This window comes from Sinohyriopsis cumingii, chromosome 3 (assembly GCF_028554795.1).
Source record: "Sinohyriopsis cumingii isolate HCF-2022 chromosome 3, ASM2855479v2, whole genome shotgun sequence".
In the NCBI taxonomy this organism is placed as follows: Eukaryota; Metazoa; Mollusca; class Bivalvia; order Unionida; family Unionidae; genus Sinohyriopsis; species Sinohyriopsis cumingii.
The window spans coordinates 5153307-5225395 of record NC_142963.1 but is presented as its reverse complement, the minus strand read 5'-3'; the positions used below and the strand labels follow the sequence as shown (position 1 = coordinate 5225395).

Below are 72089 nucleotides of genomic sequence, written 5' to 3'. Positions count from 1 at the left end.
AATACGAAACGAACACTTTTTTTATAGAAAATATTTTTACCTCTATCTTTACCTCTGTAATACAACAAAAGCTTTTCGGAAACGTATTCGAACGACATGTGATCGGTTTTATCTTTATAAACATAACCAAATATGGAACGCTTGCTCCTCTTTTCGTGGAAAAATGACTCATAATATTCCAAGTGCCATATAAACGTACTTAACTTGATGAGCAGCGTTTTAAAGGATTGCAACGCACAACGGCAAATATGAAACTGCCACTCCATGCAATGGTTTTGTTTTATGGTAAGACTTGATATACATTTCACAAGATGATCTGCTGCTAGATATAGACTACTAAAAGTTTTTATCCAACACCAAGGATATAGGAAATATTTCTCTCTTTCTCTCGTTTGATATAAACTTAGCCCACTATCTTTTTTTCTCTCAATTTTTCCACTATTTGGTCGCCACTTCAAAGAATAATATTCGGAGACAAATATTTTAATGAATATTAATATATTTATAGTGCCAAATTATTACTTATACATTTTACGATATTCAATATAACTTCTTTTTCAACCAATGTATTACTTATAAGTTGCCTTAACTTCAGCAGCAACAGGTCATTTCCCTATTCAATAAGACATTACAAGAAGACAAATTTATATTTTTGTATAGCTTTCACCAATTGTAAATGAATATGTTCAACTGAATCTGCACTATGAATTTTGAAACAAACAAGGAAATTGGGTTGTGATTAAATAAGTTTCGATTCGAATGATTTCATAAAATCGTTTGGTTTATATATTCAGATTTACATTTACAATTTCTAGAGCGTCCGCCTCGCATGCGGTAGGTCGTGGGTTCTATCCCCGGCCGAGTCATACCAAAGACCTATGAAAATGGTATTAACAGTTGCCTTGCTTGGCGTTCAGCATTAAGAAGTTAGTGTTAGGATTGTCGGCCTGGTGTCAGGATAATTTGGCTGCTGCATGATGCCCCAGGACTATACTTCACTATAAACTGCCACATAACAGACATCGTAGAGCTATGACTGAAAAACTGTTAAAGGTACGTTTGAAATCCAAATCACATCACATCACAATTTCTAAGGATGCTTTTTTTAACCTAACTAGTTGTATATCAGAGGATCTGTTTCAAATCAAACGAATTATACTACTATTTTTTGAAGATATCTTTTATTTTCGTGAAATTTTGGCCACTTGTGAAGGCTGTAGAGAAAAACGGACCCGAAAAGTTCCTATACAAAAGGTATTTAAGGATTTATAGGTTTTAAAATACAGATATGATTTCAAATAATAATAATAATAATAACATCATGTTAAATCTTTGACACAACCTTGTTTATTATGATTCTCATTTAAAAAATGAAAGAAATCTGTGCCTAAAAAGTACTTCATAAACATATCGTTATTAAATCTTTAACAAATTTATTTGTATTTTTTCCTCACAGCTGTTTGGGCAGCAGATTATTCCCATGCCTGCGATACGCAGAAATTAGGCCAGTGTCAGCAGAAGTATTTTGATTTCATCGCCTCACATAGAACTGAAAATTATGAGAAGTTAATTTGCAGGTATCGAATTTTGTGTTATTGCAGATTAACTCTTGTTTGAAACGAGAGTAAGAGAAAGGTCATTGCTTATTTCTACCACGCAATTTAATAATTTCTGCACCATGTTCAAGCTGTAATTTTGTTTTGAAAGAGGCAAATATACCCACTTAGAAATCACAGAAGAAACGCTGGCACAATTAAAGTCGACTACACAGCGGTGTTAAGTTATTGTAAACATATATAAAAAATGGAATTTACCAGAATATTTAGGTCGTATAGCAATCTATGTAACAATTCTTATTTTATTTGATATCGATGATAATCTCCTCCCTATTTCACATGTTTTCAAGTCCACATATTAGTTCATCTTTATCACAATGGTGTTGTTTGTATGGCCTCACTTCGTGCCACTTTTACCCTTTTGTAGATGACCGGATACAATTTCAGACCTTTCCGGGAAATTTTCACATACTTTTATACACATTATTAAACTTCTTGGTCATGTACCTTTTGGTCAAAATCTTGTCAGTACGAATGATTTGAAAAAAAGATTTGAGATAAACCAATGAATATTGATGACGAAAAGTTAACATAAATACATGTTTCTGTTTTTGTTTTTCTTTAAACAAAAGAAAGCAATGCAATCTGGACTAAAACGTCAAATATCTTATTTGCAGCGAATTTGTAATTCTCTTTCTCACTTATAGCTCTGACGTCACGGGTTACCTCAGATGTTTTTTTTAAAGAGGAACAAGCCTGTGGTGCTATCAGCCATTATCAAGCATCCATACCATATTCATCTTTGACTCAACTCGAAAACTACTGTGCTTGTTATGTTGTTATTCTAGGGTTTAACGCCATTTTCAGCACAAGATCGGCTATACATGGCGGCCAGTATTAATGGTGGAGGAAGAACCCTGGAAAACCCAGGGAAGAACCACCGACCAACGAGAAGCTACTGGCAGGCTTTCCCACGTACCCACGCTAGCCGAGCCTTGGACTCGAACCCACACAGACAGAGGTCAGATGGCAGTGATCTGTAATGGTGAGCGCTTTAGACCACTCGGCCACTCGGGGCCCCCTACTGAGCTAGTAACGGCCATCCTATTTCAAAAAGTAAGTAACTAATATTTTACGAAGTAATATTTTACAAAGTTAGTAATATGTTATGTTGAAAGAGAATTCAGTAAAGGGGTTAGGGGTGGGTGGGCTAAGAACTGTAGCTTTTCTGGTAACATGACACTCGAAATTCCTTCTCTCAGTGTTTATTGTTGATATTGATTTACTCTGCATCTATTGACTTTTCGGTTTATTTGACAAGAAAGACATAAACAGAACCCTTAAAACGTATCTTATCTTGCACCGAAGTTAAGCAAACATATCCTTAAACTTGTCTCTCACAAACTTTATCTCTATTTTTATATTTTCTGTAAGTTTTCGGATACAATAAATAATTATGAACTGAGTATTAATATTAAATAAAATATTAAAATCTCTGTGATTTGGTACGCATTGTCATCACGGGTATTTTAACTTGTTGTTGAAGGAGGTTACTACGTTCGTCTGAGATTTCCCTTGATATATATATATATATATATATATATATATATATATATATATATATATATATATATATATATATATATATATATATAGTCTCATTCAATTCATATGTTTTACAACTGCTTTGACAATTGACTTCTATAGACATTTTAAGAGCAATCTAAAACTATACTTTTCTCATTTCCATCATATTACAATTATTTGAGATAACACAACGATACATTATCGTGAGTGTCCCCCAACCCGTCCTTAATACAAAACTGTAGTTGTTCCACTGATTTTGTAGCCTATCGGTCTACGACTCTATTATTGTTTTCGAAAGTGGCATACATTTTCTACTCTTGTCTTTATAATGTTGAAAATTGTTTGATGTAGCAATTGTACTCAACCTTATCAAGCAAGCAAGCTATACCGTTCGTAGCAGCTGCTTAACGTTCTGATATTTTGCAGAATTAAACCAAAGAAAATAAATTATAATGCTTATTATTAGATCATTTGAGAAAAACAATTTTTTAAAACCACGCGTTTGTAGACGTACAAACCAATTCAAGTACATGCGCTTCCAAATCTTCATATTTCAGATGCAGCTGAGCAAACATTGCCGACAGTAGTGATCATCGTGGGGCTTTTGACGGCCCTACTTGTCCGAACATTTCCATTTTGAGATGGGCGAATACGTTATAGAAATTATACATACAGCCTTTAATAATGTTGATTTTTTATGTAGACTTACTAGAGCTTTATGATAATACAGACAGACAGACAAATGCAAAACACCCACACGCACGTATAAATCCATATTTCATACGCACCTCATTTCTATCCACTTTGCTTTACATGGACCCTTGACATATGTAACTAGTCGAAACAGTCCTTGCGTGTTGGCATCAGTGTTTTTGATAGACTTGAATACCTAACAGGTTACATCAAGAGCTCTCTCATCGGTCAATTGATTTCTCTTGCTAAAGGCAGTAACTCTTTCAAAAGATTGAGGGTACAAGTTTACAATACTGGATCGGCTGCTAGCTAGATATACCAAGTTTTGATGTGGGACAATGTGTATCAACGACCTTTGGCAAACAAAGATTGCCCACAGGTTGACAACGGTATTCAAACAGGATAGGAGACGTAGGCTGGTTCACTAAATTCAAATATACAAACTATTCAAATAGTAATATAGGATGCACTTCGACTGTACTTAGTTCAACATGTCATTTTACTGTATTACACAGAAAGGGTCATTACACGTGTAGAAAATGGCAACAGTGAATTCCTGATTTTTCTAATCCTAATATGATTCCGCAATATGACAAAATATTGTTGTCACCTCGCACACAAACATGCTTCTCAATTTCAGTATGAATCAGAATTCAAAGTTTTATATTTATGTTTTGTCGATATTATCCCAAAAATGACAATAAAAACGTAACTGCATTTTGCCTGTGTTTATTATTTAGTGAATGCCAAATACAACAATATTCAACAATATTCGGATCCTATCCCTTCCAATGTGATCTGATATGCATCATTTCAGATGTGAAGCTACAAAGATATAATCTACTTGTTGCATTGTATCACATAATTTGTCTGTCATATGTGCTAACTTATTTTTGTACTCAAATAAATTTGTGATTTTGGAATTAAAAAATGCGATTTTTTCCGAGTCTTTATTTAAGACTAATTGAAATTGTATTTCTGAGTACTGAAATCGGCCCTAGGTGGTGTGACCCTGAATTCCAGAACATCTGTGGACATTATTAGATACAGGAAAGCAGGAACAATATTTTTCAATCCACAATTTTCACAGACAAACTAAATCAGTTTAGATACATGTTTTTGGTAGAAGAAAACATTGGGATTACTCTGGTAGTTTCCCCCATCTTAACTTAAATTTCTCCAGTTGAGCATATAATTACAGATACTCATTTTAAATGGTTTCGGGGATATATTTTACTTCTACAGCCCTTTCAAGTTATATTAGAAATGTAAAAATGTGGTAAATATGTGCTTTTTTGTTTTGAATCGTGTCAGGACTCAAGGTCTTAAAATATATAACAACAAAAAAGTGAAACCTACAATATAAGTACAATCAACAACAAGTTTATGTCCCTAAAATGCAAAGTGAAAGTTCAAGAGATATATGCAATATTGATATCAAATTCCCCCAGAAATCCCAATGTTCTATACAAAGTGCAACAATATAGAATGTTCCGAATAAACTCCAATAAAACGGTATTGAATGTTCTAATTTAACGCAATGAATTACATCCGATTTCGACAACACATCTAATCTCTGATAACAATGGGATCCCCACAGACTGATCTAAAAGACGTACTAGTTATTTGAGTAGCATGAAAATAGGGCATTCGCCATTTTTAGGCCTCTTTGTACCCTGCCACCAAACTTAGCCTCTCCCCCCCATGACATAGTTAGCCCATATGTGACAGTTGCGTATTTATCAATTTTAATATTGCACACACGTGATTCAGCCGTAGGGAGGTAGAGTCTCGGCTTGGTGTCAGTGTTCCCAAATGGTTTCCAAAAATAGCCAACCTAGCCTTTCATACTACTTCTGGATACGGTATCGATCGATACTGCCCAGTAAACTCACAATGACAGTTGCTGTTTCGATCGATATCCAGTTCTCTGCGTGAAGATCTTTTTTTATTCGATTTTTGTGTTGGTAAATACATGCTGCTTTTTATTTGTGCTCGTAACTGCGTGTTATTTTAGATTTCTGCCAGCACAATCTCAAATTCGACAGCACTGACTATTTTACCTTCGATTGCCACCTAGTCGAATGTACTGATACAATTGAGACTGGTCTGTACAGGTGCTAACAATTCGGAATAGTTGGGTACTCGTAAAAGCAGTCACATCGAAATTAATTTGCTAGCACCATCAGAGACAAAGGTTATATTGAAATGACTCCAGCAATAATATCGATTTGTACAACTACGACGGTTGTTGTGGCCATGACTCCAGTTACACCAAAACCGTCAGTTGTTGCTACAACAAGACACAAATAGCGTCTACGATAAAACACGCACTTTTGTATTTTAAGATCATTGCTGTTCTCTTGGTAATTTCAGCTCGTATCTGTTGTTCCGCTTCGATTATTGTTTCACGTCGGTGGGACTGAGGGTCTGTCATAGTTTTTCTATTAATAGTTTTAACTGTATGACAGATAGACCTTCTCTGGTCTCATCATCAGGAGGAATACGCACATGCACTTTTGCATAAAGTTGTTACGTGTAGGTGCGATGATTCTAAGTTAGCCTCGGGTTGGTTGTGATATACCAATGTGATTCCAAATGGCAATTTATACTTGAATCTTAACAAAATTATATGACATACGAGGGTCTGGTAAAACCATTTTGACTTAGATATTCCTTGACAAGTGGAGCAAAATTGTTGTCGATGTTAAGATCCGCTGCTAGCTGCTCCAACACCCCGTCAGTAAATTCCACAATCACATCAGCGCGGTTAGATTGCATTTCTTACATAATAATGACAAAAATATAATCTTAAACACAAACGCCAAAAAGGGTTATGTACCCGCCATTATAAATGGTGATTCCTTCGAATTGAATTCGTCTCCGGTCGTTAATGATGCTGAAATTGCAATGGCGTTAAGAAAACAGTACTCTCCGGACTTATATTCATCATCATCATCAACATCATCATCATCATCATCATCATCATCATCATCAGTCCCGTAATCTGGTAGACTGTTGGAGCACCGCTAAGGACCGATCAACCAGCTTATTCCATTCCTCTCGACTTTCCGTCTTTTTCACTGAGTCGCTTATTGTCAAGCCTGTCCACTCTCGAATGTTATCTTCCCACCTCTTTCTCTGCCTGCCTCTCTTTCTTCGTCCTTGTACACTGCCTTGCAGGAGTATCTTGACAAGTCCTAATGATCGCGAGACATGACCATACCACTGCAGTTTACGTTTTTTCCACTGTGTTCAGGAGGTCTTCGTGAAGCACAATGGCTTGTCTGGTCCTTTGGCGTATGTTTTCCTTGGCGACGCAGTCTTTGTATGTGATGCCGACGATCTTTCTAAAATATGTCATCTCTGTTGATTTATATTTATATGGCACATAATCAAAACCAAGATGTCTCTTATCATTTATCTAAATTGCATTTGACATATTTATTTGGGTCTGGGTCTAGGTTGTTGGAATTCCCCGATAAATATGGCTCTGCTACCTACATATGCCACATTTGATTTTATAATTTTTAAAACAAGCCTTCTAATTATAACTGAGATTTTATCTTGCAAACATCTGGAACCTTGCAGATTGAATGTTTCTTTTAGGCAACAGTAAATCATTTGGGCAGAACATGTTTTATTCAAATTACTTATTCACTGGAAATACAAGCTGCTCTTCAAACATAGCATTCTTTGAAATATAGACTTGGATTCATAATGAAATTTCAAATAAGGATATATTCTAGTATTGTATTATTGTGATTCAACTAAAGACTGTAGGTGCATCACCACTACAAGGGCCGCCACAGGAACATCAACACTTACAGTGTTAGATTATTTAATCTGGGTTTCCACTAAAGATTATTCAGAACTTTAATAATTAGGACTTGTGTCTGTAATTATCGAATTATTTGGGATTTAATTCGCAATACATTAAGTTCATTTTAATTGCAATTAATAATACAATTCCAATAGATCGCAATGTTATTATTAGGCCCAATTCCTGTACCTTTGTGATAAGATCTAAAATGATGCTTGTATCATATGAATAGTCTATCCAATAAGGATTATTTTAAGCGACGACAATGATATAATGTCTGTGGATGCCAACTATAAAAGTCAAGTTATGTGATATCTGTTGGTTTACATCATTTATTACCTGCACGGCGAGAGTGATAAAGTAGAATGTAATTTAACTTGTAGCCAACTGCTGAGTAGAATTTACCCATGCGCATCTTTCTTAGAAAAATGACGTTATGTTTTCCAGGCTTCAACAATGGATAACGTAGAATCATACAGATTAAACTCACCTTAAGTATCACCAATATTAATCTGTATACCAATTTTGATTGAAATCTGGTAAAAATGTATATGGGATTTGTCGGAACAATATGCACCATAATCCTCCCAAACCATTTGTCTCACAGTGGATATATTTGTTGTTTTGCCCTTTAGTTGACTTTGGTTTCTGTTTATTGCTTCGCAAGCAAGCGTTTGATATTGAAATCTATTCTCGATCAAAGTAAAATCTCTATTGAAATCAATTACTATCTGAATTGATTTTTAAGCCCAGTGGATATTTTCAACAAAACTAATGCGGCTTTATTGCGTTCTTTGATATGAAACCCAAGAGGTTGCATTGGTGCGAGTTTAAATTTTAGATACCTAATGGAGGATGTTTATAACTGAAGAATAATTAGCGAACTTACTTTTTGTTTATGTTGGGTTTTGAGTTGTCTTATGTTTTTACTTCCGTTAGATCATGATATAATTATTACACGAACTTTGAACTTTAGCCTAATGTATCTCTGCGTAGAAAGTTGCATTCCTAATCACAATAAGACCCCATTTAAAACGGATTGCATTCCTAATCACAACAAGATCCCATTTAAAACGGATTGCATTCCTAATCTCAACAAGGTCCCAGTTAAAACGGATTCTACTACAGTCACAGACGTCTGTATCCTCACAATTCAGGCCAGATTTTTGTCACTATTGTTGTTGAAGTTCACAAGAAAATTTAAAAACGAAATAGAAGTATGGGTGTATAACAAAATCTTCTCGGATAAGGTACCCCTAGAAGAATGAAAGATAGGACATAGACCCCCTCCAGCAGACTAAGGGGAAAAAAGAACTGTACCATATGATCAATATACCCCAGATTTAAGGTAATTATGGAATTTCATGTTTATCCAGTAAAATTATGTCTTAGATTTTAAGGATTTTCCAAAATAAAACAACACTGGACAAATACAGTAAATGTAGGTGACAAAAACATGTGAGAGTGCAATTAGTCCTTAGATGAAAACGTTCATTAGGCAGTTTAGTTTTCTTGTCTGTCAAGATCTAACATCTAATCCGCACAATATACGTCACTCAAGGGAAGTCGACAGAAAACGTCAAAGGGCCTAGGTCGGCATAAGAAGATGTATATTTCAAACGTTAGAACTTAGACTCGTCTCTATCATATGTCGAGTGTGTCATTTGTTTCTAAAGAAAGACATCCTATTATTTCTTGCAAAAAATAATTTTAATAATGACCATGATCTAGTTTCCCAAAGGAAAATTCATAATTCTACCGTCATCTAAATTTTTAAAATGTATCAGATCACCATATAAACACAATTATCGAGTAAAAGTGAAAAATAACAGACCCTTGTCCCACAACATCAACCCCAACCATGAACCACAAAAGAGGCAAAATAAAACAATTAATTAAAGAAAAATAAAATCTAGAGTGTGCACAACCTCTTTACCAACTCAAGCGAAAGAAACAGCAGTCTCGCCAGTAATCTACGATGTTATATTTTAAAATTTAAGTTCTTTAACATAGACAATAAACTGAGAAGGGAAGCAAACACAAGCTACAAAGTAGAATAATACAAAGCTTAAAATTTCGTCAATGTAACATCAGATAAAAGTTCAGAGCCATTGCCAGATGTAGGAATACTTGGTTGGTTAATTGAAATATGTATAAATAGTGGTTTGGTAAACAATTATTAATTCCTCTTTTAAGGATAATCTGTGGAATCATTACAATTATGTTCAGACATAATTTGTGTGTAATTATTTATTTATGTAAACTAATCACAAGAATTACAAAGTGCCCATTGACTTTTTGGACTCAGACACTACTCTTGGATTTCTAAAAACTTATAAAAATACATTCTTGATCTTACCATTTTGGTAAATTCAAGACAACTGGAATTCTGTCTATCTTAACATTCTATTAATTTGATTTATGATAGGGCATTTACGATTAATTGGGATTTAAATCACGATACTGTGTTTCTAAACTGTTCACTTTGTAACTTAGAGAAGTAAATTATTTATTGATTTACTAAACTTGTTGGTTTCGCTTCTTTCTGTTGCATAGCTTATAAACTGGAATCATAACAAATTATACTAATAAAGTTTTATCTTCTATAAATTTAAAAACAAACCGATCAGTTCTAGGTTAGCAAGTCAGTTACAGTAGAATTTACAAGGTTAATATCAACCAGTTGGGCGACTCATGCTTCCGATCATCAATACAAAATGAACATTTAGCTTCATATAAAGAATTGAACCTCAACATGCAAAATTCATTTTTGTTTGTTAAGAATCCATACCGATATTTTTGAAACGTTATTTGCCACTTTAACTTCCGATCTGCTTAAGAATTGGCCATTGGATTTTCGGGGTGTGGGATTGTGCCACCTGAATTATTTTTCAAAAAATCTGTCCCTCAAATACCTTTCAAAATATCATTTTTGATATATAGAAGATTAGCCTGCTGTATCCATTATATTAGTTTAAAAGTACATCGTGACATGGAGGTAAAATAAGACAAGTAAACCAAGATTGGAAGAATCTCCATCGCCCCAAAGTAAATGGTCACTAACATGGTAGTTGCATTCAGATACGCATATCTATTGATGTGAAGCAAGAGAATTTTCAGAGTCGTCAAGCTATGTCGGTTTACCTTATAATCATACAATCTCCAGTAGCGGAATGTACATGTCCATATTCAGCTGTTGTTTATATATATATATATATGTATTATGTGTTTCATTTTTTGTTCATGATTGGAGATTGTTAGGATCGTTTTTGTAAGCACATTGCATAACTTCAGAAATTACAGCAACCGAGACTCAATGATGAATTCGGTTAGGAAGTTGGATCCTTTGCTCAGCTAGCCGTTTACAGAGCCTTGACTGAGTACTGGCGGGGAACATAGTTCCTCGCTAACGTAGTGCTCCCCGCCAGTACTCAGCCAAGGAAATCTCAAGGCTGGGGAATCAAAGGATCCAACTTGTAAGCCGAATTCATCATCGAATCCAGGTTGCGTGCCACAACCAAGAGCAGCCCCCATGCGTCGGTGTCCTCTGACTTTCAAGCTATTCGACATGCCCTACGAGTTTTACAACTTAACATCGAGGGTTTCATAGCAGCCGAAAGAACCGTCATCATCACTCTGGCTCACCGTCATAATGGTGACATAATTTGTATGTAGGAGACTTACGTAGCAGACCAGATTGCAGGACGATACGTCATTGGAGGATCTGCCTTCATCTCATCAACTCCAGATTCCAAACACTCGCCGTGAAACGTATGCACGCTGTGACATTGCTGATGCCTCTCCAGTTTCTTTGACCAGATTCTGAAGAATGACCCCTTCTGACCCACGACTCCAAGCAACTTTGGGAACTTTCATTCTGCAAGATCGCAAAAGGACTATTCACGGGACCTCTGTTGGGTCAGTTCCATCGGTAACCATCCATAGCCATTTAGTCAAACAGGTCTTGCCACGCAGTTTGCACAGACCAATACTTATCCATACTGGACGTCAACTGCCGACTATACACAGCTCTCCACAGCATCGTTGTAACGTCCACAAAACAGACTGGACGAAGTAGAGTCACATTTTGGAGCGTAGCACAGTCACCATCTCGCAGCATCCCAATCAAGGAAGCTTAGCACCGCTTCCAAAAAGACATATTCAAGGCAACCACTCAGTCCTAGCTCTGACTACGTTTGTTGAAAACGGTTTTCAGATAAACCTTAAAAGTGGAGTTGATTTCCTTGATGGAACAGCGGCATATGACACTGTCTGGCATGAAGGGCTGTTTTTGAAAATGTCTAGAGTATTTCCGCACTGGATAGTTGAGACTATCAAACTGTTCCGTCGCGACAGGACACTTCAGAGGGCAGATCCGAAAGAGCTGCAGCTCGTGGAGATGTCAGACTAATGGAATCCCACAGGGGTTCAATATTTGTATCAATGACTTGCCTGAAACACAGTCGCGCAAGTTCATGTATGCAGACGACATTGCTCTAGGCACCCAATGTTGTTCATTTACTGCCCTTGAGAAGGTGCTGAAGAAGGACCTGGAGGAAATGATGGACTTCTTCAAGAACTGTCGTCTAAAGCCAAACTTAAAAAACAGTCTCCAGCGTCTACCACCTTTACAATGCAAATGCAAACCGTGAGCTTTGCATCCTCCTCAGTGGGGAGCAAACAAAACATGACCCGACATCAGCATACCTTGGTGTGTCTCTGGACAGATCACTGACATTCTACATCCACCTGAACAAAAATGCAGAACAATTGAGCACTCGAAACAACATACTCCGCAAACTGGCTGACTAAACCTGGGGCACTAGTGCTCTGACACTCAAGACATCACCACTGACCCTCTGTTATTTGACAGCCGAGTAGTGGGCTCCTGTGTGGGCGTGATCGCGATACCAGACTAATTGACGTCCTGCTCAACACAACAATGCGCACAATCTCCGGAACACTACGTTCTACTCCTCATTAATGGCTACCTGAACTCAGCAACATTCTTCCTCCACATCTCCGTCGACAGGACGTAACCATAAAACAACTGGCTAAGGTTTATGCCAGTGAGAAACTTTCACTGTACATGAACAATACGTCACATCCAGCAGTCCGTATGGCTTCGAGACATCCAATCTGGTAAGGTCCGTTGTCAGAGGATGTTAGAGCTATTTCGGCCTAGCTTCAACCTTCCACAACATCTGGGGACCACGCTGAACTGTTTCTAGACAGGACACGGTCGTTGTTTAGTCAACATTGCCCGATGGGGCAATGCCACTGATCACTGACTCTTCCTGTAGTTGTGGTGGTCAACATACCATGTCAAACAAAGTGAACAACCGTCCACTGAAAAAGTTCCCAGGTGGACTGCAGGCTCTGCACCTTGCTGACGACGACGATGTTAAATGGCTGTGCATTCACATCACACGATAAATAAATAATAGTATCATAAATTTATTTTAATTTGCTTAAACATGTGTATGTGGCCCTTTAATCTTATAATATATTGAAATGATCGTTTTGACGAATTTGATGGGATATGAGTTCATGTCATTTGTTTCCATCTTGGAAAGTCTGGTCACATGATTTCTGATTAGGCGACTGTTAAAGGTCCTGAGCTTGTTGACAGGTTCTGGAAATCAACATTAGATCTTCATTCTGGTTCTGAAATTATGTCTTACCGTTTTATACAAGGAAGTGACAAACATGATTAATTCATTAGTTATTCCTATCTTAAAAATCTGTAGAGATAACAGTCCTTCATTTTGTTCAACTATTTTTTCAGAGGATATCTTTATTTCAATAATTCATTGGAATTACAAAGTGATCATATACTTTGCGACTAAATATGTTTTGGAATTTCTGTGAATTCTTTTAAAGACTTTTTCGGATTATGAGTGATACTGCAGGACTATTCGAATATTAGAAGATGTTTAAGGAATCAGATCTAGATTGGTAGAACCATTGCATAATGTGTAGGGAATCAGATCTAGATTTCTACAACTATTGCATAATGTGCAAGGAATCAGACCTAGATTGGTACAACCATTGCATAATGTGTAGGGAATCAGATCTAGATTTGTACAACCATTGCATAATGTGTAGCGAATTAGACCTAAATTGGTACAGCCATTGCATAATGTGTAAGGAATCAGATCGAGATTGGCTGTTGTTGTTGTTGTTGTATGGTTTAACACCATTTTTCAGCACACGATAGGCTATTCATGGCGGCCAGTATTACTGGTTGAGGAAGAACCCGGGAAATTACGTGTAAGAAATCAGACCTAGATTGGTACAACCATTGCATAATGTGTAAGGAATCTGATCTAGATTGGTACAACCATTGCATAATGTGTAAGGAATCAGATCAAGATTGGTACAACCATTGCATGATGTGTAAGGAATCAGACCTAGATTGGTACAACCATTGCACAATGTGTAAGAAATCAGATCTAGATTGGTACAACCATTGCATAATGTGTAAGGAATCAGATCTAGATTGGTACAACCATTGCATAATGTGTAGGGAATCAGATCTAGATTGGTACAACCATTGTATAATGTGTAAGGAATCAGACCTAAATCCATACGACCACTGCAGCTGTGTAACAGTTGAGGAGTTTGAAGTTTTAAACCACTCAAACCTTCTTACGGAATGGATCGTCGACTCTTGCTAAATCACCTCGACCTTACCAACCAATGAAAATGTTGAATATGTATAGTACTAAACCGATATAACCCTGCCAATCAATGAAAAAGTAGAATCTGTTTAGTACCAAACCACTGTAACCTTGCCAACCGATTGAAATGCTGAAATTGTATAGCACCAAAACCATTGCAACCTTGCCAACAATATGAAATATTGATCCTGTATAGTTCCAAACCACTGCAACCTTGGCAACCAATGGAAATGTTGAATATGTATAGTACCAAACTACTGCAACCTTGCCAACCAATGAAAATGTTGTATCTGTATAGTACCAAACCACATCAACCTTGCCTACCAATAGAAATGTTGAACCTGCATAATATCAAACCACTGCAAACTTGTCAACCAATGGAAATGTTGAATATGTATAGTACCAAACCACTGTAACATGTCCAACCAATGAAAATGTTGAATCTGTATAGTACCAAACCACAGCAACCTTGCCAGCAAATGAAAATGTTGAACCGGTTTAGTACAAGCCACTGCAAACTTGCCAGCCAATGGAAATGTTGAATCTTTATAGCAACAAACCACTACAACCTTGTCAACCAATGGCATTGTTGAATGTGTATATTATCAAACTACAGCAACTTTAAGCTAAATGGAAGTATTTAGTATGAATAGTATGTATTGTACTTGCTAAAAGACTGTAAACGTGTTAAACCGAGTGACAATCGCAGTCAGTAAAGTGCTAAAGCACTATACTCTTGAATCAAATGGATATATTGAGTACTTATATTGCTAAACCATTGTAACCTTGCCACAATTATAAATGTTTAGTCTCTATAGTGCCAAACCACTAAAATCTTGCGACCAAATGGAAATGTTTAATCTGTATAATCTATATATAGCTAAAGAGACCTTTCTAACCAAATGGAAATGTTGAGTTTGTATAGTGCCAAACCACTGTCAACATGCCTCGAAATGGAAATGTTGAAACCATATAGTACCAAACCAACGTAAATTTGGCAGAAAATGAAAATGTCTAAACCATAGTGTCATTCCGCTGTAACCTTGCCACCAAATGAGACTGTTTAGGTTGTACATTGCGCGCTAAACCATAGTCGGGTTAATACAGTTGTTCCTAAATCGTTTAGTAAGGAAATTCCTAGTCTAGCACATGAAACTCCATTAGGAGTAAATACGATTGGTCACATAAACTTAAATCATTTGTATTGGCTTCAAATTAAAAGTGGTACTTCTGATTTGTATCACTCTTGTTAAATGGTAGGAAACCAAAATCAGAAGATAGATAATACTCATCGACAACCTATTCCTGCATTGGACGAACCATTTAGCAGAATATTGGTAGAGTGTATCAGCCCTTTTATTAAGACTGTCAGGCACAGAATACGTATTAACCATAATGTGTGACTCTACATCATTTCCACAAGCAGTTTTTAAAAATACAGTTAAGACTAAAAACCGTAGTTTTTGTACACTTTACCAACGCAATGATCTCCTAATCAAATCTATTCAATTACATCAAGGGTATGTCTGGAAATTCCCACTTTTGTCCTAATCAAATCTATTCAATTACATCAAGGGTATGTCTGGAAATTCCCACTTTTGTCCTAATCAAATCTATTCAATTACATCAAGGGTATGTCTGGAAATTCCCTACAAGTTCTGTATGGATTAAACATTTAACTCTAGAAATATTCTGCCTATAGCCCTGAAAGTCAATGTACATTCGAAAAAATACTTCTGACTATGACGAATATGATACTGTCATATTTCTTTGATACCGGAAAAGATGAGGATGAGGGCGTTAATTTGCTCATGTTTACCTTGCGATACTCTTTGAGGTTTGTTCCTTTTGCATTAGGATTTTGGATTTACTGTCCTTGGACCATTGAAGTTATTAAAAGAGAAACTTATTTCAACCGAAGATTCAGAGATTAATCTTCTTGATTTGTGTCCCTGCTTTAACGTATAATCTAGCAAAGACTTGTGAAGAGGAAGAATAATATTCGCTCTGCTCAATCAAAAATGAAAATAAGTTCTGAAAGAAACACAAACGAAAGGAGTCAACCTGGTGAAAAGGTTATGTCTCTTTTGCCCAAATCTCTAAATCTTCTTCAGCATAAATACTAATAAATAATATGGTCCTTACACGCGCAATTCCTGTGAGTTAAATTTTATATATGTAGGAATTTGGTTTAACAAGTGTTCGAAACCTTTTACAAGAAAAGATTGAATTGAAATATGTGAATATAAGCTCATGTGTTCAGATGTTCAACAAATCAAAACTACTCTGATTTTCAAAATGGAGGTTCTAAACCTGTGATAACAGCAGCCTTAGAGGACGAATCCTCTCAGACGGGAATGTTTGGAAAAGGAAATTCAATCCTTTTACATAATTATTTTATTGAACCAGATAAATATTTTCTGAGCTCATCTTGTGTCCTTATGCCGAAACCAGATAATACATAATGCTAATAGAAAAGTGAACAATGTCACCAAAGCAGATTTATTTCCAACACCAAGAATATATGACTGCGTTGGCAAAAATAGAAAAACAAAATATGTTGAAAGGATTTTGGTAAATTCCATGTACGGATAGAGCAAAATAAAATTCGGCCTTTGCAACTCCGATCATCTTTTCCAACATAAAGCGATACCATTTGGATTGAAAAGAATTCACATTCAACATCCCTAAGTTTAATGAACATGGTAACATCTCCAATTGATGAATGTGATGGGTATATCGATGTTGATATTATATCTAAGGACGAATGTAAGGACGATTGTAAAGATTACATCAAAACCATTCGGAATTTCTTTGATTGACTGAGTGATGCAACTTTGATTATTAATGTAGGTACAAATTAGTTTGTCGTGCTTGTCTTACGTCTTGCAGAATATGGCCAAGCTAAACCTCTAAAAGTTCGTGCTAAGGCTCTCTCTCTCTGAATTCCAGTACACATGAACACATCAGTTAAAAGCAGTGCCTGCTAATAAAAAACATTGTTGTTAATTTTGGTTATGTCTGGGTACTATCGTAAATATTATTGAAATATTTCCTTAATAGCTAAACCCTGACCACTTTGTTGAGTAAGAAAGCCAGGGAGGAATGTTTGATTTTAATATTGGCTTTGGAACCTATTTTGAAATGTACGTTAAATCCAGCTCCCTCTCAAATTTTAGTATTCAGTAATCACAATCCCCTTACTTTCAGCAACACAAACAAACATCAGAGATATCTGAGATGGAGACTTTGATATAGGAGGGTTTTAACACTGAATTTAGACACATGAAGGGGAAAGAAAATCTGATCGTAGACACACTTTCACGTGTAAAGAAGTTTAATATTGCTTTAATTTGTATATATTTGATATAATTGTGTTATTAGCTTCTCATATTCATGTTTGAGTAATATGCAAACGAAAACGTTAGTGAATAAATTTATGTTTTCTCATGAAGGGAGGTGCTATGCGTATCTATATTATACCTTTTACTATTTAGCTTTTGAAGATTGCTATGAATAGGTATTTACGATCCATAATATTAATATATATATAATAAAAGTTAACATCAGTCTGCATATTTGTGTAACGTCGTGTTTACATTTAATTTGAGAAGAAACATTTGTTTATGACTATTCATTAGAATTACAAAGTGTTCATTGGACTAAAATGTTATTCTTGGATCATTGTAATTTTATTCACAGAGTTCTTGCTAATGCCATTGTGATATACAAAGACTGTTGGCTCATCAACACATTCAGGGACCTGGAATTCATTTAAAACGCTCGAATCGTTTGAATTTTAATAGAATGTGGTAAGAATATTATGAATTCAAATCACAATATTGTAAGTTCCTCTTACATTTTAACTGTAGGATTTAGAACATTATTTTGTCTGAAGAGTTTGCTTCTTTTTGTTGCTTGTTGTATACCCATATAGTCGTAACACCATATACTGCTAAAGCACTGTAATCTTGCGAACCAGATACAACTTTTAGTCTATATTGTGTTAAACCACTGTAATATTGTCACTAAACAGAAATGTTGAGTCTGTATAATGCTGAACGTCTGGAACATTCCAACAAAAGGAAATATCAAGTCTGAATGAGACCAAAATTATACCCCTTCTCGTCGCTTAAAATGTATACTAACTGATGAACGAACGCATTAAACGAAATCATAATCTGCAACACTGAATTATTTTGCCAGCGTGGGAATGAAATTCAAATAAAACAGTTTGTAAAAATTTAGATATCAGGCCATCCTAGAATTCACGTGCTTAAAAATATGATACAGGCATATATATTAAATGCAAGGAAATAGGTGATTCTAACAAAGGACGTCCATCTGATTGAGTAAGAAGCTATTTAAGTACAGCGTGTCACATTCTACCGATTCATGTCAGTATTATAAAACACTGGTAAGAAACAATGGTTTTAAGAGTGAACAAGATATTTTCAGATACGAAAATGTCAGTTAAGATGGTCTAGCAAGACTAAAAACGTTAACAGCGGAAATACACAAAGCTAATTTACCATTTTACGAAGCGTTTCGATAACGACAACGTGCATATGAGAACTGACAACCACCACGAATACATATACTGATCTCATTTCTGAAAACCACCACGAATACATATACTGACCCCATTTCTGACAACCACCACGAATACATATACTGACCCCATTTCTGACTACCACCACGAATACATATACTGATCTCATTTCTGACAACCACCACGAATACATATACTGGCCCCATTTAAACAAACTTCTCTACCACGGGCTGAAGAAAAGCTTCGTTATTCATCGCTATATACTGTCTGGTGTTTCACCAACCGTGGAACCAGGTGACGTGATATCAATTACGCGCGCAGCACCAGTGTTTCTTCCATGTCATACTAATCGTTTGACAAATGATAGTTTTACTCTTGTGGATCTAGACGGGCGCGTTGTAGATCGTTGAGGTGAAACATCGCCGAGACACTGTACATTGAAGATGGACCTGAATTTTAATAAAAGGACAGTCTTACGGGAAAGTGTGAAACCCGTGCACGTTGTTATTGTGAGAAAATCCGTTTACGCGTCATATTATGGAAATGGCCTGTTGACATTGTTCGTGAATTGTTTACAGGTGGAACAAACGTTCTCACATATTTATCATCACGCGCTGCACCAATCGCCAAAAAGGTTGCAATGAGATTCATTGATGGCATCAACATTAAACTGGGAATACAAGCAGCTGAATCATTTCGAGATCAACAAAGGCTATTAGAGGCTCAGTCACCATCAAAAGCGGTTACACTACCATCAACAGAAACTATGCCGACTGCATTTGGTAAAATTATTAATGAAGTCTGTCGGATTTGTTCATTACAAATATAGCAATGGGAAGTTGATTACGGTTGAGGAAGTTAAAGGAGTAAAGTGAGAATGGCTGTTTTACCGGTTACTGCTTGGTGCCACTAGCCGTCTGCTTGGGTCACCCCACTTTCATGGATTAGCAATGCTAATAATCAACAGGTTGCACGACCTGTGTCGTTTGTTTGCTAAATTTAAAAAAAAAATTATGAGGAACAATCAATGTGACCTATACAAGTTATACAAATCCCTAACCGGCATAATGGCACTACTAAAACTCGGAAAGAATCACGGACCCATGGGCTGAGTCTCGAACGCACGCGAACTGATGTGATGTGTTAGAACACTTTAGAACACTCGGTCACCCCACGGCCCCACACATAACAAATTTTAGGTTAATATTTTGGAAGAGGAACGCGATATCAGTAGACTACATCCACTAGAAATGCACTAAAAATGAATAAGGACTAGTCAGTGAAAAATTGGTTAATAACACTATACAGGTAAGACTAAGCCAAATTTATTTATGTGAAGGAAACGATTTACTAAACATTAGCCAGAAATTTTAGCAGAAGCTAAACTATGCGTTGAAATTTTTTCTTAGCATAATGCATACCCCGCTGATATTGTGACTTCTAAAACCGTTCAAAACATCCCTAAATCAGATATGACACAAAGGAAATCAATGAGTGGTCCTATAGCACTCACAGAGAATAAACATCAGATCTTACAAATATGCCTAACAATGTCTAGAATCAGATGGATTTAACATTAAGGTCCTTAAAGTCCTTTCTAGAGATATTGGACAGTAGCTTGTAAGTGGAGTCAATATAGCCTATAATAAAGGTGGGCTATCAGCAACTCAGAGTGAATGTGTTATACTGTGTCTTCCTGAAGGGTAGACCCAAACACGTTTTTTAAAATAAGGAATGAAACAATAAAAATTTATTCAGACCATTTTCTTAACGTTTCATAAAATGTGCATTGATATGTTTTGCAAGAGACCTAAGCCAATACTTCAAGCAAATGGAAGTAGAGACCAAGTTATGCAGTTAAAAAGGATAACTGATTTGTGTGATTTGGTTTTCTAAAGTAGCCGTAACAATTTTTCAGTCATATCGCTACGATGTATGCAGTGTCACAGTTTATAGCGATATCTAGCACTGGTGCATAATGCTGCAGAGAAGTAGCATGATGTCCCACCCAGTCACATTATCCTGACACCAGGCCGACCAGTCCTAACAATAACCTCTTAATGCTGAGCACCAAGCGAGGCAGCTGTTAATACCAGATGCGTTGTTTTTCATAGATTTTTTTCTGAGTATTTTCAATATCACATGTGCAAACGTGCAGTCACAACATGCAATATAATCCGTACAAAAAAGGAAAAAGTATTGGATGTACCTTTCTTTTCTCTGACAAATGTATGTAAACATAGATAAGTGGAGTTGAATGCTATTGAGTACAAACAGAACTGGGAACGTGGAACATGCGATTTCATGAGAGAATGCAAATAAAAAGCGGTTCAATAAAATAAAATGTAAAATGATTAAGAATTGACAATGGAATGTACAACAATTTCACATATGACTTTAAGAATGCATATGTTTGACAAAGGATTAGCACGGTTTCAGTGGGAAAAAGAGAGATAAGAGTTTTGAGAAAGTGGGTGTGTGCGATATTGTGACAAATGTGTATACAAGTACAGTCGTCAATGAGGTGACAATATGGATACAGGTTCACATAAGTAGACAAGTGCAATTTAGTTCGAGTAAAGTAAATACGATAACAACTGAAAAGGCCTAGAAGTCTTTCGTATGACTCTGCTGGGGATCGAACCCACGATCTCCCGCATCCTAGGCGGACGCTCTAACCACTGGACCACTGTAGCGATCAAATTAATATGTTGTAATCGACAACAGATATTTTTAAAACCATTTAGCTGATTTTGATTTGTCATTAAATTATATTGCATGAACTGTTATTGCTAAAGATTTTACTTTTCTAAAATTAACCAGACTTTCAAAGCTGAATGCCACTCTTCCATATTTATATGTCACTGTAAATGGTCAATGTTCATTACAATTCAAAATTAAGAGTGCATGTATATAAGTTGATCTTATATTCCCATTTATTTTTATCTTATGTGCAGATATATTAGCCTATCAGATTCCATAATTCAAAATATTAAAGTAATTCAAATGAAAGAAACATAATACATTATTCATCAGTATGCAGATAAAACACACCTCTCTCAAAAATAAAGCTTGGCGGAGTCCCTTAAGTCAAACCTATATTTGATCTACCAATATTCTAACTTTATGGTCTCAGAATAAATACTGAAGAAGAATTGAAGCAGAATGGATAGGTGGTACAAATAGAGACAGTTTGAGGTACTGTCAAGAATATAATTTATATTCGAATGCAGCTTATAAATACTTTGGCATAACAGTTTCTACAGAGGTATATATGGTAAATCAGGAAGGCTCTAGAAGTTAAAGCATTACGTGTAAAGAGGTCTAAATGATTGCTTACTCTAATAAATTGGAATTATTGTGTTTCTCAAAAGTTTGGTCCTTTCCAAGATTACTAGACTTTCTACGTTAACGAAATCCACCTAAAGATATTGTTCAAGAGTTAGATGCACTTTGCCATAAGTTTGTTTTATTGGATAAAGATACATTCTAAAGAAAATGAAATGTAAATGTTATTTTAAGGCGATTTGAAAAGGATGTAGTGCAGTTGTGTACAAATCCACATGTCCGACAAGCCCGGTACAAGCTCAAATTCAGTTCGGGGAAACTCAAATTCTCAAGGAACTTGCCCGGGGGCTACGTTTTAGAAACTGAGAGACTGGTAAAGGATACAAACTTTCTATTGATAATTGGCGGTCTGGGTAAAATACAGTAAGTATGTGCATGCCCATTTGCCAACAGGTCGTCGTGTTCAGTTGCGAGTGCTTTACGTTCCGCAAGTCTTATACCCTCTGATCTCGCCACAGTAGATGCATACACACCTTTAATTAGCGTTTGCATGTAGAGCATTCGTCTTCTGCATACCTGGCTACTGAATGTGTATCGTATGTGTCATTTCAATCTTGTAGTCAATGTCAAGGTCATTCTAGCATTTTCTTATACACACGTGATAATGTGAATATTTAATATTTAAAGCAAATTTTGAGAAATAAGGAATACATAATTATATTTTAAATTATCAGTTACATTGTAATCGCAATATTTGTACATATGAGGAATTCGCCGATTTGGCGGTCCTGGGTTAGACTGGTGCAATTTGTTGGATTGCCGACACTAAGTAATCGGCTGCTTTTCGTAGCAGTTTTTATGCATATCTCTGATTGTGAGGTACGTAGAGGTTAATTACAATTAGTGAGATTTCTTTGACAGGTTTGTGTTTGGAAATAAAAAGCATTCACTTCTAACGATTAAATACCAGGAGAATTTCGTTCAAATGTGAAAGATGTTAGGAAAATGTAGCACCAATGTTGTTACGTAATAATTACAGGAAACTCAATGCAAACTGCTGGAAACAATTAAATTAACACAATTAAGTTGTATGAAATCATTCTCAGAAGTCTCATTCTTAGATATTGTGACAACATGATAATTATCACATAATTGAATAAAACACGTACTAACAAATGATTAAGCTGCGAGTATAAACAAATCATTGCAAACAGTGTACCATATTATATCCTTTTGTTTTACTCATGCTGGGATATTAAGTTTGGGGCAAGCTCAAATCAAGGTCAAGATCAAATTCAAGGTCAAGATCAATTTTCCAGTCAGTATGCTGTGTACAAGTTGACATTTATAACATTAGTAACTCATTGGATGGACATATACATGGATGTGCGTTCTCGAAAAGAAACTTAACTTACAAGACTTGTTACATCTAAAACGAAATGAAAAGAGAGTTTCACAAAAGCCAGGATAAAAAATAAAATAAATTTGTCTCATTTTTACGATAGATTTTATCAAACAAGTGAAAAGTACTTTTAATGTATTTTGGACACATGTATTTTCTGCATATATTGAATTAAGCTATAAATGTAATGCAGAGACACAGCTTTTCTTACAATACCAGTATGATTCTTAATATTAAATTGAAAATTCTGTTATTATGCAGATGCACTGGGTCTGAGTAGGGATATCAAAAGTAAATTGTTCATCAGACTGGGCACCAAATTTCGGGTAAAGCCTGTCATCGTCATACATTTAGTGCAGCACTCGGAGCTAATGTATGGACTGCATCGTTGGCATTTCAGCTGTTGACTATGTTTGATATTGTGAGTGTACCGACAAAACAATGAAAAAAGGGGTCAGACATTTGGGAAAGCATTTGAATTTCTATGTAACAGTTAAGACCTTCGCTGAGAAGTGTTGGACACCATCTAAGAAGTCACGTGTCAAATACACGGCAGCTACACCAAGGTGGAATGAGCTGCTTGACCAAAGGTTTGTGCTAAGGGAGGGGACGTAGAATCTGGGCAGTTATCATCTCGTGAACACACTCTACTGCAGCATTCACTTCAAGCAAACTATCAGGCTACCATCTCGAGACTGTGATTAGATAGTTCCACTGACATTCCTGACTTTAATGGATAACAGGGATGGACATTAAAATAAAATGAAAATCTTGTTATCCAATGGAAGACCAATTGTCGGACCCTAGATTTAGTCTTTGTTAGACCTCATGCAAGTTTGCTAGCCAGACTGCATATGCATTTTGTAAAATCTCAAAAGCACGGCAGCGTGATAGCTGCCGACCTGCTCCAAAGAGGCTGATGATGATAGTGATGATGACTAAAATTACATTATATTATTCAAAGTATTGTTCATACTTGTCAGTATGAAAGGTAATCACTTGATTGTTAATACTATCGTCTTCATTTGAGCAAAAAAGAGTGCATTTTCGATTGCTCATGGCGCGCCTCCTTGTCAACCGTCTGTTCGGTAATGTTTCTGAAGCCATACAGATAGAGGCCCTAAGTGGCTTCAGACCAGATCGGAGCACGATCGATATGATCTTCACAGTGTGTCAGATACAGGAAACATGCATTGAACAAAACATGAACTTCTACGATGTCTTCATAGACCTCACCAAGGCCTTTGATACGGTCAGCAGAGATGCACCATTGGTCATCTTAGCACGACTCGGATGTCCTGGGAAGTTCGTTAAGAAGTTCCGACTTTTCCACGACTGCATAACGGGACTCGTTCTCTACAACGAGGATGTTTCTGAGCCATTCAAGGTTTCTAACGTCGTGAAGCAGGGTTGCGTTCTCGCCACAGTATTATTCAACCTCTTCTTCACATGTGTCCTGAACCATGCTACACATGATCTCCAGAAAGGAGTGTACATAAAGTACATACTGGATGGCTCTCTTTTCGACCTTCGCCAACAGAATGCCTGGCCAAAAAACAATGGAGAAACTTATTCTTGAAGCATTTCTCGCGGACGACTGTGCTCTCATGGCACACGCGGAAACATATCTCCAGATCATTGTTATATTATACATGTTTATATATGTATGTGTGAAGAGAATGTTTTAATTGCATATGTCTACGTACATAAGAGTGTGCATGTATAAAATGGTTATACTAAATACATTTTATTTCTCTTGATCTCCAGCACCACCCCCAAACTCTCTCTCCTTACGTGACTTTGGACACTTTCAATTATCAACATTTGACATTTGTCTCCTTCTCTTATTTTTTCTCCCATATAATGTAACCAATATTAAATTCTGCAGTTAGTTTAGAATTAGGAAATAATTGTTTGTATTTGTATATTCCCCGCGAAAATATTCGTACTTGGAATAAATTGTGAGATAGTTGTGGGATGATGCCACGAAATGACTGTTATATATGTATATGGAATACTAAATTCTCATGTGCTATGTATTAAAGTAATAGTAAAACATCACGTGCCATGTATTAAGGTAATACTAAAATATGTGCTATGTATTAAGGTAATATCAAAATATCACGTGGTATGTATTAAGATACTATTAAAATATCACGTGCTATGTATTAAGGCAATATCAAAATAGCGTGTGCTATGTATTAAGGTAATATTAAAATATCACGTGTTATGTATTAATGTAAGATCAAAATATCACGTGCTATGTATTAAGGTAAGAGTAAAATATCACGTGCTATGTATTAAGGTAATACTAAAATATGTGATATGTATTAATGTAATATCAAAATATCACGTGGTACGTATTAAGATAATATTAAAATATCACGTGGTATGTATTAAGGCAATATCAAAATACGTGTGCTATGTATTAAGGTAATACTAAAATATCACGTGCTATGTATTATTGGAAGATCAAAATATCACGTGCTATGCATTAAGGTAATATCAAATTATCACGTGGTATGTGTTAAGGCAATATCAAAATAGCGTGTGCTATCTAATAAGGTAATATTAAAATATCACGTGCTTTGAATTAGGATAATATAAAATATCACGTGCTGTATATTAAGATAATATTAAAATATCACGTGCTATGTATTAAGTTAATATTCAATATTTAGGTGAGATTAAAGATCCCTGTTACAATGCGTTTCCTTAGCACATAGATAACATGTTATTTTGCATAGATAACAGGTTATTTTGCATAGATAACAGGTCATTTTGCAAACATTGTGTAAAGTGCACAATACGATGTTTTTCATCGCCCGCGTCTTATAAAACCCACACTTATTTAGATTTCTATCTACGAAACTCGACCAATAACATTAAGAGTATCTAAGATTTTATCTCATTTTAAAGCGCATCTATGATTTTTCATTTCGGTCAATGTTATCACATACTTGATACATTTGGTAAAGTTATCAATGCAATGAGGATATCAGTCACATTCTATGCTTATTCATTTTGGTCAATGTTATCACGTACTTGATACATTTGGTAAAGTTATCAATGTAATGAGGATGTCAGTCACATTATATAATTATTCATTTCGGTCAATGTTATCACGTACTTGATACATTTGGTAAAGTTATCAATGTAATGAGGATATCAGTCACCTTCTATGCTTATTCATTTCGGTCAATGTTATCACGTACTTGATACATCTGGTAAAGTGATCAATGTAATGAGGATATCAGTCACATTCTATGATTATTCATTTTGGTCAATGTTATCAAGTACTTGATACATTTTATAAAGTTATGAATGTAATGAGGATATCAGTCACATCTATGATTATTCATTTCGGTCAATGTTATCACGTACTTGATACATTTGCTAAAGTTATCAATGTAATGAGGATATCAGTCACCTTCTATGCTTATTCATTTCGGTCAATGTTATCACGTATTTGATACATTTGCTAAAGTTATCAATGTAATGAGGATATCAGTCACATTCTATGATTATTCATTTCGGTCAATGTTATCACGTACTTGATACATTTGGTAAAGTTATCAATGTAATGAGGATATCAGTCACATTCTATGATTATTCATTTCGGTCAATGTTATCACGTACTTGATACATTTGGTAAAGTGATCAATGTAATGAGGATATCAGTCACATTCTATGATTATTCATTTTGGTCAATGTTATCAAGTACTTGATACATTTTATAAAGTTATGAATGTAATGAGGATATCAGTCACATCTATGATTATTCATTTCGGTCAATGTTATCACGTACTTGATACATTTGCTAAAGTTATCAATGTAATGAGGATATCAGTCACCTTCTATGCTTATTCATTTCGGTCAATGTTATCACGTATTTGATACATTTGCTAAAGTTATCAATGTAATGAGGATATCAGTCACATTCTATGATTATTCATTTCGGTCAATGTTATCACGTACTTGATACATTTGGTAAAGTTATCAATGTAATGAGGATATCAGTCACATTCTATGATTATTCATTTCGGTCAATGTTATCACGTACTTGATACATTTGGTAAAGTTATCAATGTAATGAGGATATCAGTCACATTCTATGATTATTCATTTCGGTCACTGTTATCACATACTTGATACATTTTGTAAAGTTATCAATGTAATGAGGATATCAGTCACATTATATGATTATTCATTTCGGTCAATGTTATCACATACTTGATACATTTTGTAAAGGTATCAATGTAATGAGGATATCAGTCACATTCTATAATTATTCATTTCGGTCAATGTTATCACGTACTTGATACATTTTGTAAAGTTATCAATGCAATGAGGATATCACCCACATTCTATAATTATTCATTTCGGTCAATGTTAGCAGGTACTTGATACATTTTGTAACGTTATCAATGTAATGAGGATATCAGTCACATTCTATGCTTATTCATTTCGGTCAATGTTATCACATACTTGATTCATTTTGTAAAGTTATCAATGTAATGAGGATATCAGTCACATTCACCTCTAGAAAAATGTCCTATTATCTAAAACGTTGGTAAAACTTTCTGCAATGAACATCTTCAATCTGGCCTGAAAGTGATTATACCAGATCGACTAATACTTTTTATTAAAAATTAGAAAAACATATTGCTTCATTTTTTTCTGTGAATCTTATCAATTATGATAAGTCTTTCTGCTTACCGTTCCAGATAATACTTTTTATTTGTTCGATATTCTGTTGTCACTGTCCACATATATAAACAATGCTTTTTGGCACACTCAACATATATAAAAAATAATTTTGGTTTGTTACGATTAATCTTCAACCCCATTACTTTTGGAAATTTTTCCACAACTTTACTTTCATTTAGAGTGGATTAATTACTCAATCTGCAACAGTAGTAATATCATTCGCATACAATATTGTAAAAAGTGTCATGTACATCAGAATATACAAATATTCCATGTCTACCTTTTTTCTCATAACTTGCAGATGAAATCGAGTACAAATCTTGAAAGTCACATGACTTATTATACATGCTTACCTAGTTATTGTTGCAACGAAAAATGCTTGTTTATGACTCGAATCATTTGCAAACAATATTATTCATTTATGATACGATACACAAAACGTTCCTCTAATACCTTTGTTAACGAAATTTCAAAACATTTTGAATGGTCTATGGATCCTAACGCCTCATAAGAAGTGTGTGTGTGTGTGTGTGTGTGTGTAATTGTTTTGTTACAAGGCATTTAAAGAAAAGACAAACATAAAATTGCTTGCCCCTAAGATCATGATATAAAAAAGTTAAATACATGTAAATTAGTATTAAATTCGAATAATCATACATCTTCTATACAAGAATTCGAAGGGAACACTTTTTATACAAGATAGGTTCACCTCTGTAATACAACTATAGATTGTCTAGAGCAAATAAAACGTGTATTCGAACGCCATTGATCGGTTTTATCTTTAAGGAAGTTATTTTCCTATGACTCATAATGTTCCCAGAGCAAAAAAATAAATAAATACTTTTCTTGATTGAAAGGGATTGTAAGCACAAAGTCAAGGATGAAACCGACACGCGTTGTCACAGTTATGATTTTTGGTAAGATTTAATGTACATTTCACAATAGCCTATGCTACTGACTACTAAATGTTTGACTCCAAAGATAATAGAAAGCTTTAATCTCTCTCTCTCTCTCTCTCTCTCTCTGGTAAATTGTTAATACATTTAGCCTCCTATATTCCATTGTTTTTCTATTGCTGGTCGCCATTTAAATGAATAATATTCTAATACAAATGACTTTTAAAATTAATATCATTAAATTAAGAATTTCAGATCATTACGCATACAAATCATTATATGTCATTTCAAAATCAGTTTGTAACTATTTCTTTTCTGAACCAATATCATGCTGCAACTGCTTTATTTTCTAAACTAATATTTTACGATGCTTACAATTTGTCTTAACTTGTTCGACATACATAGTGTCTGTGGATAAACTTACAATGAGTTACTGATTTCATTAGTTTTAAATGAATTTTAAGGATATGTTTGAACCAATCGAAATAAACCACTTAACTGATTACACTCTCCGTTATTGTTTGTGACGTTTAGGACACTTACAGAGAGAGAGAGAGAGAGAGAGAGAGAGCTCATCTGATCCGAAAACTATCCCATAAACCAGAGAGTTTTAGATATACATCAGTTTTTATTATAATTTTCTAACTGAAGTAATAATACTAATAATATTAATGATACTACTACTACTACTACTACTACTAATAATAATAATAATAATGCCACCTCATTTAATAATGGCAAATATTTAGCACATGATAGTTTAAAATATAACATCTCAAAAAAGGATAGAAAATTGTATTCAAATAAATTCACACAATTTCAAAGCTCACTTAACAAATAAAGAAATAATAGTTTTCATTTATCCTTTGACTAAATAATACCTTTTTTCTCTCAGTATTTTTAGTTGCTGATTTTTTAAATGGCTGCGATAGACAAAGATTGAACCGATGTTCGAGCAACTATGTTAGCTTATTGACTGGATTTACATCTCAACAATTTGCTACGTTTATTTGCAGGTATCGATGTTTGTATTCCATTCAGTGATTTCTTTATTTGCAGGTATTGATGTTTGTATCCCATTCAGTGATTTCTTTATTGTGCAGGTATCGATGTTTGTATCCCATTCAGTGATTTCTTTATTGTGCAGGTATCGATGTTTGTATCCCATCAGTGATTTCTTTATTGTGCAGGTATCGATGTTTATATCCCATTAGGTGATTTCTTTATTATGAAAAGAGTGTAAGATAGATCATTGCTTATTGCACAGACTCTGATATGTCATCATGCAATAAGACGGTTTATCTGGGTCTATGCAGTTTGATGTCCAAAATCAGTGTAACAAACAACGTAGACAGTGATTGGTGGTCTATATTGCTTGCAGTTGGTCTTGATTTTGAAGCCAGTGTATATATACTACTGTATGGCTTGTGTCAAATTGATTTATATCCCAAATGTTGGTTCGTCATCTATTGTATGACCGATGATGATGTTATGCTTTCACTGTTTGCAACTTGAATCCACTTGTATCCAATTTTTATATTTTCAAACTGATATAGGAAATTTATAACAAACTTTGAAACATTTTGACAACACATTGTCATCGCGATTCACAGACAATCACTTGAGACAGACAAATTAAATTTGAGATGCATGTTGTAAGCACAGATGACCTATTTAGTATGTCAAGTTATTACATTTAATTTTGCAATTATAAAGCTTTTATTTTTTATGTTTGCACTGTCTTAACATGCTTGAGCGTTTGGACAATAACATGTTTGCACCATTTTTGTGGGTTTGGGTTTAAAACCATTTTTAGCACATGATAGCTATAAATAGCGGCTAGTATGTTTAGTGGCGGACGAGCCCGAAAAGACTCCGTGAAGAACCACCGATGCTACTGGCGAACTCAAACCCACGCGGACAACGGTGACAAGTCATTAATCTGAAAAGGCTAACGCCTTGGACCACTAGTCCACAGATGCAATTTTGAGATGCACGTTTTTATTTTTATTTTGTATTGTCTTTATAGAGCTTTAGTCCAATGCTGCGATTTTTAATTTTATTTTTTCATACACATTTGGAACCCTTTAGTCATATACGTTTTTACGAAAACCTTGTTTGGACGATTACGCCAAAAACCTGAAGTAGACAAAGACAAATGGAATTTTGTATGCTTGATTTAATGCATTTTTAAGAACCATATTATATATTATTGTCCTAGAATTATGTCAGTGTTTTAATTCTTCTAAATTATTTAATGCCGCTGGGAATTTGACATTTAGTGAGGCATGTCATTAAATTTGTAACTTCTTTCGTAGTTTTTTAGAATTTGCTATTATATCATATTTTGCCATTACAGGTCTCTTAATAATAATAATAATAATAATAAGATTACGAAGATAATTATAAGCATGATGAAATGTTGCCTAGTGGTTTGCGATAGCCTAGTGGTTAGAGAGTAGTAGTTAAGTGGGATACCCTACGTACAATGGGAATTAGCATTACAGGGACCCCTGGGACACTACGTACAATGGAAATTTAACATGGCGAAAAATCGTGGGACACTCTACGTACAAGGGGAATTTAACATGGCGAAAAATCGTGGGTCACTCTACGTACAAGGGGAATTTAACATGGGGAATAGATCGTGGGACTGTCTAGGGACAATGGGAAATTTAACATTACGGAAACCCCTGGGGGATATAGCCTCAAGGGAATTTAACATATGGAAATTGAACATGGTGGATCTGTATAGCGTCAAGGGGAATTGAACATGGTGGGACTATCTAGGGACAATGATGGTAGAGGGTCAAACACAACAGAGACAGAAACATACATACACTAGTACAAGCGTGGGATTTATATATAAAGCATTACGAAGACCTGAAATCTTGCTGGGGTGTTCAAAAATTTGCATAATTGTAATGATGCTATAAATAGCTATAATCAAGGAAATGCTCAACGACAAAATGGATGTGACTAAAAGTAACGTTAAAATGACGAAATTGTCCCAGAATTTAAAGGAAAATAAACATATCCCCGAAAATTAAGTTACAATGGTTTAGACTAAAATGGATAAAATTAGTAACTACTTACAATATCAACTTCTGTGACGATCGTGGATAAATACCTATGTATCTATAATCAGCTGAAATTCCTATGAAATCCCACTATCTATTTATAGCTCCAACTTGTGGGTTTTTCCTTTGGAAAATCCCACTATCTTTTTATAGCCTCAGCTTGAGTGACGTTCCTGTTTATGAATTCTAGTATATATGTATAGCTACAAAATGTGGAAATCCCCAAGTCGATATTTATAGTCTCAAAATTTCCAGCGTCAGTGACGTCACTGTACTGAACACTAGGGGATAAATGGCAACAGTGTTGCAAGTGGCTGACCTGAATACGCGCTACTGTAGGTAGGTAGGTAGAGTGTATCTGATAGGGATAAAGTGAGTTTTATAGGGACAAACAGAGACCAATACACACACACACACACACACACACACACAACATACGCGCGCAGACTCACACACACACACACACACACACACACAGGGAAGAGGAAAAAACAAGCCCCAAAATTTACTATCCACACTCGGGAGGAAGAAAAATAAAACAACCAAATATACGATCTACACAACGTACGCGAACAAACACACACACACACACACACAACATACGCGCGCAGACTCACATACACACACACACACACACACACACACACACACACACAGAGGGAAGAGGAAAAAACAAACCCCAAATATACTATCCCCACTCGGGAGGAAGAAAAAAAAACAGCCAAATATACGATCTACACAACGTACGCGAACAAACACACACACACACACACACAACATACGCGCGCAGACTCACACACACACACACACACACACAGAGGGAAGAGGAAAAAACAAACCCCAGATATACTATAAACACTCGGGAGGAAGAAAAAAAAACAACCAAATATACGATCTACACAACGTACGCGAACAAACACACACACACACACAACATACGCGCGCAGACTCACACACACACACACACACACAGAGGGAAGAGGAAAAAACAAACCCCAAATATACTATCCACACTCGGGAGGAAGAAAAAAAAACAACCAAATATACGATCTACACAACGTGCGCGAACACACACACACACACACACACACAGGGAAGAGGAAAAAACAAAATCCAAATATGCTATCAACACAGAAGGGAGATAATACAAACCCCAATTAAACTATCCACACAAACGTACGCGAACGCATACAAACCCCAAATAAACTATCCACACAAACGTACGCGAACGCATACAAACCCCAAATATACTATCCACACTCGGGAGGAAGAAGAAAAAACAACCAAATATTCGATCTACACAACGTACGCTAACACACACACACACACACACACACACACAGAAGAGGAAAAAACAAACCCCAAATATACTATCCACACTCGGGAGGAAGAAAAAACAACAACCAAATATACGATCTACACAACGTACGCGAACACACACACACACACACACACAGGGAAGAGGAAAAAACAAAATCCAAATATGCTATCAACACAGAAGGGAGATAATACAAACCCCAAATAAACTATCCACACAAACGTACGCGAACGCATACAAACCCCAAATAAAATATAGACACAAACGTACGCGAACGCATACAAACCCCAAATATACTATCCACACTCGGAAGGAACAAGAAAAAACAACCAAATATACGATCTACACAACGTACGCTAACACACACACACACACACACACACACACACACACACCACAGAGGGAAGAAGAAAACCATTATACACTATCCACACGGAGTGAAGAAATAACCCTTTATATATATATATACTATCAACAGAGAGTGAAGAAAATAACCCATTATATTCTATCAACACAGAGTGAAGAAGAAAAAGTTTTTTGAAAGCACCTAAGCCCTCACCTGCAATGACCAACTCTGCCAAACACCTACACCCCACCCCACCCCCCACTCCCAACACTACAAAACCCATTTAACCCGTTATTTTATGGCATCAGTGTGTGATTTAGGAAACATCAAGACACAAATGATGGATGAATAGACTGACTATTGTTTACGGACTTGCATGCCTAAAGAGCGTGCGTGAAGGAAAACATCCTTCCATTTCAATTCTAACTAAAACATGATCCAGAGGGATAGAGAGGTGAAAGAGCACAATTTCATAAAGTGTGAGTAAAAACAAAACACGCCATCCTTATTATACAATGTCAAGACCAAGAGACACTTACGTTTTCTTTCTGGTCTATTCTCTTTTAGAAGGTAGTATGAAATTTCACATCAGGGCCAACGCATCGGCTCACATTGTCAATTTTTCCATTTCCATGTCTTTACTGGCACAAGTTCTTCATCATCTTCCATTTCTTCTTCTTCTTCTGAATCCCTCTTCTCTGTTTCGTCTTGTTTTTTTTTTCTTCTCTTTTCTCGTAGGGCATTCTGAATTCCAGTGTCCTTTCCCCTGACAACGATATTAGGTATCTTGACTTTTGTCTCTCTTTCTTAGACGAAGCAGGTATTTTGGAGACAAATACCCATTTACCTTTGCAGATATAGCAAACTTAGCACACACTTTCGTATGACTCTCATCAAATCAACGACCAAAAGAGTAAGTTTTGTTGCCACTTTCGCCTGTGAATTATGCTTTCGTATGACTTTTAGCAAATATTTGACCAGCAGGTCGATCTGTGCTGACTCTTCCATCTTCGTGATCGTTTGAGAGCGGAATGAATACTCTGACGCTAAGACACTCTCCTTATATACAGGGACCTGCTGCGTATGAAACCTAGTCAAATGTAATTTTGCAATAAGATGAAACGATTTCATTGAGGAAGTAAAAGGCAATGATGTACCGTATCGCCTCACACAAAACCTGAAGTGTTAGCTTTGATCCGTGTCAGCAATTTCGAAGACATAACTGAGCTTTCATCAATGCTATCCATTTATACCACAAAACCACGAGTCCTGATTCACGCCAAAAGAAATTTCGTTCGGTCCATAAAAAATAGTATCACATCCGAGAAACGCAAAACCGAACTTCCAGAAAACTGAGAACGACGGCTTACACCTACAACGTGAAATGTATGAGTTCAAGTAGTGCGTAAAACTTAGTCAAATTAAATTTTTATAGTCAAGACGAAACGATCTCTTTTCGAAGAAGAAAGCAGACACCAAGCGACAATGGCGATCCGTGTCACACAACACTTTTCAAAATGTATATGATCAGAGGTTTGTTCTAGCGATCTGCACGGTTAAATTAAATGTTGATGTATTTTGCAATAAGACGGACACAATTTCCATGGGATCGCCCATGGAACCATTGTTCGTGCATTAGTTTAATTTTTTAAAATATTTTTTTATATAAATCGCCTATAGGATAGACCCAGTAAAGCATGGCCATTCTCGTCACTGTGTGAATAGCTACTCAAGTCAATTCGAAGTGAACGCGGTAAGAAAATAAGTATAGCCAATGAAATGGCTTACAACGGGTGATGCATTGTTTTGTTCTAGGACTGTGTGGCATAATAATCCCTATGTTCTTGCGTTGTTACCATTACAGTGCAGACAGACTGAAATGTGAACTTACAAGCCCTCTTTGTGTGTGTGTGTTGTACCATTTCTTCTTACCACATCAAAATACTGAGCGTCACAGTATTGGTTCGCGTTTTCAAGCTGACCATTTTTTTTATATCTCACTTAAACATTTTAACATAAACACTCACACTCACATCGGTAGAGTCAGAACAGACGTGTTATAGTACTGAGGGGCATGTTGTCTTTTTTTTTTTGTTTGTTTGTTTGTTTTTTTTCAAACTAATAAATTTGGGGTTTGTATGAAGTAAAGAACCGAAAGTGCAGTGAAACTCAAGGATGATGACCCAATCTGTCTGTTTATTGATGCGTGTATTTACTTAAGAAGAAATATGACCTCTAAAACACAAAGAGATACGGCAAGCATGATTAGAATGAACATAACGATGTTTTCCTTCACGCCCGTGTAATTTAGAGCTTCAATCCTCTTTGAAGACAAACTTGGTCTCCTTTTGTAGGGCTTGAAATAATAAAAAATCTGAAAAAATCTTAAGCACTTTGCTATAGATAATTTCATCAACAGACTAAACAACATAAATACCGTTACAACACTAGAAAGCCTTAAATCTTCTATCAAAAAGAAATGCATAAAAAATTAAAGATTAACGATAACTAACCAATGAAACCGAATATAACAAAGGCAGTGACATGTGAAGAAATGGCTCTCACTTTGGAAAGGTAGGCGAACGTACTCTGTCATGCACCATCAACTTAAAAAAAAATTATAAACAGAGAGAAACCTGAATTCAAAATTCAGTTTTTTTTTTCTTCAAAATTGTTTCGTTTCTTTTTTCTTTTTTTTGGAACAAATCTAAGCACTAATATAGAGTGGAAAAGGGAAAATGCACATACAAGCTTTGATATTTCTTAAAAAAATGAGGGGATATTCCTAACGTTCATAATCACCTATATATGCTTGGACTTGTCTGTGACTTATCCACAAAACAAGATGTACATATTTCTGGTCAAGCTGCAAGTGTGTGCGTGTTTTTGAAAATGGTAAAAATTGGATATACAATTTTCTCGTGACACTTATAAAGTGAAGAGTCTGTGCAAGTGTCAAAAGCCAAAGTCATATAAGTTTTGTATTTTGTACGGCTTGTAAAGATTTCCACTTTAGAAAATGTGAAGTATCACAAGTTATTATCACAAACAGAAGTGGAACATAGGGGCTTGCAAGAAAGAAAATAACCCAGACAGTTGGTGTCATCAAGAGTGCTAGAGACGGTACCCGAACTTGCTTGCCTGCTTACTTGAATTAAAGTGATTTTCGGTCTAATGGAGCATATATCACTGGTTTAATAACGCACCGCGTGATTTTTAATTACTCCTGGGGAAGGAAAGAGAGCCTCATCCCCAGGCTTTTATGTACTCACAGACTACTTTTAAATTTTGCCACTCAGGTGTAGGACTAACTAGTCCTTAACAACCTGACTGAAAGGCTTTAAACATGAGTGGGAATAGTCTCACCACACACTCATTTTTCTGTCCGAGCGTGGTAAAGGGGGAAAAAAGGTGCTCAAAAAGACAGCCATGGGTGTTAAGTACTCAACAGAACGCTAGCCCGTACTTATTTCAAATCAAGTCCCGTTTTTGCTAATAGACAGTAAAAAGTACCAATAATGTGTTAACCACTTGTGCAATTAGTTCAAATCTAACGAGTCTGTTAAATTTCCTACTTCCTAACATATCTATCTAATATTAGTACTTAGTGTAGTGTACATAAAAATAGCCATACTGATCTTATTTAAATTATTATGTCTAAGGGACATATACCAGTTTGGTCACTGTTAGGTTTAAAAAGTTAAGTTTGTTGCGGTGTTCCAATGGGTCAAGTTTGTTTCGAGAATAGTTTAGTCAAGGAGGGATACCAAGCCAAATATGGTTCCCTAGTTAATAAAAAGCAATCTTTTGGAGCCCTAAAAAAGGCTGTTTTTTTCTGTTAGAAGGTAACACGTCTCTCTTTTGCTTTCACGTTCTTTCTCGCACTCCTAGTCTCATGATTCTTGATATCAGGAAATGCGTATCCATGATGGGCGGCAATGTAAGCAGCGGCTTCTACCAGTTGACTGAGGGGGTATCCAGCGTAGGTTTGTTTGTAGAATTGGGAAGAACTCTGACCCTATCCCCATTGAGAAGGTCTTGGTTTAAAGGTGTCTAGAGATTTGTAGGCAACGTATTGTATGACTCTAATAAACTACCCTGCTTTGTTGACGTCATACAATGCTTGATCTAGTCCCATTTCGGTGTACTTCTCAACGAGTGTCAGCGTCCCCCTCCTCCTCCTCAACCGCCTCAATTTCCTCTTCTGGTTCTGATACTAATTCTTTAGTTGAGGTAGATAGTTTCAAGTCCGCTGCTATGGTGTCTGTCGCTGTTATTGTTGTTGTGGTTGTTCTTTCAGCTGAGATTTCCTGCAGTATCGGAGTGAGAAAAAAACGTTGTTGTTGTTGTAGGGTTTAACGCCATTTTTCAGCACGCGATAGGCTATACATGGCGGCCAGTATTAATGGTGGAGGAAGAACCCAGGAAAAACCCGGAAAGAACCACCGACCCACGAGAAGCTACTGGCAAGCTTTCTCACATACCCACATTAGCCGAATCCGAGACTCGAACCCACGCAGACAAAGGTGAGATGACAGTGATCCGTAACGGAGAGCGCTTTAGACCACTCGGCCACTCGGGGCCCCAGAAAAGAACGTAGTGCCTCCGATAATTACATTTGAGTTTGCCATACCGTTTGTCTAACATAATTGGCCCTTTGTTTTGCCACCACTCTTTCCGGGGCAGGTTGTTTGTTAGGTATAGTCGGATGTTGACTAGCTGTTATTTGTGTTCTCGAGGTGGGTGGATTGCTAACTGGCTAGGTCTGCATTTCTTGCTCCCGCTACTGTTGCGTATATTTCTTCCCTCCACACCGAGTTCTGGGCCTAATTCTTTTAATTTCGTTGTAACCGAACTTACATTATCCATATTATCACCAACAAAAAAAAAACAAAAAATACCGCACAAACCTAAAAGAAACACTCACTCACTTTTTTTTACAGAACATTACTATTTTTTAAAATTTTGATAAGCGACGGAAACGAAGGACTTAGAGTCGCACTTTCTAACCAAGATAAAGAAATCATGTGCTGATAGACTCACTTCTGTATTTTTTCTTCTAACTGACTAACATATCATAGGCAATGGAATGTTATTTCTTTTCGAGAGCATGGGGTAGCCCTGAATTTTTTTTTTTTTTTTGAACTTGAAGCTATGGCGGTCGCTTAGGTTATAAGATGGCGACCTTATCCTGTGAGAAAGCCTGTCGTCAGAGGAGGTCGCGAGAATAGGAGATGGCGACCTCCTCTGACGACAGGCTTTCTCACAGGAAAGAGTGGTGGCAAAACAAAGGGCCAATTATGTTAGACAAACGGTATGGCAAACTCAAATGTAATTATCGGAGGCACTACGTTCTTTTCTGGGGCCCCGAGTGGCCGAATGGTCTAAAGCGCTCTCCGTTACGGATCACTGTCACCTTTGTCTGCGTGGGTTCGAGTCTCGGATTCGGCTAATGTGGGTATGTGAGAAAGCTTGCCAGTAGCTTCTCGTGGGTCGGTGGTTCTTTCCGGGTTTTTCCCGGGTTCTTCCTCCACCATTAATACTGGCCGCCATGTATAGCCTATCGCGTGCTGAAAAATGGCGTTAAACACTACAACAACAACAACGTTTTTTTCTCACTCCGATACTGCAGGAAATCTCAGCTGAAAGAACAACCACAACAACAATAACAGCGACAGACACCATAGCAGCGGACTTGAAACTATCTACCTCAACTAAAGAATTAGTATCAGAACCAGAAGAGGAAATTGAGGCGGTTGAGGAGGAGGAGGGGGACGCTGACACTCGTTGAGAAGTACACCGAAATGGGACTAGATCAAGCATTGTATGACGTCAACAAAGCAGGGTAGTTTATTAGAGTCATACAATACGTTGCCTACAAATCTCTAGACACCTTTAAACCAAGACCTTCTCAATGGGGATTAGGGTCAGAGTTCTTCCCAATTCTACAAACAAACCTACGCTGGATACCCCCTCAGTCAACTGGTAGAAGCCGCTGCTTACATTGCCGCCCATCATGGATACGCATTTCCTGATATCAAGAATCATGAGACTAGGAGTGCGAGAAAGAACGTGAAAGCAAAAGAGAGACGTGTTACCTTCTAACAGAAAAAAACAGCCTTTTTTAGGGCTCCAAAAGATTGCTTTTTATTAACTAGGGAACCATATTTGGCTTGGTATCCCTCCTTGACTAAACTATTCTCGAAACAAACTTGACCCATTGGAACACCGCAACAAACTTAACTTTTTAAACCTAACAGTGACCAAACTGGTATATGTCCCTTAGACATAATAATTTAAATAAGATCAGTATGGCTATTTTTATGTACACTACACTAAGTACTAATATTAGATAGATATGTTAGGAAGTAGGAAATTTAACAGACTCGTTAGATTTGAACTAATTGCACAAGTGGTTAACACATTATTGGTACTTTTTACTGTCTATTAGCAAAAACGGGACTTGATTTGAAATAAGTACGGGCTAGCGTTCTGTTGAGTACTTAACACCCATGGCTGTCTTTTTGAGCACCTTTTTTCCCCCTTTACCACGCTCGGACAGAAAAATGAGTGTGTGGTGAGACTATTCCCACTCATGTTTAAAGCCTTTCAGTCAGGTTGTTAAGGACTAGTTAGTCCTACACCTGAGTGGCTAAATTTAAAAGTAGTCTGTGAGTACATAAAAGCCTGGGGATGAGGCTCTCTTTCCTTCCCCAGGAGTAATTAAAAATCACGCGGTGCGTTATTAAACCAGTGATATATGCTCCATTAGAGCGAAAATCACTTTAATTCAAGTAAGCAGGCAAGCAAGTTCGGGTACCGTCTCTAGCACTCTTGATGACACCAACTGTCTGGGTTATTTTCTTTCTTGCAAGCCCCTATGTTCCACTTCTGTTTGTGATAATAACTTGTGATACTTCACATTTTCTAAAGTGGAAATCTTTACAAGCCGTACAAAATACAAAACTTATATGACTTTGGCTTTTGACACTTGCACAGACTCTTCACTTTATAAGTGTCACGAGAAAATTGTATATCCAATTTTTACCATTTTCAAAAACACGCACACACTTGCAGCTTGACCAGAAATATGTACATCTTGTTTTGTGGATAAGTCACAGACAAGTCCAAGCATATATAGGTGATTATGAACGTTAGGAATATCCCCTCATTTTTTTAAGAAATATCAAAGCTTGTATGTGCATTTTCCCTTTTCCACTCTATATTAGTGCTTAGATTTGTTCCAAAAAAAAAGAAAAAAGAAACGAAACAATTTTGAAGAAAAAAAAAACTGAATTTTGAATTCAGGTTTCTCTCTGTTTATAATTTTTTTTTAAGTTGATGGTGCATGACAGAGTACGTTCGCCTACCTTTCCAAAGTGAGAGCCATTTCTTCACATGTCACTGCCTTTGTTATATTCGGTTTCATTGGTTAGTTATCGTTAATCTTTAATTTTTTATGCATTTCTTTTTGATAGAAGATTTAAGGCTTTCTAGTGTTGTAACGGTATTTATGTTGTTTAGTCTGTTGATGAAATTATCTATAGCAAAGTGCTTAAGATTTTTTCAGATTTTTTATTATTTCAAGCCCTACAAAAGGAGACCAAGTTTGTCTTCAAAGAGGATTGAAGCTCTAAATTACACGGGCGTGAAGGAAAACATCGTTATGTTCATTCTAATCATGCTTGCCGTATCTCTTTGTGTTTTAGAGGTCATATTTCTTTTTAAGTAAATACACGCATCAATAAACAGACAGATTGGGTCATCATCCTTGAGTTTCACTGCACTTTCGGTTCTTTACTTCATACAAACCCCAAATTTATTAGTTTGAAAAAAAAAAAAAAAACAAACAAAAAAAAAAAAGACAACATGCCCCTCAGTACTATAACACGTCTGTTCTGACTCTACCGATGTGAGTGTGAGTGTTTATGTTAAAATGTTTAAGTGAGATATAAAAAAATGGTCAGCTTGAAAACGCGAACCAATACTGTGACGCTCAGTGTTTTGATGTGGTAAGAAGAAATGGTACAACACACACACACAAAGAGGGCTTGTAAGTTCACATTTCAGTCTGTCTGCACTGTAATGGTAACAACGCAAGAACATAGGGATTATTATGCCACACAGTCCTAGAACAAAACAATGCATCACCCGTTGTAAGCCATTTCATTGGCTATACTTATTTTCTTACCGCGTTCACTTCGAATTGACTTGAGTAGCTATTCACACAGTGACGAGAATGGCCATGCTTTACTGGGTCTATCCTATAGGCGATTTATATAAAAAAATATTTTAAAAAATTAAACTAATGCACGAACAATGGTTCCATGGGCGATCTCATGGAAATTGTGTCCGTCTTATTGCAAAATACATCAACATTTAATTTAACCGTGCAGATCGCTAGAACAAACCTCTGATCATATACATTTTGAAAAGTGTTGTGTGACACGGATCGCCATTGTCGCTTGGTGTCTGCTTTCTTCTTCGAAAAGAGATCGTTTCGTCTTGACTATAAAAATTTAATTTGACTAAGTTTTACGCACTACTTGAACTCATACATTTCACGTTGTAGGTGTAAGCCGTCGTTCTCAGTTTTCTGGAAGTTCGGTTTTGCGTTTCTCGGATGTGATACTATTTTTTATGGACCGAACGAAATTTCTTTTGGCGTGAATCAGGACTCGTGGTTTTGTGGTATAAATGGAGAGCATTGATGAAAGCTCAGTTATGTCTTCGAAATTGCTGACACGGATCTAAGCTAACACTTCAGGTTTTGTGTGAGGCGATACGGTACATCATTGCCTTTTACTTCCTCAATGAAATCGTTTCATCTTATTGCAAAATTACATTTGACTAGGTTTGATACGCAGCAGGTCCCTGTATATAAGGAGAGTGTCTCAGCGTCAGAGTATTCATTCCGCTCTCAAACGATCACGATGATGGAAGAGTCAGCACAGATCGACCTGCTGGTCAAATATTTGCTAAAATTCATACGAAAGCATAATTCACAGGCGAAAGTGGCAACAAAACTTACTCTTTTGGTCGTTGATTTGATGAGAGTCATACGAAAGTGTGTGCTAAGTTTGCTATATCTGCAAAGGCAAATGGGTATTTGTCTCCAAAATACCTGCTTGGTCTAAGAAAGAGAGACAAAAGTCAAGATACCTAATATCGTTGTCAGGGGAAAGGACACTGGAATTCAGAATGCCCTACGAGATAAGAGAAAAAAAAAAAAAAACAAGACGAAACAGAGAAGAGGGATTCAGAAGAAGAAGAAGAAATGGAAGATGATGAAGAACTTGTGCCAGTAAAGACATGGAAATGGAAAAATTGACAATGTGAGCCGATGCGTTGGCCCTGATGTGAAATTTCATACTACCTTCTAAAAGAGAATAGACCAGAAAGAAAACGTAAGTGTCTCTTGGTCTTGACATTGTATAATAAGGATGGCGTGTTTTGTTTTTACTCACACTTTATGAAATTGTGCTCTTTCACCTCTCTATCCCTCTGGATCATGTTTTAGTTAGAATTGAAATGGAAGGATGTTTTCCTTCACGCACGCTCTTTAGGCATGCAAGTCCGTAAACAATAGTCAGTCTATTCATCCATCATTTGTGTCTTGATGTTTCCTAAATCACACACTGATGCCATAAAATAACGGGTTAAATGGGTTTTGTAGTGTTGGGAGTGGGGGGTGGGGTGGGGTGTAGGTGTTTGGCAGAGTTGGTCATTGCAGGTGAGGGCTTAGGTGCTTTCAAAAAACTTTTTCTTCTTCACTCTGTGTTGATAGAATATAATGGGTTATTTTCTTCACTCTCTGTTGATAGTATATATATATAAAGGGTTATTTCTTCACTCCGTGTGGATAGTGTATAATGGTTTTCTTCTTCCCTCTGTGGTGTGTGTGTGTGTGTGTGTGTGTGTGTGTGTGTGTGTGTGTGTGTTAGCGTACGTTGTGTAGATCGTATATTTGGTTGTTTTTTCTTCTTCCTCCCGAGTGTGGATAGTATATTTGGGGTTTGTATGCGTTCGCGTACGTTTGTGTGGATAGTTTATTTGGGGTTTGTATGCGTTCGCGTACGTTTGTGTGGATAGTTTATTTGGGGTTTGTATTATCTCCCTTCTGTGTTGATAGTATATTTGGATTTTGTTTTTTCCTCTTCCCTGTGTGTGTGTGTGTGTGTGTTCGCGTACGTTGTGTAGATCGTATATTTGGTTGTTTTTTTTTCTTCCTCCCGAGTGTGGATAGTATATTTGGGGTTTGTTTTTTCCTCTTCTGTGTGTGTGTGTGTGTGTGTGTGTGTGTGTGTGTGTGTGTTAGCGTACGTTGTGTAGATCGAATATTTGGTTGTTTTTTCTTCTTCCTCCCGAGTGTGGATAGTATATTTGGGGTTTGTATGCGTTCGCGTACGTTTGTGTGGATAGTTTATTTAGGGTTTGTATGCGTTCGCGTACGTTTGTGTGGATAGTTTATTTGGGGTTTGTATTATCTCCCTTCTGTGTTGATAGTATATTTGGATTTTGTTTTTTCCTCTTCCCTGTGTGTGTGTGTGTGTGTGTGTGTGTGTGTGTGTTCGCGTACGTTGTGTAGATCGTATATTTGGTTGTTTTTCTTTCTTCCTCCCGAGTGTGGATAGCATATTTGGGGTTTGTTTTTTCCTCTTCCCTCTGTGTGTGTGTGTGTGTGTGAGTCTGCGCGCGTATGTTGTGTGTGTGTGTGTGTTTGTTCGCGTACGTTGTGTAGATCGTATATTTGGTTGTTTTTTTTTCTTCCTCCCGAGTGTGGATAGTATATTTGGGGTTTGTTTTTTCCTCTTCCCTCTGTGTGTGTGTGTGTGTGTGTGTGAGTCTGCGCGCGTATGTTGTGTGTGTGTGTGTGTGTGTGTGTGTGTGTGTGTGTGTGTTTGTTCGCGTACGTTGTGTAGATCGTATATTTGGTTGTTTTTTTTTCTTCCTCCCGAGTGTGGATAGTATATTTGGGGTTTGTTTTTTCCTCTTCCCTCTGTGTGTGTGTGTGTGTGTGTGTGTGTGTGTATGTGAGTCTGCGCGCGTATGTTGTGTGTGTGTGTGTGTGTGTTTGTTCGCGTGCGTTGTGTGGATCGTATATTTGGTTGTTTTATTTTTCTTACTCCCGAGTGTGGATAGTAAATTTTGGGGCTTGTTTTTTCCTCTTCCCTCTGTGTGTGTGTGTGTGTGTGTGTGAGTCTGCGCGCGTATGTTGTGTGTGTGTGTGTGTGTGTGTGTGTGTGTGTGTGTGTGTATTGGTCTCTGTTTGTCCCTATAAAACTCACTTTATCCCTATCAGATACACTCTACCTACCTACCTACAGTAGCGCGTATTCAGGTCAGCCACTTGCAACACTGTTGCCATTTATCCCCTAGTGTTCAGTACAGTGACGTCACTGACGCTGGAAATTTTGAGACTATAAATATCGACTTGGGGATTTCCACATTTTGTAGCTATACATATATACTAGAATTCATAAACAGGAACGTCACTCAAGCTGAGGCTATAAAAAGATAGTGGGATTTTCCAAAGGAAAAACCCACAAGTTGGAGCTATAAATAGATAGTGGGATTTCATAGGAATTTCAGCTGATTATAGATACATAGGTATTTATCCACGATCGTCACAGAAGTTGATATTGTAAGTAGTTACTAATTTTATCCATTTTAGTCTAAACCATTGTAACTTAATTTTCGGGGATATGTTTATTTTCCTTTAAATTCTGGGACAATTTCGTCATTTTAACGTTACTTTTAGTCACATCCATTTTGTCGTTGAGCATTTCCTTGATTATAGCTATTTATAGCATCATTACAATTATGCAAATTTTTGAACACCCCAGCAAGATTTCAGGTCTTCGTAATGCTTTATATATAAATCCCACGCTTGTACTAGTGTATGTATGTTTCTGTCTCTGTTGTGTTTGACCCTCTACCATCATTGTCCCTAGATAGTCCCACCATGTTCAATTCCCCTTGACGCTATACAGATCCACCATGTTCAATTTCCATATGTTAAATTCCCTTGAGGCTATATCCCCCAGGGGTTTCCGTAATGTTAAATTTCCCATTGTCCCTAGACAGTCCCACGATCTATTCCCCATGTTAAATTCCCCTTGTACGTAGAGTGACCCACGATTTTTCGCCATGTTAAATTCCCCTTGTACGTAGAGTGTCCCACGATTTTTCGCCATGTTAAATTTCCATTGTACGTAGAGTGTCCCAGGGGTCCCTGTAATGCTAATTCCCATTGTACGTAGGGTATCCCACTTAACTACTGAGAGTCCATCTCGAATGCTGGAGGTCGCGGGTTAAAACCCCAGCCGAGTCAAATAAAGGGTTGTAACAATGGTACTAACAGCTACCTCGCTAGGCGCTCAGCATTATGAGGTTAGTGTTAGGAATGGTCTACCTGGTGTCAGGATAGTGTGACTTGTTGGGCATGATGCTACATGTCTGTGGCATGATGTCCCATTGCTAGACATCACTATAAACTGTCACACTGCAGACGTCGTAGGGATATGACAGATTTTTTATAAAGCTACGTTAAAAATCGAAACCACACGCAAACACACTGTTCTTTTTGACCGATTGAAATCTCTCTTTCTCTTTCTAATTTAAAGAGATGACGTAACAACTGAGCTCAGATGTATTTTTCAAGAGGCAGCTAAGTGTAGCAACACCAACCACCATCTTGTATCCCTAGGATATTCATTTCCGACAGACCTCGAAAACGCGTGTGGTAAACATAGTAAGTATCATTTCATGAAGTAAGTAACGTTTTATGTTGGAGGCGAGTTCAGTTGAGGGGGTTTGGGATGGATTAGGAACTGTATTTGTGACGGTGGGGTGACCTAGGGTGGCTCCGATTCGTTCAAATAATAAGTTATATACTTGTAGATTTTCTGGTGACAGCATGCAACTTGAAATCACTTCTCACCATATTTATTGTTGAAACTATTTTGTTATGCATTGAATGGATTTTCTCATTATTTTACGTTGATTTATTTAACTACACAACGAGTTTCAGCTCAAGCCATTGTGAACTTTCTCCATTTTGCTAACAGGTTTTATCTATCTATCGATTTGTTGTAATTTTGTTGTCAAACTCCTTGTCAATGTTTGTACTGTTAAGCTGTATACCAAACTGAAATCGCTTGATGTTACAAGAATTATAATGTTATATCATTACTGTTGTTTATAATGGGGATTGAAATTATTTGTATGAAGGGTGGTATGAAGGGTGGTATGAAGTGTGACATGAAGGGTGGTATGAAGGGTGTTATGAAGTGTGACATGAAGGGTGGTATGAAGGGTGGTATGAAGGGTGGCATGAAGGGTGGTATGAAGAGTGGCATGAAGGGTGGTATGAAGGGTGGCATGAAGGGTGGCATGAAGGGTAGTATGAAGTGTGGTATTATGATGTGTGGTATGTAGTGGCGTATGAAGTGCTGTACGAATGGAGAAATCAAGGGGGATATGAAAGGTGGCATGAAGGGTGGTATGAAGGGAGGCATGAAGGTGGTATGCAGGGTGGCATGAGGGTTGGCATGAAGGGTAGTATGAAGTGTGGTATGGTGAAGTGTGGTATGAAGTGGCGTATGAAATGCCATATGAAGGGGGAAATGAAGGGCAATATGAAAGGTGGCATGAAGGGTGGTATGAAGGGGGCATGACTGGTGGCATGGATGGTGGTATGAAGGGTGGTATGATGTGTGGTATGATGGGTGTTATGAAGTGTGGTATCAAGTACGGTTCTATGAAGTGTGATATGACGGGTGGTATGAAAGGCGGCAGGAAGTGGGTATGAAGGGATGCATGAAGGGTGGTACGAGGTGTGGTATGAAGGGCGGTATGAAGTGTGGTATTATGAAGTGTGGTATTAAGGGTGATATTAAAGGTAGCATGAAGGATAATATGATGTTTAACTGAGTTTCTCCGATCTAACAGAGGCCTTACAGATTTCAAACAAATCTCGTTCAAATAAATCAGATGTTGTCAAACTGTTTTAACTTTTCTAATTATACTGAATAGTGTAAAAGACAATTCTAGAAATATCTTTCTCTCCTTTCAATACAATTTCAAGTACTTAAGATAAGAATACCAGATCTTTGGCGTCCCTCAACCTGTCCCCAAGACATAACGTGGTTGTTCCACTGGGTTTACACAATATTGGTTTAAAATTATTGTTTCCGGAACAGGCATTCTTATTCTAATCTTGTCTTTATACTGTTGAAAATTGTTTCCTTATATCCTTTTCACAACAATCTTACAGATTAAGCACGCTATACCTTTCGTTTTACTCCCTTAAAGTTGTAATATATTTTTCACAATCAAACCAGAAAAAAACCAGTTCCAATTGTTCTTATTAATTATTTGAGAATACAAATATTTAAAACATTTTGCATATAAAAATGTAGAAATACAATTCAAGTACATGCACTTCCTAATCTTATATCGTCATATTTCAGATGCAGCTGAGCAAACATTGCCGACAGCAATGATCATCGTAGGGCTTTTGACGACCATTCTGGTCCGAACGTTTCCATTTTGAGATGGGCAAATACGTCAAGGAAAGTCTACAGGCAGCCATTAAATGTTTATCTTCTCTGTTGACTTATCAGAGTTGTATGCTATCGCACACATACATTTGCACTTACATTTTACATTTATGCCCACAGTCAGTCCACTTCGCTATACATCGGCCCTTGGCATGTGTATTTAGACGAGACAGTGAAGGTATGTAGACACCAGTGAATTCCGTGTAATACCTGAAAGGTCAAGCAATGGGGTCTCTCAAGGGTCATTCAATTTCGTTTGCTACTGATAGTAACCCATTCATCCGCTAATGGTAATAGTTTACAATACTGCTTCGGATAGCTTGATATGCCATGCTTAGATGTGGGACAGAGTGGGGCAACAACCTTTGACAAGAGAAGAGTATCAACAGGTTGACAACGATAATACAGTCCATGGATTTAAAAAAAAACACGAAAGAGTTAACGTGAATAAGGATAAGAGAAGTAGGCTGGTACTCTAGACGGTTCCTTAACTTCAAGTATACAGGTTATCAGCATGCTAATATGATATTGGATTGTGCTTAGTCCAATGTGTAATTTTCCTATATTACATAGAAATAGCTGTTACATGTGTAGAGAATGGCTATCGTGAATCCCTAATTTGATATCGATTGATCGCAATTTTGAGCCCCTGATGTGCCCAAATGTTGTCACCTCGCACACAGAATTGTTTCTTAACAGTCAAACTCGATAAACCAATGTTATTCTTTATAATTTGTCAGTATTACACTGGAACTTGAGAACTCAAAAGTAACTCTGCATTATTGTCTGTGTTTAATAGAAAGCTGGAGCCACAAATAACACGCGGATCCGGTAGCGAACTAACCGAGGGTGGGGGATGGGGCAGACGGGTAGTTCGCCCGGAGTGCCATAGATCTTGGGGCGCCAAAACAGCCCATAAAAATGAAATTGCAAGAAAATTGTTGGCTGGGCCATCATGGTTGCCACGGGTGTAAATTAACTTTAGTACGCCACCTTGCAGATCGTATCACCTGTAAATCGACATAAGGGGCATTGGTCGATATGTGACTCTTTAATTTCGAGAGATGAAAGCTACTTGTTACATTGCATGACATAATTTTGTCTGTCACATGTACTCTAGGGCCCTTGCTAACTTATTTCTATACTCAAATAATTCTTTAATTTTCGAAAAGTAATAAAACAGTGGAATTGAGTTTAGATCTTTTTTAAGGTTGACTGTGATTTTACGAGTACGAGTACTGATAAAACCCAAAGTCATGTGACCCAGGATGCGCGAATATTCATGGACCATCTAAGCTACACGAGTAATGGCTCAATATTTATCAATCCATGATTTTAACATACAAGCTAAATTATTGTAGAACTCCATCTTAACATAAAATGCAAACACGAGGAGCTAAGAGTTAAATTGTAGGTACTCTTTTTTTGTGTGGATTTTTCGAATATTCTTCACTCTCATCTGATTTTATAACCTTTAAAAAAAAGCATTTATGATATTTCTTTCAGTAGATTTTTTAAAAAGAAAAACATGTTATGTTTAATATTTAAATATTTCTTTTCATTAATGAAATATTGCCATATAACTGTAATATACTTTAATATCTAACCCTGGTATTGACTAGTGTATCATCAGTCGCAACATTCTCGTCTCTTTCTGATGGAGTCGAATAACTTCGAATCTCTGAATGGAAAATGTTAAATTGTTTGCTAACTGTGTTATCGCTTCTTTCTTACAATTTCTTTCGTTGTCTGCCTTCTCTTTAAAACACTCTTGAAAAAATGAGGTAAAATTACAAGTACGCCTTTCTGTATAAAACTGATTGATTTCAGCACATGATGGCCTTGGTGTTCCGATATAAGATACAGCACTGTCTCAGAAGCAGTTTGAGTAGATCATTCGGACTAAAAATATACCTTGGATGTTTATCGGCCCTGTAATTTACAGAAAGATTGTACATTGTTTTCTTATATTCGAAATGCGACTGCCACCACAAGTCGATTTCGGACCTTTTCTTACTGAAACACATCCTTTCGCTTTTTTCGTCATTGATTCATAAGGTTCGCACAAAGTAACGAAACATATCGAAATAATAAGCCATGAGCTAGTAAGATTAGCAATTTTATGTTTAACTTTTCATAATTTTAAGCCAAAATGAACGATAAACGAATTGAAATGGCAACTGAAATTCTCCATAAGAGGCAATATGTACGTAAAATCACTTGTCGAAACAAGATCAAAAGTAAAAAATAGTCACCTAGTTTTATATATCAAATAGTGACGTGGGGCTAAACATACAATGACAGAGTAAAACTGAAAATAATTGTTAACTATACATGTTCCATATCAATAAAATGTATTGAAACATGTTGGAACTTTTTATATATTTGACACTCCAATACCAAACAAAGCTAAAACAAAATCATAACGAGATTCTTTTAAAAGAAATGACAATGAAAATATTTTTTATGGGCTAACAGCAGCAGCAGAAGTGGGTCCACAACCCACCCACCCCCCCAAAAAAGGCGTCCAATTTTGGGATTAACACCCCACCCCCACCCACTACACACACACACATACAAATGAGCCCCGTTTTCGTAATCTAACATGAAAAAGCTATTTTCAGCCAAGCAACAAAGACTCATTAATCATCTACAGGCGAATCCGAGGCTTGTAAGACTGTTGATTTTACATGTGGTAATGCTGATTTATTAATCTAAGTGAAAGGAAATGACTGCGACCAGGTTGATGGATGTTGAGAATCTGTTAACTATCTTGGGTAATTGTTATTTGTTTGTTTTTATCCATTGTGTGGGTCAATGCAGTTTGATGTCAAAAATCAGTGTAACAAACAACGTAGACAGTGATTGGCGGTCTATATTGCTTGCAGTTGGTCTTGATTTTGAAACCAGTGTATATATACTACTGTATGGCTTGTGTCAAATTGAGTCCCCCACTATAATAATGTTGTTTAAAACGCCGACAAAATGTCTTTGTGTGCTCCTGGGATCTAATGTGAGATAAGTTTCCACAGGTTGATTGAAATGTTGACCATACTCTTTAGCCACTCGGTCACTGTCTCTGTTAAGAATATACGGCTAAAATAATTGACATTCTCTTTAACCACTCGGTCACTGTCTCTGTTAAGAATATACGGCTAAAATAATTGACATACTCTTTAACCACTCGGTCACTGTCTCTGTTAAGAATATACGGCTAAAATAATTGACATGAACTATACCAGGACATTCGCACTTATGAACATACAGATCGAGAATTAGAGGAAACACATTTAACAGAGATTGTATTAAGCATCTGAGTATTTTAAATCACTCCTGCTCTATTAACGTAAATGTAAGAATTTTGCCGAGCATGGGAAACCCCGTGTGTATTATTAGCAATCTATTAGTCAAAGGTATTTTTGACTGGCTTTACACGTCATCGGAGCAATATCTGAATTGTGAGTAGAATTGAAATTCTGGAAATTTGTTGTAATAGAAAAATTGCGTTACCGGAAATATTTTATGTTCGCTGACTTAGTGAGATGCAGCTAAATAGTTGTTGTAAGAATAATAATGAGTGATTCTGTGCTAGCCATGGAATCTTTCAAGACCACAATCTTGTAATCTGTGGCATTACACAAATATGTTTTTAAAAAAATAAAAGAATCACTAAACCGAGTCTTGTATTAATGCTGATTACTGATCAAATATAAATAAATTTTATTTTCTGAATGAATTTGTTTAATGTAGCTGAATTATTAAAACTAAACTAGTCCTGGACTTATGTCAAAATATTTTCCACTGGCTGGCAGTAAATTTTCAAGACTATTGTCTTGTTTGCTAGAGTTTACTTGATCAATCACGAGACACAAGACTATCGTTAATACAACCAGTGAAGCACTCGTAAATAATAAAAACATCGGTGTGAGAAATGCATTTTATTTTTTCCAGGAATTCCAACTCCGCTCACACAGTGTCCTCTATTATTGACGTTTCCAATAGGTTTTCCAGTCGGCAATTTCGTATACTACCGACTATGTCGGCTTCATAGTTAACGAAGACAGGATGTGTCTTGAATTCATTAAGATTAACATATTCGTTAACTTGTTCCATTATATTTTTTACATTCCCTAATATTATTTTTGATGTACCTGTCGATGTAGTCTCATGTGTCCTTTTTAAATTATCATCAGCATTCATTATTTCTTTTCAGCGCGCTATATGTTCGTCCCCCACAAGCGATACATAATTGTGTTTTCCCTTTCATCCCCACCCCACATATTAGACACGGTTTTGGGCCGGTACTGACAAATCTGATATTTTTCATATGAACAGTACAATAGTCTCCACGACAGTTTTTTTTTCCACAAGGGGTTACTGATCCGATCTTTAGGCACCTGCAAGTATTGTTTGCAGTTTGCATAATTATAGTAGGTTGTTTGTTACTAATTACAGTAAAGTTATTTAATATTAAAGAAAGTATATCATATATCACAGAAATGACTAACTTTACTGTTGAAAAGCAACTGCGAGAACAGTAGTTTAGTCTACCCGGGATAAAACCACTTTTTCCAGGGTCGAAAACTGCACAGAATAATTTACGAAATCAGAATAACTAATTATTAATGTCGAGTGATGTCGAAAGATTAACGGCGATCGAGCCAGAAAAGAGCAGAGATAAGTCTTTATAACGAGAACGAAAAAAGAGTATCGGCGATTGAATTTCAACACACCACTAGATTTTACTTTGACACAGTACAAGATGACGAAAAACAACCACCACTTGAGTTACAGTTACACAAATGTATCAAAATGGCCAAAAATGAGTTTGCTCAAGATGGCTCTCTTCATGTCTGGTCAACGTTTATGATAGATATTTTCGTTGATTCCACCATGAACGACAAAACGAGCAGCGACTATGTTAATAATGTTGTGAATGACAGCAAGTACATATTTAGAATAAAATTTATTGTCTAATATGTTAGCCAAGATGGTAAAATTTATTCGTGATAAAGTTGACCATGTCAAGGAATCACGACGAAATAACATTGTCGTCAGCGTGGACAAAAACACCAGGCCAGACACCTTTACAGGAATAGACAAATCATGCTACAATAATGCGTATCAGGAGTCCGCAGTATGCACTATACCGTTTAAACGATCTTGATATTAACGCTCTTGCCCCAAAGCGTGGTTCCAGCATCAATGCCGTGGTTACTGACAGAGTAAATTGTGTGACTCAGCGTGTCATTATCTCGAGACGTGGAAACGGACTTACAGAATTGAGAATAAAAAATAGCACAGTACAAATCTCTCCTACCACCGGAGCTAAAATAAATGGCGTAGTAGTGTTGGAAAAAACACCGAAGTTTCCGATCGTCGTAAAAAGCAATAACAAACGAGATTTTGTATCATTCAGGCAAACACTGTAGTAAGGGCGTCCAATAGTGATTATAGGCCATAACAGTCACGCCTGGACTGAATAAGTAACACAGCTTTAGCGGGAAAGAAATATACGATTTTATGACGGCAATCTCTCGAAGGTACGATGAAACAGATTGTGGAAAATATAATGGCGGCAATGATGAATTAATAGTTAAATGTTTTACCACTTTGTCTGTTGTGGCTGATATAGCACAACAGCGAAATTCATGGTGTCCAACACCATAAAAAGTTCTCGACATCATATCACGATCTTGTGTCGAGTTTGGACATAGTGATCTCTGGAACACAAAATACAATTCAGCCGATATGATTTCAGTTGACAATGTGGCATTTTATCCGGCTAGTTATCTTGGAAACGGCGAATTTCGAATGTATGTTGAACTATTCAGTCTTCCAACTGACAAAGCTACACAAGATGTGATAAACGGTCAATTTCCTGGCAACGACCTCATTGGATTTGCTGAGATGAATCATCTGAGTTTTCAGATTGTATTCATTTTGTGATACCCATCTGGTTTGGTCGTCATTGCAATAAACCGGACACCAGTATTAATCCACATAGTGGTATTATGACGTCGATGACTATAACATCGGCAATAGTTTCATGCAACGCACAAAAATCTGTCTGGTTACAAATGATGACAAAAATATAAGCAGAAACATTATCGGTAAGATAACTTTCTATGCGCCATCTACTAATAAACTTAGATGCACAATATTTATCATGGACCCAGCAGAACTTGATTTTCTGATCGCAGATACAACTTCGAGAGGAGTATTGATGTATCCGCAATGTGCAATCAAAACAGACGGTGTACATATTAGCACGATAGTCAGCTACTAAGGTGGTGACCCACCGCAGTTTAATCATTAAAGATCTTTGACATATTAGTCAATAAACCTGTTATTGATGAGTAACCGGTTTCAAGCGAATGCTGCTAGAGTCGCCACGGATTCTTTTTATATACGTCGATCGAAAATGGATCGTACAAAGCCATGTATTTACTTTGTCAAAGACGCTAGCAGCTGAGTCACGGACACCAAAGCGGCTGTTTTTTTAGGCCATTGGAGAATAAAGCGTGAAAAATACGGAATTATTCTGAAACAGCTGATGTCAAACCAGTGGGCGATTAATACCAAAACGATACATAATCATAACTATCATCATCTCCGTCACTGAATGATCCAATCACGAGACATAGCACGGTCTATCTTAATGGTCCTGGTGGTTTTCGTAAAACAACAAATGCGATAGAATTATTTACAATCTCGGACATGATTGTATTGACGCCTATTCGCCGTCTTATGAAAGAGATGAAACAGCGAGGAGTTAAGTCATGCACGTATCACAAATCTTTTGATGCCGTGGTAATGGTGTACACCCGAGCGAATTAGTGAAAAATATATTCCTAAAATCAAATCTGGGACGAAATATGCACCGTGTTTGAATATATTTTAAAACATTTTCTCTACTTGCTGTCGACAAAAAGCACAACAATTAGCATGTGCTGTTATCAAAGACAGCTTCCAACGTTTACAGGAGAATTTCTGCATGAATGGTTACAAAATTACGTTACCCACTACGAAGAAATATTGTCTGACCATTGATGTCGGGATGAAACATCACGACGGCTGAAATCGCTAATCAAAGTACAACCGGACAAGATTCAATGCGAAACAATGCGTACTGTAATTTAAGAGACACCGATGTCTGATTTCTGGAACTCATGGCGACCTAACTTATGTGGTAGTTGTATCCAGCAAAATTTTACGACATTCACGTCAGCTTAAAGTACTTGAAATTCACAAATAAAGATTTCAAACGCTGCCAGTTCCACTATGTTATCGCCCTACCGATATCTGTCGACACAATATACTTGTTGACATTCCTGGAACGAATACACAACAACGACTGGTTCTTAATGAAATCGTCCAGGTTCCAGTAGATTCTGCACAGGAGGCGCTGTCGGCGTCGGAGACGCAAGCAGCAGTCGTTACACGACTACCTCAACCATCGAGCGATTGAAACTCATCATGGACTCTAGGTTATGCGATGACAATTAATTCGTAGCAGTGACTATCAATCTCAGATACCAATATCTGGAATGTCGACAATCGCATCGAATGGTCAAATTTAATATATTTGGCAATATCGCGAGTAACAAAAATATATGAGTTACATAGGGTTGTATACGTTACAGAGGCGGTGGCGACAGCTGTTGTATCAACTACACTAACAACCAACGCGGTGAAGATAAAATGAGCTGGTTATGCGCTAGAAGACATAAAAACCTCGCCAGTTTGATCTTGATGTTGAATGTATTATGACGCTGAAACAACAACAAAATAATCATTTCGCCGGCTGTAAGACAATAATGTGGTGACAATATTTTCCCAACGACGTACGATAATTTACCGTGGACAGAATCGATAGCAGTCTCGGCCTCGTACGCTAAAATGTCGCTCGGACATATCTTGTATGTAACAGACGTCGATACGTTTCTCTCCTCCCCCACTAGCATCTGCGAGACCGTATCTAACTTGGGGGTAATTGGGTATCTTCAGGAATTACCTATACTTATTCACAGCCAATCCACGTTGATGAGCAGTTGAATACTATTATGTAAATCGGTGGCTGCACAGTAGATCTTACCACGCTGGAAATTGTATGTGTGGTTACATTCCAGACGGGATATGTTAATCTTGCTGTACGACCCTCGTGTTCACCGGGTTCATATAAATACTTGACTGTCATGTATCTGCCCAGAAATGGTTGTTGTAATTAGTTTCTTGTTGATGTTCTATGTGGTATGTATTTATTTTAGTAATTACCTCGATTCGTTTGATATTAATTTCACTAGTCATTTAATTACTTAACACGGCCACCACGTGAGGTAGTCTCGCAACCCATTTACGAGATCTGACCAATGCTCAGTAATTCCTGCGTGCATTGATGTCCCAGCAGTGGCTGTGCAAGTTTTCGATTAAATCGCTAAACGAGTGCCTGATCACGATGTAGCTAGGTGTGTCCACGTCAGATTGTAACGTTATGTTGCTGGATCGGCATTGTTATTCCACCAAGAAATTCTTTGCTAGGATCATCCTGTAGCAACTGTAGCCCTCGCAGGCCGCCATGTTGATAAATTCGTTCAAATGCTGCTGAGACTTCAGTTCCTGTTTTAGTCGATAGCGATTCAGCTTGCTTGCATCTACTTGCGATGTATATGGCAGTCAACACGCAATCGTATGTGCGCCGTTTGTATAATGTGCCAATGACGGCATGAGGTAAAGCAAGATATCTGCCATATGAACTTCGTTGGGTGTGCTGTCATCAATCAGTCCAAGCTTAATCCATGCTGAATCGTTTTGGGACATGGTAGATAAAATTTGACATATGGCCTGTCGTTGCTGAATCGGCTTGGACTATAATAAATCGACTCCGTTATGTAATTAATGCACAACTAATTTCCAGCGCGAGGACCTATGTTTTGGGGCTATACCCCCCCCCCCCCCCGTTAGTTTACCACTCATTGTTGATCTTATCAATCAGTTCACGAGTGATTCTCATATGTTTGTATTTTGTGTCTACTTAAACGTGTGAATTAACTAATAAGTCGCTGTTGCAGATATTTGTTTTTGCACGCGACATGATGAGTATGGCACACTTAATCAATCACATTTACCAGAAAATTCATCTGATTTTAATTGATAGTTTTCATCAAGTCTAATATTAAGCTGGGTTTCAGGATCACAATAATTATATCCCAGAAGGTACATTTCCCTTGGATATTTAGCCCGTGGCGATCCTGGTAAGTTTCCGAGTGTCGCAGCGATAGCACCAACAACGACTGTGTCGCCTTTCACAAACTTATATTTGTATACCGCAACTCACTCACTTACCTGTGATCACAACCGTCATTTTTTTCATTTTGGTTTTGTTTAACCTAGCTGTATTTGTGACCGTCTTGCATCGAAAAAAATATGAACTTATGATCATAAATAGTACTATATTTGTATAATAGGAACGTGATTGACCTTTCAGCACCACTCGAGCAGGCACCTGTCAAGCATCATCCAGTGTTACCAAATTCCATTCGAACAATCATAACTGGTCTGTCTGAGTCAGGTAAAACTCAATTGCTGCTCAACCTAATAATGAGGTGGCTCAGAATGGGATAAACTTTATTTAGAAGCGCCATCCGTAGATGATATGATATTATTACAGTGAAGAAGCAGCGGCTGAAGGTGATATTATTGAATTTATCACCGACATCGGTGATGCCATGCCCGTCATGAATCTTAAGGGGGATATCAACGATCTAGTGGTTAACGATGATGTCATGATTGATGAACAAGCAACTCCGACCAAAATATTTTCACGGGGCAAACGAAACTGTCACAGAATAAGGCAAAGAAATAACTTGATTTTGTCTTAAAACAATTAGACTATTTCTCGTTGTACATGCGTACAACGTTATATAGGGTGAATGTGTTTTTCCAGGTAAGCGACTGTATTAACATGTACCTAGCCACAGATTACTTGTGTCGGGTATCATGACTAACATGAGGTGCACGGGTATTCTATTGTACTCACTCTCCTATGGATTTAAGTAAGACGAATCACGAAAAACCACACTGGTCATTTTTGGATCACGTCAAGGTGTATACACTCTCCTTATATTCTCCAGCCATAGGGGTAAGTGTTAAATTTACATTCTATTTATTTGATAGGCGAAGCTTATTCGGTTTGTACTTTGTTATCGCGTAATAATGTTTATTACAACGCAGATTTTTAAAAGTAATATCATATATAGAAATTGTGCATAAAACTATTATGTCCCATTTGGTTTTATTATAGCTGCGTATGTGAATCTGTAGCTGCGTCTGTGCGTCTGTGTGTCTATGTTGGCAGCTGTGTCTGTGTTGGCAGTAGCTGTGTCTGCGTTGGAAGCTGTTTCTGTATTAGAAGATGATTCTGACTGTGTTTGTAGCTGACTGTTATAGTAGCTGACTATTATGGTAGCTGACCGTGTCTGTAGCCGTGAATGTATATGAAATGTTATTGTGAATATAACTCGAGCGGTCCGAAGCTGTACGAAGCAGTCTAAAGTTTCTTTGAGTCATCTGGAGCTTCCAGAACAACGCTGTCTGTTGTGATAAGATTATTGTGAATCTTAGTCGTGATCAGATTATTGTGAATCTTAGTCGTGATCAGATTATTGTGAATCTTAATCGTGATCAGATTATTGTGAATCTTAGTCGTGATAAGATTATTGCGAATCTTATTCGTGATAAGATTGTTTTGAATCTTTAGTTGTGTCAAAGATTATTGTGAATCTTTAGTTGTGTCAAAGATTATTGTGAATCTTTAGTTGTGTCAAAGATTATTGTGAATCTTTAGGTGTGTCAAAGATTATTTTGAATCTTAAGTTGTTTCAAAGACTATTTTTTTTTAATCTTTATAATTTTGTTCTTGTTGAACAACATACTGTTTAAGGGGTAAGTGCAGTCCATGAGGGTTCTTGGATCTGCACTTCATTTTATTCAATATTTGTTTTGTTTATTTTCAATTGTATTTTTACATCATATATTTATCATTATTAACTCATTCATAAATTTCCATCTTTTTCACATTGTGTTTGGCTTGTTGATTTAGTCCAAAAACCCACTCGGTTACAATTCTGTGACAGAAACAACACAGATGTCATCTACGATAAACAACGATACTCAGATTCCAAAAGTGATCAGAGATAACTTTAATTGTTTGGTTATATTAAACCATGTTGGAACATATAAGCCGCGAAATATTTATCAGACTTGGTGTCCGGGTGACGTGGGCATGAATAAGCTCAAAAGCGTCATTGCACATGCTCAGAAAATCCGCATGGATTGATCACAATAAGTGTACACGAACCATCAATATGTTATGGAATTGGTGAAGAATTCTTTTTTATTATTATAGAAATGCATTTATTGTATAATGAACCAAGACAATACTAATGAGAATATCTCTGAGAATGAGAATTTACAACAAGATGTTCTCGCTATCAACTTGATGTTGAAAAAAAGCAACGATGATTTTGAGATGATACATCAGAGTCGGGAGGAGTGTAGATACACTAGCGGCAGAGTATAAATTTATCAAATATACTCCAACGCTAAACGGCATTGTTATTGTCGAATTTACAAGAACAATATGATATAGCTAAATTTGTTCCAAGGGCATGCACGATTGAGGAAATATGATCAGAGCTGTCTTGACAATATGAAACTCGAGAAGCTGTAAGTGCGCGTGCGTGACAGCAAAAAAAACTTGTGTTGGAATCCGCTTTGATTCCTAATCCGCAAAGGCGGAATAGCAACATCACCGGTAAAAATATAACGACGAAAAAAGAATGGTTATTTTCATTCTTGTCGTTAATGTTGTTTATTTTGTTATGGTGGGACATTCAGGGTAGGACGTTTCATGGGGGACCATTTTATGGTCTATTAAGCACATACGAACAAACAGTCAATTCTACACCATGTGTGTCCAATAAATTACCAACTTTGTCGGTTAGACGAAAAAGTATTCGTGCCAGTTTGGCCTGCCTTAGTTACAGTTACCAACATAGCTACTGTCGACTGCCACAGACCAGATTTACATAAATCTTTGATGTGATATTGACAATGCCCTTCGATACATGACAACCACCACCTGTTCGATCGTTGTTATGTCGGATAAGATCTGGATAGCCTCTTATTTTGCCCCAAGCAGCATAAATCTTTTTAAAAATATTCGTCAATTATGTAATAGAGACCCTTCTGCATTTTATCAATGTTGAACCTGGGTAGCTTAAATGTGGGCAGTTGGTCTTCGGTGATCTTAAAATTATCAAGAAACAACTTTTTGTATGTTACGCCGCTTGCTCTCCTAATATCAGTCCCGGTAATTACGTGTTTCTATCATATCTTTTCGAAGGAGTTCTGCATCAGATTTCAACTCGCTTAGATGTTCTACTGTCACAATGAGTCTTCGTTTAAGATCACTATTCGGATATTCAAGTATATACTGCTGAAGCAACATTTTCAGATCATCTCATGTATTTTTATGTTCTTGAGATATTCTCCTGGTAATTATTACTTTAGGAGAAACTACAGTCGTCCGTGTTTTGCTATCATAATCCCATAATTACTGCCATTTGAGTCAACCTATCCAGGAACATCTAAGTCAGACGCACCAGATTATATCAATGTCTTTCAGATCATAACATTGCAGGTTGCATCTATACTCTGGTTTTGTATGAATATTTATTTACCTATCAAATAATCAGATCGCTGGGTTCTAGTGGTAAAACAAATCTACACATCCAGTGGCCATCCCAACAATGATCTGATCGGCGACTTATATATGTCTACGGAGTAATCAGGCGTTGATATTTGAATGGCGGCGCTTAGCGTTGCTTCGTGTATTTTGATAGCGATCTTGAATCTTTTCATGTTATATATTTGATTCTACGCTGAAGTTCATCATTGATTTATTCGATTTTATTTGATCCTGTTAATACGCTGGCAACTTACCATTCTGATAGTTTGCCCATCAGGCTTGGTTTCAGGCGCAAATACCAGCGAATTTCTGGCGTCTAATCCAGGAAAAGATTTTTTCTCTGATAATTGGCCAAATATAATAAAGTCGTAATTGTGCCTGTGCGATCTCAGGTGGCCAAAAATTTGGCGCTTTTATCGGAGTTGTAAAACCAATATCAAATTCCGGCTGCGTCGACGTTACTAATATCACTGTGGTCGTTGGCGGGGTTGTGTTAGTGATGATCTGTTCCAGTCATTTGGTTATTTCTGTGGTCATTATTATTTGTACAGCGGATTCTTAAAGTGGCCTTGGCAACGTTGACACCGGTATCGATACTATTTTTATGCACGTAAACACCGCCGCATTAGTTATTTCTGCGTGCTCGTGTAATTATTTACTGGCACATGTCATAGGTTTGAAGATACTAACAACATTGACAACACAGACACCAATACCAACCATGGGCGATATCACGTGCGTCGCTGATAACGTGCCGATTAACGTCGTTGTTCCAACGAATAGCTTGGACACCGCGCATAGAACATTGTCGACGAAGATGACTCGTCGGCGATAATGTTTTTTGTTTTGTCGCGTGCTCGTTGATGATTTTGTTCAGCGTTGTTTTCCACTTTCCACGCACAAACCTTTTTGTACCGAAAGGACTCTGAGGGATTCATTATGTTATATAATAAGTTGCCAATTGGGATGTTATCGGACAGAATTCCAGACACAGTAAATAAGTCGTTGCGGTTAATTTTTTGTCTTCTGGACCCAGTATGAATAATTTCCTCAGTATTTTGATTTAGCACGACTAAGACTGTTCCGGAATATCTATCGGTGGAAGGACGCCTTGGATAGGTCGTAAATATCCTTAATCGTACAGCGCTAAACACGGTGAGCCTGTAGACCCCGGTGAACTCAGCGGTATGTTTGATGGAGCTGTTTTATTGTGACCATGTTTCTGATCCAGACACTACTTTGTATAACGAGTTAATGAACTCAGTCATATGAACAAACCAGCAGTAATTATTTTGATTTTTTCGTCGCTGTCATCAAGTCATGTTCAAATTTCAGCGAGCTTAATGTCGACGACATTTGCTTTTCCGAAGAAATCGTTGCTGAGTTAGTTATTTTTCTCTGAAAAGCCGTAAACACTGTCACGTTTTTAATATATTCAGATCTGAAATTGGCCAATCTTCCAATGATTATTTTTAACGAGGTCTTTATGGTGACGTCGTTGCTGTAAACGAATTTCCTTGTTGCAGCGTCATCGTCATGGTTCTCTCAGTTTAACAATTGTATTTGGTCTCATATTGAGTTCACCTGTCGTTGTATCGCCGTCTTTAGCAACATGTCTACTGACACCACTGTGGATAATAGTGAGTGATACGCCCGAGTCTTTGATATTTCCTCCCATTTGATATTGCTTATCTTTAGCCGCCCATGTTGATCCTGAAAAACAACAACCTTATCGGGAACAATCCCGACGAGTCGCAAAAAATCAGCAAGTTCGTCTCGTGTTGGATACGCTGACAGATCAACGTCACCCTGGGACATGCTTTTAGATGCTTTTCCATACATGTCTACCATTATAAACCATTTGCCTGTTTTAAACGACGGGCGGTATATTGTTGCACGACAATATTCTGCGGACCTGATGACCTTGACACATATTAAAAAGTAAAAAGTACAAGTACTTCTGGATTCGTGATGAGTCATTGTCTGTGTTGGTAATGTTGAATATCAAATTTGTATGCCACCTGCTAAGCTACTATATTTTAAAAATTCTGTGTCGCCAATCCATACTAACCGAAATAAACAAGACACGTGGATCAAATTCATATGCAACCCAACGACTACATGGACCAGAACGTCAATCGAGATTAATGATACCAGTTTCAACAAGGTTTGGTTTTTCCGGTCATTAATAGGGCATGAATGAAAACACCTTAAAAGTTGTTTATGTTTAATAGCAGAGTAGCATCATGTAAATCAAAATTGGCATGGGGTACTTTGACGAAGCGGTCCCGGCAGTCTCAGCCCTTGACCGTACCTTTTTTTTAGGTCTTTATTCCGTGTCATGTTACCTTTTTCAATGCCATTCTGGTAGCCGTTCCAAAGGAACCACGTGCAGTTGCCTTTTCAACAGCTGCAGCTTCAGCTGTAGTCAGAGCTCGAAGCGGAAATATTCCACCGGTCTTTACTGTGGCGCTGATCCCATAAGAAAAATCAAGTCTCAAGCCAGTTTTTTTATTTCTTGGCATCATTGCATTGCTTAAGTTGCTGTTCAGCCAGCAAATAACAATAAGTAATAAACTGAAGGTTTGTCAGTGTATCATATATATATAATCGATTTTATTACACTGATGCAAGTTTGTTTCTAATTATTCAGGTAATAAACCGCATCTTAATGTGTAATGCCTACTCGTATGCAATTATACATATCATATACTGTCAAACGTTCAGTTTATCTTATATGAGACCGGTTGAATGATTAGATGATCAGTTATATATTAATATGGTGGTCCTTATAACTATTACGATGTCTTCATCATTTCACTACGTGAGTGAGTATATTTTACCATATGAGTAAAGAACCACATTTTGTTACCATTGGAGTCCATTTGTACCAAGATAACCGGACTGGATTTCAGATTCACAACAGAACACTTTTGATAGTGATACAAATGCAAAATGTAATGTTTAATAATAAATGAGTTCAATGAGAAAAGAATTATGATTAATACATGCGTGTAGAAGATCCAAATGTTGAATAAATTAACATAATACGCGCCAATCTAATAATGCAACAAATGAAAATACAAATAAATGACCTTACACAGTTCAAGGACGAAGGTGAATGATCCACATTACTTTTATACGACGTGAAGAATGTTTTACTCAAATAGTAAAAAATGAATTCACTCACATAGTGACAAATGAAGCCTGTTATTCAGACAGTAAAATGATGAAAAAGTGACATATACAAAACAATGGATTTTACAATCCCCAAAATTAGCCCATGGCTAAAATATTACATATATGGAGTTACACACTCCATCAACACCGCACATTGTTGCCAGTCACACTGGGCAATCAAGCAGTCAGTATTCCAGGTAGTCACCGACCATCAGTCAATTCCTGGGTCAATCAATCAATCAGCGCCCACCAATCGGCCAGCAACGTCCGATCACCTGATACTTGACCAGCAACACTGTTAACTCAGCTCCACGGCTGCTAAGATTCAGCTTTATATATGCTTTGGTAAACTTCTTTCTTTATCTCTACAGTTGGTACCACGTAGACTCGGATCAGCTCTACAGCTACTGCTCTGATCATCATGGATCACTCTGATCAGCTGAAAATACATCTAACACCGTGTACTATGCATGACACGGGCATATACGATAAATATACTGACGTTATATACGGTAAGCTATAAGTAATACATTAAAGGCATAGGTTCAGAAGTGAACGCACTCGTGCCCAATAAGAATCATGCGGTACTAAACGTTTTTTAAATATGTAACTTTATATTGTAATATAAATCTTTTGCTAAGTCACAAATAAGAATAGAGAATATTCCAATTATACCACTTACGCCGAAGCTACATAGAAAATACACAACACTAAACGTGGTTGTACAATAGTTATTACTTATACACAAGAAATGTATAAATAACTCGCGTACCTCTACAGCTGAAGATTTGCAAGTCCTTAAAGTAGACCGCACACTGATAAGAAGTTCCGTAATGTGCCGATCTAGCCTTAGGGTGATGCATTTATACACAGACGATGGCACAATACATCGTCTTTGCGTTGGAAGTATTCAGTTCTTCCCATCGAAAGCACTTCGCACGTGCGGCATAGGATGGGCCGAATTCACTGTTTCGAAATATTGTAAATCTACATAAATCAACCTTGCGTATGTATCTAATAAATAAAAGGACGTATACAATTCAGTGACCAAATATATCACTAGATTAAAATCAAAACATTTTCAAGGTTTTTAAAAACGCAGACACAAAAAAGGAATGTTTTTTTATTCACCATATATATTGTCATAAAATTAACGATTATGCTACAGTGCACTGTTACGAGTCTATGCTCTTAAAATTAGTAACAGAAGTGTGAAAGATAACAAACTGTGTAAAATTTAACAAATAATTTATTTCCCTAGAATATAAAGTAAAAATGAAAAAAGAAAGAACTTATGGTATTGCAAATAAAGTCCCAACATAATCCAAGAATTGCAGACACAAGTCGTAGTAATTTAAAGTTATGAATCAAATTCAGTAAAAGTTCAGGATAAATCCAAAACCTGAAGGCGATGACGTGACTGTGATAGCTAAACAATCTTTTGTTGAATCACAGAACTATAACTCCAGGTTTGAGTGAATGTCTCTATCCAAGAATTTTATCATAGCGCGTTTCTATTTCCAGAGAAAATAATCAATTGAATTAAATAATTTGAAGAAATAAAATTCAGCCCAAATGTACACAATATTATATATAATTTCAAGGTGATAGTTCTTAAAGCAACTAATAAAATCCTGTCAGTGACAGTAGCGAAGGGGACGATGTAGCCTCAGTGGCAAATACATTACAGATCCCTCTGCGACTATCTAGCCTCAACATTTAAAACACCCTGGGACAGTATAGCCTCGATGGGAAAAGGTTGGGTTTTGTATAGGGACAACAGGAATGTAACAGGTGGGTGACGTCACGGTACTCGACATTGGCAAGAATGTTGCAGGGGTCTGGCGTAAATACACGCTACACTAGGCAGAGACAAATACAGTAGAGATATAGACATATACATATATAACACATAGACATAGATTGATGACCATTAATCTATCACACCATAAGTATAAAATCAACTAAAAATATTTAGGCGAGAGGTTAAATGTTTTTGGAGGCAAAGAAAAAATATAAAATATAAAATCGACTAAAAATGTTTAGGCAAGAAATCAAATCTGTTCGAGGCAATGGAGTTTCCATGGAAAGGTTATTTGGGTTTATTCTTCTTGTTCTTCTAGTTTCTTCTTTACTTCCACCATCTTGTTCGTTTTGTTATCGCTTTTGTCTTCTTCTGTTGTTATTATTTTTCTCCTCCTGTTTTTCCTTCTCCTCTTTCTCTTTCTTCCTTCCATTCTCTTCTTCTTTTTTATTTTATTATTCCATTATCTCATCTTTTTTTGTTATTTTCATCCTGCCACTCCTCTTTTTCGTCTTTAAGGATATCTATTAACATATCCTTACACTTACTCAAGTTGTTTATCTCCATCTTAACTCTACGGGGACTGTAATAGTAATCAATGTCCAGTTGTATTGACATTTACTCTATCTTACCCTTATTGTCGAGAACGTCTTGTAACTTCTGCATCTTTTCTATGTGGTTAGTTGCCATTTTGTTTTGTTTTTAATGTTGAATGGCGCGAATGACTAATGCTCGACTATATATTTGTCAACCACGGACGTGAACAAAAACATCCGTTACAATAACTTCGGATATTATCTACTATCCGCACGGAAGGGAAGGGGGAAAAACACAATATTTACCATCCACACAACGTACGCACACGCATACAAATCCCAAGTATACTATCCTGACACGGGTAGAGGAAAAAATCAAAATGCAAATATACTATCAGCACATGGGAAGAAGAAAACCCCACAATATTTATCTTCCACACCACGTCTGCGCACGCAAACAAAACTCAAAATAGACTATCCACACAAGGGAAAAGGGAAAAACAAACCCCAAATATACTATCCGCTCACAAGAAAAACAAAAAACACCAAATATACTATCCACACAACGTACCCGGACGCATACAAACCCCAACTATACTATTCACACACGGGAAGAGGAAACAAACAAATCCCTAATATGTTATCTACACGACGTACGCGCACTGTATACAAACCATAAAAATACTATCCACACACGGGAAGGAGTGAAAACAGACCCAAAATCTACTATCCACACAACGTACACGCATGCATACAAACCCAAAATTTACTACCCACACTCGGGAATGGAAAAAACAAACCTCAAATGCACTATCCACACACAGGAAGAGGAAAAATGAACCTAAATATACTATCCACACACTTTAATAAGTAAACAAACAAATCCCAAATATACTATCCACACAAACGTACGCGTACGAATACAAACACACACACATATCAAGAAAAGGATGAGTGTTTATAATCACACTACTCCACATATTCACCACTTGGCAATTTGAATAGTCTCTTTTCTAAAGATCTGGGTAGCCCTGAAAAGGGCTGTTATGTAATTCCCGATGCACCAGCTTAATGTTGGAACCTCCCAGTTCTAGTCCCACGCACGCATCGTCTGGTCCAATCCTGCTCCTAATCGACGCCTGTGCTTGGTAGCGCAGAGGGAGGTTGATTTGCTTCACTATCCCACTCATCCGTTTGAAGAATAGTGAACACATGTTGTTTTTTCCTCTGTCTTCTATGCCACACTCGGGAATTAACTGGCATCCTCGCCACCTGTGGACGCTTTACTCGTTTTTGTGACTGCGGCTGTGGTTGAAGTTGCTGTGGTGATGCTAATGGTTGTAGAGGCGTCCTTACCTCAGGCCTGAACTCACACAGAGGTCTAAGCATGAGATGAGGCAGGATCCTTTCTTCCTTCTCTATCTTTGTTTTCTCCTCTCTTCCTCAAGCTTGGCTTTCTCCTGTGTTGCAATCATGGCCAGCTCATTCAGGAGCCGCCTGGCTTACTCCAGGTCCATCTGAAGTTCTATCGATTTTGAAATTTTGTTTATTGTTTCTTCACGTTGATGAATCAACGATGCGTAGCCAGAATAACAAACGTTTTTTATATGTGTGTAGTGCGGACATGAAAGAAAACATCATCTGACACCTAAACTTACAAGGCCCATATTATCACAAAATCATGGAACGAACGGACCATAAAGAAACACTCATTCACGTTTTGCCTAACGTCACTAAATAAAAACAAAAGCATACAGACTATTTAACAAGCAACGGAAACGACGTGTTTATAGACACACTTTTAAGAAATTAAGGGCTTATATACACACTTTATTATTTTAACGTACAAACACAAATACACAAATTTTGGCAATTGGACTAGTGTGTGATTTCGGTGTAGGTCTCAAAAAGTCTGTTTTGTGAACGGGAAGTTATGGCAATCTTTTACCGTTTAAGATTGCGTCCCTGTCTGGCGGATAGCTTCACACAGGATAGGGCCTGCTTCTTCGGACAGAGAACTATTTCGAGTCTACACAGCAGTCAGCAAAATCTCTCTTTTTTCTGCTGTAGTTGTTGCTGCTGCTCTCTCTGTTCTCTCTGCTTCTGAAGTCTGTACTTCTCCGTCCATTCGTCTTTCTCCTTCTCGATTTCCTCTCTGAATACCTCTTCTATCAAGTCTTTGGCCATTTTCAGCGTCCTGACATGCTCTATCCCTTGAAGCATGGGTATCAGGCTTTGCCTGACACGATGCAAATGTAAGTAGGCTTTATTTAGTTTAGCTAATTTAAAAGGCATCTTCATATGTTAAAGAGTCAACAGTTGATGGTCAGACTGCAGACTGCTTTAATTTATATGGTTCAAGCACGGACGCAATATAAAATATTCCTACGATTTTTGTTGTTTCTGAACGCAGTGATTTTATGGTGAGGGACAGAGAGAAGTCAGAAAGCATGTACAATGATAACAGTTTAAAACAAACCTCAGACACATTTTTCAAAACGCAACATTGTTTTTATTCAAACAGAAACAACCGACAATTAACAATAAAACATTTTTTTTGACAAGGTCTACAACGTGTTGAAGTCACGCTAGTCTTCCACTGATGGAAGTCATTTGGCCATTAATGTACACTACGTTTCCTAGCTAATGACAAGAGATAGATATAATGGTCACAAAACCATTGATCCACATTGTCATCGTTTCTATAAGAGTTACTATCAAAATAAGTCACTTAATGTTCTAAAAAATATCCAAGATTTCGTTGATGAACAAATTACACACAATAGTAATTACATTATTGAATCGTGTCGTCTGGGCATTTCTTTTCATACAGTCCATGATGTCGTCTTTCAAAGGTAGCAATCCATACAAATCACAATACTCCACACAACCATCAGTCGGAAAGTAGACGGCTATGCAGCGGTTTCCTAGGAGATGACTCATCCGTATTGATCACATAAGCTTGATTTTCTTTGCGATGACAAAGTTCATCTTTAGCACACACGACATAATTCCTAGAAGAGGAATACGAACTGTTGTTCAAAAGATAACAAAGCTACCAGGTATCCATTTTTGTGTTTTGTTTTGTTTTGTTTTTCTTCACAGGTAATGATAACTCATCAATTCAATCCGAACATTTTGCTTAAACATCTCAGACAAGTAACCGTTTCTTCGCTTCTTCTCCGCACTCTGAGCCAAGAGACGTTCGATGTGATGGATCTCTACAGCAGTCATTGGAAGAGAGGAATGATCACGCAAGTCTTTATAACACTGATGCAACACTGCCTTTTCTAAGATGAGACCCCAAGCGTCGTCCAGATACTCGTTCAATTTTTCTTTTTGGTTCAATCATCATGCAATTATCGTGTTTAATTTGACTGGAATGATCGCTGTGACATACATATCATTCTTTCTTGATCAATTCCTTAAGTTTATCCGCCAGGTGTTTGGCAAAAAAGGACACTAAATGTTGTTCTTGTCATAGCCGTCTGGACCTCATCACTATAACCTTTTCGTCTTTTTATTTGTGTTCTTCTTCCACGGTATCCTCCCATTCCATATTCAAGGATTCTCCACTACTTCTCTTAAACTGTTGATTTCTAAAGTATTATCAAGTTATGCATACAGGATGACGTTCACTGTCTCAGGTAGATCTTTAACAAACTTAAGTTCCACACTAATCTAGCCGGATTTTATTGGGTGTAAATGTCCCTTATCGTTGAATTTGGTATGGAGTGGAATAAAGCCCACAACGCGCAACCTGCTGAATAATCTTCGCACGTAAATCCTTGACTCGTGTTGGTTCATAACTATCTGGTGGCTACGTACAGGGATAATTAATCTTGACACTAAAGTCAGGTTCAGAGAGCTTGGTAGGCAATGTCTTGCACTCGCGACTGACTTCCATCTTGGACAGGTCGTAGTGCTAAAACTCGGAATGATTTTGATTGGGTGCTTCGTTGATGGCTGCATTGCTCACGATCCCAATTATTAATCGCTTGGGAAAGTGTCACTGGATGATCGTCGATCTTGGATTGGAGTCCAGTGGTAATGGGGAGGGTTTTCACTCCAACACGTCGTATTGGATACTTGGCGGTCGTTCTGCTCAAAGTGTGACTGATGACGTTTCCAACTTTAGGTAACACTTCCACGCGTCGCACGTTAAGTATGGCTTCCTCGATGATAGTTCTGTAATCGGCAGCACCAGCCATCAGATGGAAAACGGTACTGCTGCTATTGAGTGTCTGGTGAACATCCACGCCGTTCACAAATTTTCTTTTGACGTTGACGAAATCCCTTATTGTTTGCAATCTTTATCTGCCGCTGCATCGAAATTGCTTACTGTGTCAGGTTTCCATACCAAGGAAGCATACAGATAGGTGTTTTTGGCTACCTGTACTTTTCCGTACGTCAAGAGTTTTTCCAGATGCGCTCGATAAGGGTAAGTATACATGCTGCTGCTGAGCAGTTTTTCGTTCAAGTACAAATCAAGCTTGCTGAACAAGGAATGCATGAAATTGTTGACGAGAGCTACTGCCTCATGGGCATCTTAATCGCTACCATTCGTTTTGTTGACTCTGACTTTCAGGTGCAAGTAACTGGTTTTCATATCGGTGTAATCTCCGGGCTGTCCCTTGATTTCAAACTCGATATGAGCTAAAGTCGTCAAAGATGAGATGGGATGAAATTCGACCCATTAGGATTCCTGCGTTGTCATCATAGTGGTCTGCATGGCAAACAGATCCAGTTCCCAAATGGAACAGGCGCAAGACTCCTGTTGATTGTTTTCTTTCTTTCTCTCAAAAGCGTATAAGTCTCAGACGGTTCTTTTCTTAGTCTTTCAAAGATCTGGGGGTGTGAAGTCCTCCGTAAGGGTATCTTCGTCGTCTCTTTCTGCCTTGTCCTCGCTGTAGAATCAGAGAAGCAGGATTGCTTGACTCGGCGCCGTCCAGTGCATTTATATGAGTTTCTCGCCGACCCAAAATATCTTTACCAGTCTGAATCAAGACATTTGTGCCCCCTCTCAATGAAGCTTCTTTAGGGTTCTGTTTGTCGATGATGACATTTTTGGAGAAATCCTCTGCCGTATGTCAATGCGGAATATTTCAGGGCGTGCAATCCTTGTGTCACCACCGGTTTTATAACGGGGGCCACTGAACGCAAGACAGATTTTAACATATCTCCTAAACCATATCCTCGCTGTCGAGCGACTCCTCAGTACACTGGATACACGACCCACAATTCGTTTTCGAAAATGGAGTTTCACCGTGACTTTCTTTTTGGGGAATGGAATATGTTATCCCAGATCTAATTTTATAGC

The 72089-nt window shown here is 37.2% G+C and overlaps 1 protein-coding gene and 2 long non-coding RNA genes across 3 annotated transcripts; all 3 read left to right on the top strand.

Annotated features, from left to right (window-relative positions):
• The first annotated feature begins 195 nt into the window (after positions 1 to 195).
• On the top strand, positions 196 to 2641 carry LOC149802408 (uncharacterized). The gene is made up of 3 exons (XR_016419906.1): positions 196 to 285; positions 816 to 1053; positions 1457 to 2641. It is a non-coding gene; the product is annotated as an uncharacterized LOC149802408 (long non-coding RNA).
• Positions 2642 to 4767, top strand: LOC149802407 (uncharacterized). The gene is made up of 2 exons (XR_016419905.1): positions 2642 to 2672; positions 3701 to 4767. It is a non-coding gene; the product is annotated as an uncharacterized LOC149802407 (long non-coding RNA).
• A 24154-nt stretch (positions 4768 to 28921) lies between these two features.
• Positions 28922 to 50865, top strand: LOC149802406 (uncharacterized). Its single transcript, XM_089951278.1, has 4 exons — positions 28922 to 29211; positions 30086 to 30206; positions 46561 to 46688; positions 48409 to 50865. The coding sequence occupies exons 1-4, from the start codon at positions 29175 to 29177 to the stop codon at positions 48489 to 48491; spliced, it is 369 nt and encodes a 122-aa protein (XP_089807404.1). The 5' UTR covers positions 28922 to 29174; the 3' UTR covers positions 48492 to 50865.
• The last annotated feature ends 21224 nt before the right edge of the window (positions 50866 to 72089 follow it).

Bases quoted from the DNA above. Each gene is read 5' to 3' on its own strand.
- LOC149802406 (XM_089951278.1), top strand. From the start codon at position 29,175: ATGAAACCGACACGCGTTGTCACAGTTATGATTTTTG. The intron at 29,212-30,085 runs GTAAGATTTAAT...TTTTTCTCTCAG, and splicing joins TGTCACAGTTATGATTTTTG to TATTTTTAGTTGCTGATTTT. The intron at 30,207-46,560 runs GTATCGATGTTT...TCTAATTTAAAG, and splicing joins TTTGCTACGTTTATTTGCAG to AGATGACGTAACAACTGAGC.